The sequence below is a fragment of the Mytilus galloprovincialis genome, chromosome 4, assembly GCF_965363235.1.
Source record: "Mytilus galloprovincialis chromosome 4, xbMytGall1.hap1.1, whole genome shotgun sequence".
In the NCBI taxonomy this organism is placed as follows: Eukaryota; Metazoa; Mollusca; class Bivalvia; order Mytilida; family Mytilidae; genus Mytilus; species Mytilus galloprovincialis.
This window is the reverse complement of record NC_134841.1, coordinates 38,195,637-38,253,188: the sequence shown is the minus strand read 5'-3', so window position 1 is coordinate 38,253,188 and position 57,552 is coordinate 38,195,637. Positions and strand designations below refer to the sequence as shown.

The 57,552-nt window shown below is 33.0% G+C and overlaps 2 protein-coding genes and 2 long non-coding RNA genes across 6 annotated transcripts; all 4 read right to left on the bottom strand.

Annotated features, from left to right (window-relative positions):
* Positions 1–5,111: 5,111 nt before the first annotated feature.
* LOC143072076 (uncharacterized) lies at positions 5,112–8,945 on the bottom strand. Its single transcript, XM_076246855.1, has 5 exons — positions 8,902–8,945; positions 7,618–7,710; positions 5,963–6,676; positions 5,635–5,703; positions 5,112–5,238 (listed from the first exon to the last, which is right to left on the bottom strand). Exons 2-5 carry the CDS (start codon positions 7,703–7,705, stop codon positions 5,225–5,227), a joined length of 885 nt encoding a protein of 294 aa, XP_076102970.1. The 5' UTR covers positions 7,706–7,710; positions 8,902–8,945; the 3' UTR covers positions 5,112–5,224.
* Positions 8,946–16,723: 7,778 nt separating this feature from the next.
* LOC143072074 (uncharacterized) lies at positions 16,724–26,044 on the bottom strand. Of its 3 annotated transcripts, none has more exons than XM_076246854.1 (6): positions 25,779–26,044; positions 21,887–21,993; positions 21,402–21,473; positions 19,213–20,352; positions 17,940–18,188; positions 16,724–16,841 (listed from the first exon to the last, which is right to left on the bottom strand). In XM_076246854.1, the coding sequence occupies exons 3-6, from the start codon at positions 21,463–21,465 to the stop codon at positions 16,831–16,833; spliced, it is 1,464 nt and encodes a 487-aa protein (XP_076102969.1). In that variant the 5' UTR covers positions 21,466–21,473; positions 21,887–21,993; positions 25,779–26,044; the 3' UTR covers positions 16,724–16,830. The 3 variants fall into 3 exon arrangements, with proteins under 3 accessions (XP_076102969.1, XP_076102967.1, XP_076102968.1); XM_076246852.1 differs by having other exon boundaries at positions 21,875–21,993; positions 25,779–26,043; XM_076246853.1 differs by lacking the exon at positions 25,779–26,044 and having other exon boundaries at positions 21,875–22,134.
* A 17,415-nt stretch (positions 26,045–43,459) lies between these two features.
* LOC143072073 (uncharacterized) lies at positions 43,460–51,978 on the bottom strand. The gene is made up of 5 exons (XR_012977033.1): positions 51,906–51,978; positions 51,353–51,558; positions 47,212–47,280; positions 46,535–46,599; positions 43,460–46,284 (listed from the first exon to the last, which is right to left on the bottom strand). It is a non-coding gene; the product is annotated as an uncharacterized LOC143072073 (long non-coding RNA).
* A 368-nt stretch (positions 51,979–52,346) lies between these two features.
* LOC143072072 (uncharacterized) lies at positions 52,347–55,947 on the bottom strand. Its single transcript, XR_012977032.1, has 6 exons — positions 55,072–55,947; positions 54,419–54,573; positions 53,882–53,950; positions 53,333–53,526; positions 52,896–52,964; positions 52,347–52,548 (listed from the first exon to the last, which is right to left on the bottom strand). It is a non-coding gene; the product is annotated as an uncharacterized LOC143072072 (long non-coding RNA).
* Between the last annotated feature and the right edge of the window lie 1,605 nt (positions 55,948–57,552).

The following is a 57,552-nucleotide window of genomic DNA, read 5'->3' as shown; positions in this document are numbered from 1 at the left end:
CGATAATATGTACCAGTACGTTGTGAAAATATTTTAGTGTAAAAGTAAATCTGATTAACGATGTCGAAGACCTGTGAAGACTGCCGACAGTCAATATAAACATAAATATAAATATAAATAGATGGCGAGCACACGCACTTGGATCTGTTTAATTTCATAGAATAAAAAATAGTTTTTATCTGTATAAGAATGCCTTTTCTGGGTAAAATAAGTCATCTAAATGGTTAACCATTGTTTCATTTTCAATTTTGACATTCGTTTCCTTTTAAAACATACACACGCAAAGTACATGCGTAACCTATCTACAACTAAGTAATCATATTAAAGTACACGTGAATACGGATTCATTTGTGTTAATTATTTACCTGCATGTCAATTATACGTTAGCGTTGTCTTGAGCTTGTTTTGACAAATTAAGGTCAGACCGACTGTTTATAGCGAAATATTGTTTCAAAATTCCACTTCTACAAATACTTGAACATAAAGAATCTGATTTCAAATGTTTTTCTAAATCTAAGTTAATGTCGTTAATGTATGTTAATAATTGCGAGAGTTATGATTGATCTTAATCTAAATCGGACAGGCAGTTTTATATTGTTTCACAAATTGCAATAATTAATTAAATTGCGTTATAATGCATATGTGATTCCTTGACACATGTGGCAGATTTTTCGACTAATTCGTATTGTTGTGATTATGCATAAGTTGTATATCCTTTAAACCACATGACTCTTAAACTTTTGATATCAATTACGGAACCTTTTGAATAAATAAATCCTTATCTTGATTAATCATTAGAATCATTAAAGAGGTCCACAAATACCGATAAGATCATGAAAACTTCTCAAAGAAAAAAAAGCTCCATGATGAATGCAAAATTAAAACACATGTTTTTTTTTATTAGACGGATGTTTTGTGATATTGGAATAGATAATTTCTTCAGTCTCTTATGTATTATTCACAATCGCTTATTCATTTAGAAATGCAGAGTTATAACCCTAGAGGTAAAAGGAATATGAACAATACAAAAATGTGCACAATGTAAAAATTGAAAATACTAAAACATCATATACCAATTGCTAACAAGTAATGTCTCTTTGATCTGTTTCCATTCTTCGTTCTAGTAGACGTTCTGCATGTGTGGTGTCCACTATCTAAAGAAATTTAGTTCAATTCAACTTCTCATACTAAATTAAGTATTGAAACTGTTCAATAGTCTGTTTAAAACCTTGATAAAAGAATTATAATGGTAAGCAATATATCAAAATGTATTAATCGTTCCATCTTTACTTTTCAACTGTTAATTAATTTTCTTACATTTCTTAACATTTGATATACCTTGCCTTCATCTAGTGTTTGTTTCTCAGTTGTCCGAGATACGCGAGATGTTTAAAGGGACGTCTCTGGTTTCAATGAAATATGTTTATTACAAAAAACTCACCCCGTCGTAAGTTTTACGGACGCCATCACTATATCTAGTTGACCGTTATAGAATATCTGTAAGTGTTTCATAGATGATAGCGAATATGTTCCTGATGTCAAACATTTTTGTAACTTCAACTCCGTCCCCTTTTCAAGAATGTTATCTACCAAATAATACTTGTTATCGGAATTGTTATAACATGAGCAATAAGATAGGTTTCACATGTGATGCAGGATTTGATAACCCTTTCAGGGCACTATGGGGTTCGTGTTACTTTATTAGTCTTTAGTTTGTTTTATGATGTGTGTTAAAATCCAAATTACAATTGTTTGTCTGTTTGTCTGTTTGTCTGTTTGTCTGTTCCATGGCGTTATCTTATTTTCGATTTTTACATTTGAATGTTCTTCTGGTATCTTTTGTCCCTCTTTTATACTAGTAGTACAGATTTCATAAATTGCTAATGCATTAATTTAGCTGTTACGTCGTTTAATAACAAATATAGATATTTATTGTATAAGAACAGTTATAGTTTTACATGCAACTTTTCACGGTAGTATTTTTTACAAAGCTAGCAAGTTTAAGGTGGTAACCAACACTTTCACTAAAATTAATTTGGCTCGTTTAACTTTCATGAAATTTTGTCAAAGTATTTACTTTGACCCTTTAACAAAAAATACAAAAATTTCAAAAAATTTGAACCAACCGTTTTGTTAGAAAAATTACACTGGTTATATAGCAATTTGACAAACACCAATTTTGATCATTGAGAAGCTTAATATTCCTTTTACAACACAACGTATTTAAAACGTTTAGCTGACTTTACACAGTTATCTCCCTGTAGTGTTAGGTACCACCTTAAGAACTGTTCTTTAAATGTTTCACTTTGGTTTAATAGATTTATTGATACGGTAATAACAAAACTATTGTTGTTCAAATATTGCTTTTGTCATTTTGGGGGATCATTATCACATAGAATTTAATGATTGCTTATCTATTGTATAGTCATTTTATAAAACAAAAAATACTGTTTGCAGCTATGAATTATTCGAAATAATAAGGATGTTTCTATCCCAAGGAGAAAACCGTGGACGTAATTGGCAAAATGTTTTGAAACTTTTGGTCCTCGGTGTTCTTCGGCTTTGCATTTTTTTGGCTTTCGGACATTTTTCATCTGAACGTCGCTGGTTAATGTGGACGAAATACGCGTCTGGCGTATTAAATTTTAAACCTGGTACCTTTTGGTTGCTATTATTCGTATGTTTCTCTCTCCTATATGTTCTCCTATTTATTTGTATTGTAGTCCTGCCATGTACTGCTGTCATTTTAATGTTATATTTAACATTGCCGTAAAAGCGGGAGGTTTGGCATGCCACAAAACCAGGTTCAACCCACCATTTTTTCTTGAAATGTCTTGTACCAAGTCAGGAAAAAAGCCATTGTTAAATAATAGTTCGTTTCTGTGTGTGTTACATTATAATGTTATGTTACTGTTGTGTCGAATTTCTCCTCTTTTATTTGATGTGTTTTAGTCTGTAACTTGGATATGTTTTTTTTTCTCAATCGATTTATGAATTTCGAACAGCGGTTTTGCCTTTATTTAAGCAATGCTTAAAGGCCTCTTTTGTTTTCAAGAATTAATTTGCATTGCACATTAAAATTTTATCATATTCACCATTAAACTGTTTAGCATTTAAATTTTCGATTTTTTAGAAAGAAGGATGAATATACTAATAAAGCTGTATTTTGTAAAACAATCGGAAAAATTGGCACTCAAAATGCTTTAAAAACGCTGTACTTTATTTTCCCTGTAAACTGTTTTACTCGAGCGTCAATGACGAGTCCCAATTACAAACCTGGTATCTTTAAAGACCTTTTTATCAAGTAACTAGAACACACCCGTATATCGCGGGTCCGTGACTGAATTAAAGTATATAACTATGCGCAAGACTTATTTTAGTATTAGTATTGTCATCTGATAAATTCATGCTGATTATAAGATACACAGTTTTCTGTGCTTTCAAATCTTTCTGTTTGAACCCGTCGAACTGGAACTTATCAATTACTGATAATATTAATTATTTGGAAAACAAAAGGTCCTGGAATGGAGTATTTTTTAATCAACAGCATTGTCCTATATTAGTTATAAATATTGAATTCTTTGATTCGCTGTTTTACGGCATGCCCGCTATACGTATGTACCTATACGCCTTATTTTAGTCCAGATTTTTAGTATTCGTATTGTTATCTTAGAAAGTCTAACTGATTAAAATACTACAATAGTTAACAATTTGACAATTAAGTAGTGTCAACCCTGTGATTATGACCCGTGTAATACTATATAGCATATTAATCCTGAATACACCGTTTGGTGGTGCGCCTGTCAGATGCGGAACGTACAGAAAAAGTAATCGGTAACAGGTGAATATACTATTGGTATCGGTATCGGATTCGACCCGGAACTTCTTAATTATTGGCAATATTAATTACGTGGAAAACAAAAGGGCCTGGAGTAGTGTAATTTTTAATCCTTTGTTGAATTCTTTGATTCGTTGTTTTTACGTGATGACGGCTGACAAGTTGGACCTCGTAATTTTAGTATTATAGATGTAACTTTGCTATGAGAAGTCTATGAAATACAACAACCGATATTCGAATGTAGGACAGCTTGATGTCAGCAACCTAGATCATATAATAGTTCTTTGTTTATACTTGTTTCTGATATTAATTATAGCATTATTATAGAGTTGAATACTTTTCATGTACTGACTTTCATTGTAGTTTTATATTACGTTGACTGAACAAGATTTAAACGAGAGAGCATTAAGATGTACAAAACAAGTAGAAACCTGCAATATACTCATGAGCAGGGAATCGCGTACATTGTTGTATTGTTTCATATTTTAATGTTGTTTGTTATGAAATAAGAATTAAGTGTCGGTTTAGGTCTTTAATTGCTTGGTTTGTTTTTAACACCCCTTCCAGCACTATTGTACTATTTCATGGCGGTCAGTTTTTTATCGGTGGAGAAATCCGGAATGCGCTGAAAGAACCACAGACCTTTTGTAGGAAAACTGATAATAATAGTCAATTATGATCGGAGTGGAACGCATGACCTCGGTGTGGCGAGTCAGGCTTATGCTAGAGTGGTAGAACTACTAACACCATTCGGCCATTGAATCAAATATCTGAACATTTTTTTTTACAATTTGTATAGACTTGGATCGATCTTAAGCTTGATGTTTTACATAGACACTTGTCCATTACTGAAGACATCATTTAGGATTCTAAAGGCACTTTGTTTATTTGTGACATTTGGTTGGTGTCTCATTGTATGGCCATCTTCTTTTTTCATATAGTAATACAAAAAATGTAATTATTCCTGGTTACGATCCACAGGAGAGGATGGGATTGAATCGTAACCATTGGCTAGCAAAGGTGCTGAAATGGTTGCTGTCTTAGATCAGTCTGTTGGTTTGCTTGTTTGCTAGTTTGAATGGTAGTATTTTATAGTAAGCTATACGAGATGGTTTTTGTGCATTGTTGAAGAAAGATGACCTATTATAGCTGCTTACGTGTACGCCATCAGTACTATCATTTTGATAGTTGTTTCATTGGCGATTGTGCTACATTGTACATCTCTTTTTTTATATACTATACACTGTTTGTCCATTAAAGAAAAAAGATGACATTTGGGATGCAAGTATTTATTCTATATACAAAAAAAAATCACCACACCAGAAAAAAACGGAAAGATCATGTTTGTTCATCAACGTTGGGCGTCCAATACTATATATCTGTCATTTAATAATAACTTGCTGTAATAGAAAAAGAGAAAAAAAATTGTTGTTAAAAAGCTAAATTATACACAAACATGAGCATCATTTCCTAATACTGCACACAATTCTGATTTCATTTAAAGCGTAAATAAAACAAATAGCTATTTTGAAAACATTTTAAGACAAATGCTTTAATAATTAAGTCATTTATCGGTATATTCTTTTATATGAAATATAATTAACAAATGCAACATCGGCTCGTCTGTTCCGTGTCTTAAATAAATGGTATTCAAATATCTTAAGAAGCAATACATATATAGGTACAAAGCTTATTTATTTTTCCATGAATACTTTTAGACTTCTTTATTTTCCCTTAATGTAATATATGTACAAGTTACTTCAAAACAATCTTGAATCATTTACAAAATTACTTACCACCTTTTCCACCTCCGATGCCACCAGCTCCGCCGCTGATTCCAGCATTCAAACTTCCACCAAGAGTTCCTGAAATAGAAGTGTAGTTTTTTGTACTCTCTCTTTAGTCGTTATATTGCTGAAATTGGTTTTCTTTATTGACAAGGAAATGTTTACGTTTTCTCGAGAGAAAAGAAATCCTTCAAAATCACTTGAGTATTGCAATTATATTAGGAATTTTCCACTTGTTCTATATATATAACTTAATGCATTAAAATTGTTTACATAATGGTTGTGACAATATATTGCCTTTTTTCTATCATGGAGCATCAGTTTTTTTTATATTTACCCATGATGCTAGATCCAGCACCTCCTCCAAGACCACCGCCTAGACCACCAGAAAGGCCGCCACTTAATCCACCAGAGAGTCCTCCTGAAAGTCCACCAATACCTCCTGCTCCGCCTAGACCTCCTAGACCTCCAACACGTCCAGCAAATCCACCGCCAAATCTACCAGCAAATCCGGAGCCTGAACCGAAACCACCTCCGATTCCAGATCCACTAACAGAACCAGCAAATCCACCACCGAATCTTCCAGCAAATCCAGAGCCTGATCCGAAACCACCACCGATTCCACCGAAACCTCCGCCTAGACCACCACCTAAACCACCTCCAATTGCACCGCCTAAACCACCTCCAATTGCACCACCAAACCCACCAGTCAAGCCACCGGAGAATCCAGCGCTTAAACTACTAGCTGCAACAGCTTGTTGAAGAGCTGATACATAGTACATCAATCTGAGGTAGGCACTGAAGCTGAGGGTGATAGATCCACCGGCACCACCACCGCCAATAAGTCCACCTCCGACGCCACCGCCCAAGTTTCCATTTAGAGAACCGCTTAGAGATCCAGAAACTCCACTGCCGCCCAAACCTCCGCCGATACCACCTCCGATTCCACCACCGAATCCTCCTCCGAGACCACCTCCGAGACCACCTCCGAGTCCACCGCCTAAGCTTCCAGCTAGAGATCCTTGTAGAGATCCGCTGAGGGAGCCACCTCCTGAAATGTCAATTTACAAGTGTTTAATTCTCAATGTATTGAATGAATTAAATATACAAATAAAAAATTATGACGACCAAAAATCTGCAAGAGCTTCCATAAAATATTTTACGACTGAATTTTACGACAGATGAAAAGGATCATGCAAAATTCGATGGCTGTGTATAATAAATTTGAATTGAGTATTAACAATTCATCTGGAGCCAATCAGCAATTAGGTAAAAAGATTTGAAGGAAAAATGAAGGTTAAGCATTATTTTTGGAGATTTTGAAGTGACTCTAATCTATTTACGATCCAAGAGACCGATCACTCCGATGGAAATCCATTTTTGTAAAGTTTGATTATAGTAATTAAATTAAATTATAGTACTGTGATGGTTTAATAATAATTAAAATGCAATAATGAAAAATAAAAGTGGTTGCATGCTGAGTCTTGTTTCAAAAATGCGATAGAATAATAGAATTCTTGATATTTTTTGATATTTTGTTTCTTTTAAAATAATCATCTTTAATCATAAAATGATAATCTATTACTTCAATGGTGAAACCAAAGCCAACCATCTTTTCGGAAAGTCATTGTTAAGAAATGTCGCTCTAATTATTATTGAATAGCAGTCCCTATAATCAAGTTATAAAGCACGTGTTTTGCTTTTGTTCATAATTTAACAAATTCAGTAAAAGCGATATTCGAATTGGGAAGTCGAAAACGGAAAGGACTTGTTTTCACACGAGAAATGAAAAACAAGTTAAAAATAATTTGTCTGATCTAAAAGTATCATTAGACCTATGCTCCGAAAACATTATTGTATACTACGCTATACTAGCCACTTAAACTTAGATCAATTTTTTTTTTTTTAAAGGTTACACTTTGTTAATTGATAAATTTGTAATTGGTATTCTCTAAACATCTTAATCTGGAGTAAGGGAGATAACTTGCTTACCTCCACCACCACCACCGCCGAATTTGCCACCGGCATGAGTACAGGAACTGGCAACTAGCAGAACAACACAAGTAATCAAAGTATTCATTTTGCCTGAAAAAAATAAGAAAAACATAAACAATGATATAAGCTGTTAGGATGGAGGAAAGTACACATAATTGCAATTTTACGCATTGCTAGGGATACTTATTGAAATTTCTCTTGCAGTATTATCAAAATATTGAAAATCAAAATCAGTTCCGTTCAAATAAAAAAAAATAATACGCTGAGTATTTTTATCGCTTAGCCTAATTTATTAATTAATCCTGTGGAGCAGGATCTGCTTACGCTTCCAGACACCTGAGATCACCCCTAGTTTTTGGTGGGGTACGTGTTGTTTATTCTTTAGTTTTCGATGTTGTGTCCTGTGTACTATTGTTTGTCTGTTTGTCCTTTTCATTTTTAGCCATGGCGTTGTCAGTTTATTTTCGATTTATGAGTTTGACTGTCCGTCTGGTATATTTCGTCCCTCTTTTATAAAGATAGTTATCATATTAACTATATTTACATGCAAATGAGCATTTTACTTTATATTATAGAAAAACACATTTGTATCAACAGTATGAAATACACCTTTTTCCGTGGTTCAAGAAATAATCTAATTGGATTTGTCAAGGTAGAAACATTAATGCTTTTCAACTGCCAATGTAAAAATTTACCTTGATCACATGATAATAGTTGTGTTAAGAAAATTTCTATACAGTTGGACCTACATATAAACATTTAAATCCATTATCACTATACTTTGGTTAAAATTAATATTGCATCTACCATTTTTACTATATATACGATTTTTTTCGTTAAGTTTATTTATACTGTACTCGATGTGCAGGTGAGTTTTTAAAGGCTACATAAAGAATGTAAGACATTTTGAAAATCCTCGAACGTATTTTCAAACGCTATTGGATAACATAATCCTCAAGTACATCATGAATCAAAAGAAAATACGAATTTTAAAACTTATTTTTAAGGAAACGTTTTTCAGATACACTTTTTAACAAATAATTATATATTTTCAGTAGAATAAAACAAACTTTTACAGCGAACTTTTTTAACCATCTAACGTAAAAAAAATATAATCACCAAAAATGTATTTGGTCAATCTTTAGAAAAGAATTGTATTACTTTTAGTTAAATAAATAAAATTATGATTTTACAGTGTATATAAAGTAAACTATCAATTGTAAAAAATCAACATCAAAATGATTTTGTTTAAAATATAATACTAGTAAATATTTGTATTACCTGAGTTTCTTTAAGCTTTTACTGGGACTGTGACAGCGGAGTGTGAAAATAGTCGAGAGAAAATTCGTATTTATACGAGTGATCGTACGTGCTTTCCGCTGTTTATGCCGACCACAAACGATCACCCGAACACTGACTCCAACATGTAAATTGTTTGTTTTATTGTTCGTGTTTAACGTGATGTTAAAAGAAAATGTTGTATATTTAACTATGTTTACAAGACAATTTTTATTGATAAAATATTAATCAGAATCTTTCTTTGATATCAAACATTAAAAAAGTTTACCCGCAAATTTTAACATAGGGTCAAATAAACTATTACGTAATGTGGTCGTATTAAAAGTCTTTTGCTTGATTTTATGTGCAATAAATTATTCCTTTATTAGTCATGATCAGCAAAGAACTTTTCATTGTTAAAACTTATATAAAGTATATGCTTTGATAATTCTGTCTTATCTTCTTTAATATTTTATATTTTAACAGTTTTCTTTTTTGTATGGGATACTGTCTTTAACAAAATTTAGATTATACTTTACTGATGATAAATCGCAATCGTACGATTTGTTAGAGATTATTTTTAATTTATTCCTACTTTTTTTCTTACAAGATTTCTTAAACGAAATTAGCGGTTTCGGTAATGAATGGAATCAGACAAAGATATTCGGTTGTTGGCTTTATTTAGATACTATAATAGTAGTTTTTCTAACTGAAAACACATTTTAGTCAACGATTTGATTAGGGGTCAAGTAATCATAATAATTTAATGATTTGATTTTGTATCTAAAAAAAACATTTAAAAAAACACTAACACAAAAGTGTTGTTAAGCAATAACAAATAAAGAAATATATAGGAAACAATATTCTAATGTATACATTATTGTTACGAGGTAAGTCAACATTTTTCTAACTAAACCTTTAAAATATGTCATTTAGATAAATTCACTAATTCGATGTCATGTAATAAATTGTTTTCTGATTTATGAAAGGGAGGCCAAAATATGTCAACGACTTTGGTGTATAAAAAAAATGTGTCACATAGCAATGTTTTTTCCGCTTTTGGAGGTTTTTAATATATTTGAAAAGTGACAAACAATATGTTTATCTTTTTTTAAGTATCAGAATATAAACTCAAGCGTCAATATCAACATGTTTGACCACTACATAAAAATCAACTGAAAGGATGTATTTTAGTCATGAATATCCGTAAAACGATTATTAATTCTATGTAATATTTAACAAAGAATACTTAAAGAATGGACATGACAATATTTCTTATTTTTCAACCGGTCAAAATATTAATGTTAGCGTAAACTGTGTCAAAATATTTTTATCTATCGTTTTTGGCAAAGTTACTGCAACAAGTATTTATGATAATTTTTGAGTGAAAGAGTTTTTCTTTTCTAATTTACTATGAAGTTGTTTGTTAATCTATAACCTTTAAGGTGCAAACGATAAATTTTCTGCGTTTGAAAAGGAATATGACCGTTGTCCATTCGTTTGATGTGTTTTGTCAGTTAATTTTGCCATTTGATTAGGAACAAAATGTTTAAATTAAAGAGGATTTTTAATGTAATTGATTAACTGTTAACACATTCTTTAATAGAATAATATTCAGATGTGGTATGATTGCCAAGTAGGCAAGTCTCAACTAGTGACTAAATGACGTACATTGTAGAAGTTAACATTTATAAAGTCACGAAACGTGCTTTCAAGTCTAATTTTAGCACATCTATATTCATTTCATCGTTTACTAAAATTCTCTCTGCCAGTCCATAGTTCTGTTAAACAAATAATGAGACATCTTAAGATTGATAGTTGTTTGATTATTAATGTTTAACTCCATTGTCAGCATTATTGGCTATATCATGGTGATAAGTTTTATTGGTGAAGGAAATAGGAGTACCAGGAGAGAACCTCTAAACTTCGACGGGAACAGTTACAATCCAGGGCTTTGTTCATCGTTGAAGGCCGTACCCTGACTGGCTAAACAGCCCGTGCATGGTCGGATCGATGACAGGCTACTGCTAAACACTTAGACTTCGCGGCTACCTATGACCTTCCCAAACTAAGAACAAACAGTAAAATAATAATACTAAATAATGAGATTGGTATGGATTGCGTTTGACTAGAGCATGTAAACGTACGGTAAGGTTTTCAGTGGTATGATGATGACATAATTCTTTCGTATTAAAACTGTTTATGTTTTAGATTATTAAGATCAATCAATATTTGTTTACAAATACCGTAGTGATGCACACGTTTTAATTAGCTTTTGTTACGTGACCTAAATGAAAGCAGATACTTAGAGCCAGTTAAAAAACAAAAGTCCAAGAAAGTTAACATAACAAGAATAAAAAGCAGAAAAAAATAAGAATAGAGAAAAATGGGGTGCTAAAATATAATGATTGACTGCATAAATAGAAGAATATGAGATAAAAAATAAACTGATTACAGAAAAGAACAATGTCCAGAATAATGTTATCAAGTACAGACTAGTCATTGTTTTAAAAGTAAAGAGTAGTGAACCAAAAATTAGAGAATATCGAAATGAAGGACCCAATCAAACAACGCAATGTATAAGATTCCGTCTTTATTGTCATTTCGATACCCAATAATAAACATATGTCAATCATATTCGATGTGTCGAAGTATGGTTCAATTGTTATATAGGACATATTAAAATACATTATAGAACATATTAAGCTTGTGGTGTTTATCTGAACTATGATCATTTTCTGTTCTTGTTATATATGCTCTATCATTATCTTATGTTTAATTTTCAAAAGTATTAATCTTTAAGACATTTGAAACAATGGTTATACTGTTACATGTAAATAAATATGGTTGTATCCACAAATAATTACATTAACATGCATGTTTCAAATTGTATTTCCGTGTAAAATACAACACCTTTGACTACGCGTGGTATCTGTGATAATGTTAAAACAACAAATAGAAAAATACACGAAATAGCTTGATATAACTCTTCAAAGTCATGGTTTTAGCATACAAATCCAATTATTAGTACTTGAAAACATTATGAAAACGTCTAACAGCGGTATACTACTGTTGCCTTTATTTTGACCAAAGGGGACCGACAAGACCAACCAAAGCCATTTAATGTCAATTTTACAGCTAAAGTAGGAACTCTTTTTCTTTTAATTTCGAAAAGTGTCGACTGATAATTTATGAATCAGTAAAATTTGTTTGTTTTGAGATTGTGACACAGTGATGACGGCTGTATATTTTGACTATTTTACCTATTATGTCTGTTTTGTTCACGCATCGTCGTAAATATAATGGAATTTGATGCAACTGTCATAAAAAAGAGAGGTTTAGCGCTTTACAACCAGATTCAATCCACCATTTTTTATATTTGAAAATACCTGTACCAAGTCAGGAATATGACAGTTGTTGTCCATTCGTTTGATGTGTTTTATCATTTGATTTTGCTATTTGATTAGGGACTTTCTGTTTTGAATTTTCCTCGGAGTTCAGTATTTTTGTGATTCAACACCACGACGGTTGCAAGTAATAGAGCAGAATCTGATTTTCTTTCTAGAGATTCTGAAATCACGCAAGTTTATGGTAATGGTCAATTTTCATTTTCTTTGTAGTGTTTACTTTTTTTGTTGTGTCGTTAACATTTCTCTGTATTTATGATTTTGTAATGCTCCCTTACAATGGAGCAGTAATTAGAAATGTACTAAAACATGAAATTTCTTTCAGATTAAAATCACATACGACAGCTGGTTAGAAGTTCCATTAAATTAGATAACACCAGCAAGCGTCAAACCAAGTAACTATATCAAGTACACTTTAAGAAGTGTCCTCAAGATTTAAGCTATGCTATGAAAGCACTTAATCTAAAATGATGGCATACGAAATGAAATCCACCTTTTATTAACTTAAACGTGGATGCGCAGTGGCAAAATGCAAAAAAAAACAAACAATTTTTTATCAATTTGAATTTTTTTTTTCAAAATTTTTACACACAATTCTCTGTTTCCTGCCAAACATTCATGTATATAATCCATAAAGTCCATAAAACCTGACACAATAAAATTCTCAACTACAAGTATATAGAGCCACTGAATTAATGGAAAAGACTGTCATATTCCTGACATACTACAGCAATTGTCGGAAAAAATGGTTGGTTAAACCAAACTACTTTTATAGTTAGATGCTAACATACAGGGTCACGTTACGGGTCAAACGACGAATAGGAACATAGTAGTACTAAAATAAAAAACTGTAAAGTAAATGAAATAAAACACAATGTCAGCACCTAGAATTTATAATTCAGAACCATGGTGTATTATTAATGAAGTAGAGGTTGCATGTTTATCTACTAGCTATTTGTACTTGCCAAAGAACTTTTTGAGGAAAAAGACAAGACGTTTTTAGACAAAACCCTGTCTCATTAATGGTTTGTCCAGACAATAACGACGTTTTTTGAAGTCTGGGTATCAGCTGTAATGTCTTTCAAGGGACTTTACGTTTTGAATTTTCCTCGGAGTTCAGTATTTTTGTGATTTTACTTTTTATATTGTACGAGTTGAGAAATGTATACACCATACACGGATGAAGTAAAAATGGTGCACATAAGGTGAAGAAATTTAATAAGTATTAACTTTGAAATTGTCTCGTTTGTCACAGATTTTAGTAATGAGATGTCTGATGTTGTTTAATTAGAGATATATGTCGTAAAATGAGACTATTGAAGCCGAATCCATGATGCTTAAATCTCTAGTTCAGGAAGATGTATTAATGAGACTCACTACAAAAGTTTAGATTTTGTATGGGAAAATTATCAAATTTCGTTATCGACAACAAATTTGAGGTATAATTTTTCAACAAATTGTTGGCATTCCTATGGGAACGAAATGTACGCCTCTCCATGCAGACATCTTCGTATTTCCATATGGGTCGGATTTCTTTTAGACGTGTGTATCAAGAGAAGCCAGATCATGTAATTTCACTTTCATATGTATTATTAATTTGTTTTTGTTCATAAACGATCAACACTTTTCTGATTAGTTATCCTTTTAATATTCCCCAAAACTAAAATCTAAAGAAACAACAGACACGGCTCCTTTCGCGTTATATTTAGGCCTTAACCTAGAATGTTACATAAGTGTCATCTCAGTACCAGAATCAATGACAAACGAGACGATTTTAAATTTGAAATATACATTTTCCCCACCTTATCAGCAATATACCAATTTCACATGCATATGGGATATACATTTCCGAACTCGTTTGGAAACCAAGTGAAAGCAGCCGCAACTTAGTGTCTGTCAAATATTTTACGTGATGGTTTTGGAGTATAGATTATAAGTTCATGTGCTGAAGCCTTCACCTACTTTTAGTTTTTAAAACGTAAAACTATGATAATAGGTAAAAATGCTTTTTATAAGACCTCGAACGTGAAAGTAATAATCTTTGAGTTTTTAATATCCGCTGTTATCCATTGAAATATCACAGAAGAATTTAAACTATGTACATACAGATGGATATCAAAACTCAGGTTATGAAAAGTCATAAAAAATTTGCCATTCCATTCCTGCTCCTTATGGTTTTCATCTCCAAATGTGTTATTATGCAATGCCAATCAAAGAATGTGAATTTTTTATAATTGGTTTATGAAATCGGTTTTATCATCAGTAGGTTCTGTTCGTTTGCGAAAAGTTGAAGTATGTTGGATATAAACAATCTCTTCGTCGTTACCAGAATTGAAATTCCCACATTTTGTTGTTTTCCTTTACAACAGCACACTGTAACAATTGCTAATCTTTTATGTATATTTTTGGTCTTTCTTTAGCATATAAATTTGCCTGAATCGTTTCTTTCATGGTTTAAAATTTGGAAACTATTTATTTTTTTTCTTCATTTTCCCCATATTAATTTTCAATTTTTACATATTCTGTAAAACCTTTTGTTATTATAACTACATGTTTGTTTGAATAATGCACGAAAAGTAATTAAGCCTCATCTTCTAAATCGCTTCACCACCATGATACTGCACGACACTAGTAATAATTTACAGAAAGGTATATATGAAGAGTAGATATGTACTCAAGACATAATCATTTGATTATTATGTGCCTAGTGTTCATTTGGGAAAATGTTCATGCGCATGACAACGCACGTGATATGAATTACTGTAGTATTTCCTTCATATAACTTTTATTGTGCACAAGATAGGCATTTCATCAATAAATTTTATATGTAGATATGTTAAATGGTCACAAAGAGAACAGAAATACACATCCTCATGTGAAAATATGACCAATAAGGAGTACCTTTTCAACCCATTATTCTGAATTAGATGAAAGGAGTACGATTTGAACATCGCTAAATTAACTCATCATAGATATCAGGATTGAAATTATGTATTTGCGCCCAACGCGCGTTTCGTCACGAACCTCATTATATCCAACGTGGTACACTCATTTCCGAATATAGAAAATTGTGTATTAATCTAATTTATGTATGATAGTCTACACAGCCATTTCTCGTGATACAACTGCAGCATAATTGAGAATGATATGTATTAGGGTTGAAAACTACAAAAGGTGAGGATTTTTAGTAAGTTTTGCAATAGCGAGTATTTCAATTGATTAGGGGTAAAAATCATTACATAATGGTAATGTATATCATAACATGTAATGACTCCCTTAAATAAATACAAAATAGTCAATAATTTCTGGTTACAATGTACCAAATAAAATTACATGGGAGCAGCCATTTTGTGAAGGGCATGACATAGAGATAAAAATAGATGACTATCTGTGATTGGTTGTTATATCACTTCTATATTTTTCTTCCGGAAAGCATTATGAATAAAGTTTCATGCAAGGACAAATTTGTCCTTTCCTTAAATGTATATGTCGAAGGGCCAGAAATTATTTTTTTTTTTTATGATCATCAAAATTAGGGAAAATGTTCTGCTAAATCGTAAGGTATCGTGAAAAACCCTAAATTTACCAAGACAAACCATGGGACCATATATATTTTAGTGCGGTAAAATCACAAACGGATATCGACAACAACAGTTTTTCCATAATTAGTTTATTAAAACGCCTTTTAAGGAGATAATTGCTTAAAACAGCATTGCCGGCAATGGGGCCAACATTTAGTACTTTATATTATAAAACGTGTCAATTCCGAGTTTGTGGATAACGATGAAATGAGTTTCCCATAAAAAATACTAATTGGCAACCTTTCGGATTCATTTATGGCCTTGGTTTCTTATAATTACAATATTGTAGATGCCGAGTGTTCTTGAACATGTAATAAGCATAAATATGAAGTCCCAACCTTTCAATTACAACACAATGTTGACTGCTGTCTGTTATTATGTTCACACCTCGTTTTCAATATAATGGAATTAGATGCGACTGTCATTCAAGTGAGAGGTTAAGCTAACTTTAAAACCAGGTTCAATCCACCGTTTTCTACACAAGAAAATGCCTGCACCAAGTCAGGAATATGACAGTTGTTATCCATTCGTTTGATGTGTTTGAGCTTTTAAATTTGCCATTTGATAAGGGACCCTCCGTTTTGGATTTTCCTCGGAGTTCAGTATTTTTGTGATTATACTTTTTTTTCATGTATTGCACCTTTTGGTTTATTTTCTTTTACATTATTGGTGTGTGTTTTTTTTTTTTGGCGTTGTTATTTTTTTCAAAATTTCAATATCAGAGATAAAAACTAGTAATTATTCTGGTTAAAATCTACACAGTATTACATTCATATTATTCATAAAAAGACTCTGGTACAAAGGTTATCAACAAATGAAAAATGAATAAACAATTCGTTATGAAATATAAAGCTCTTTATTGACTAAATTGACTAAGATAGAAGTAAATGGAGATCACAAGCAATAAGTGACATTTCTTTCAGATAAATATATCGCAAAAGGGTTTAATAGGTACCTGAAATGTCAAATGAAAACCATAGTTACATATGCTGTCTTAAATGAGCTTTAAAAGTATCAAATAACAATCTTTAAAAGTTAATGTTATAACTTAATCAATTTGAATTTTCTTTTGGAAATATTTAAGTGTAAAATACAAAGTGAAACATTGACTAGTTAACTAGAAGTGTAGAATTTGTCCGATGTCTTCTTTGATGGAAATATATTACAAAACTTGCTAATTTGTCGGATTCCTTTAATCCATCATTGGTATTACTTTTAGTGATTCGTTTTGCTCAATTGTATGCGCTGTGTATTGTTTTGTTGACTTCTGGTTTGCTTTCTCCGACTTTTCACATTGACGGATGTGTCCTGATTTCCTTGTTGGTGTCTTCTCGCTACAACTTATCCATTTTAACATAGGGAATACTTGAAGAATTTTGTCAATTCTTAGGTAAATTAATTTTACAACTATTACGGTTATCAGGTATGCTAGGTTTATATTAATGTTAAAACCCAAGAACCAACTTTTTGGTATGTACTCATAAATAATTAGTCTAAATGTCAGCCAAAAATGTTAGATCTGTAAATTTGCAAAAGTTATTTTTTTCTTCTTCTTCACTGATCAGGATTCGGACTCATGCTACAGAGATATTCTAATCTCTTAATAATACATACATGAATTTACAAATAAGATTGAGAATGGAAATGGGGAACGTGCCAAAGAGACAACAACCCGGCCATAGAGCAGACAACAGTAGAAGGTCACCAACAGGTCTTCAATGCAACGAGAAATTCTCGCACCCGGAGGCGTCCTTCAGCTGGCCCCTAAACAAATATATACTGGTTCAGTGATAATGAACCCCATACTAAACTCCAAATTGTACACAAGAAAATAAAGTTAAAATAATACAAGACTAACAAAGGCCAGAGGCTCCTGACTTGGGATAGGCGCAAAAATGCGGCGGAGTTAAACATGTTTGTGAGATCTCAATTTGATGAATTTACAAAGAATAGATCTTGACCTTCCAAAAAAAACCAAAAAAAGCATTTGTTATTTGTAACATTTTTTGCATATTATTTCCTTGTCATTAATAATGTCCTAAATTATACATACTTCCACCAGATTTAAGTCTTAATCCACTGCTCCCTGTTATTCCAACTCCATTTCCGTGAGTGATTCTTAATCCACTTCCGTCTGTGGTTCTGACTCCACTTCTTCCTGTGATTCTGAATCCTCTTCCGTCTGTGGTTCTAAATCCATTTCCGTCTGTGATTCTGACTCCACTTCCGTCTGTGACACTGACTCCACTTCCGTCTGTGATTGGAACTCCTCTTCCGTTTGTAATTCTAACTCCGCTACGATCTAAGAATTATATAAGATTTACCTCCATTTGTTCAAAACAAAAAGCCTATTACTTTGGTCAAAAATCATTTCTCATGTTTGAAAAAAAATTGGAGTAGACACAATGTTTTAATCAAAAAAACAAAATTGTTTGAATCATTTATGTTGCAGTTATGAAGTTGAACACCAACATGATATGCATTCTTCTGGTATTTATTTAATTATAATATGGTCAGCAGATGCTAAAGCTGTAAATTGCAATGCGAACTTAAAATGGTACTGTAATCGGGGGAAATATACAGTCAGTGGGTATAGTAAAAGTGAATTCTTACTAAAAAAATCTCAATATTACCAAGTAACTTTATGGGTGATTTTTATAAATGAATACCATAAGATGTAGATATTTTTAATTTTTTATTGTTTATTTGGTCAGAATTTTCGTGAGGGTCTTTTTTATTTTGTGATGGGTTAAACACGACAGCTTATTTTACGACTATTATTTGGTGAGAATGCATATCAAACTTTTCCATAAACATTTTCTTTGTACTTCAGCAGAAAATTAAAAGTCTAAATACTTGCATGGCCAATACACAATAAAACTTTTAACATTCTTACATCTTCTGGTATTTATTTAGAATACATCGGTCATTTAGTAACTTGGCAATACTGTTTTGATTTATATTGATTTTAGTTGAAATGAGAGTACATATGTTTAGTGGGAACTAATTCTTAGTCAACTGACTGTATTCACACAAATACTGTATGTTACTAAAGGTTGAATACAACACACGAAATGCATCAAACATTTGTAATTCGGTTGGTATCAATGAAAACAGATTAGTCCACAATACGTTCTTTTATAATTTTATCTTATTATGATACAAAATTCAAATTTGCAAAAAAAAAATGATGTATGATAACTACAAGTTTATTACGTATATGAAAGTGTGTGTACCATGATAGTGTTGAAATAAAACCTGCATATGTCTTTGTTTTAAAGTTTAACCATATTTTTTTTCTTCTAAACAAATAAATGTTGACCTACCTGCAACACCTCTGACACCATTCACTCCAAATCTCCAAACTGGTCCAAATGTCCTAGAGCCATCTGTTCCAAAACTTCCCTCCAAACTTGCTGAAGTAGAATCACTTGGTCTACCAGCAAACCCAGTTGACTGGAAAGGTATATTAACTTGACCTGCAGGACCACTTACTGACAAATCGCCACTTTGGCTACTTACAAAGCCACTTGGTTGGAAAGATGCAACAATTTGGCCTGAAGGGCGGCTTACTGACAGATCACCACTTGGACTACTGATAAAGCCACTTGGTTGGAAAGATGCTACAATTTGGCCTGCAGGGCGGCTTACGGACAGATCACCACTTGGGCTGCTAACAAAGCCTCGTGGTTGGAAAGATGCAACAATTTGGCCTACAGGGCGGTTTACTGACAGATCGCCACTAGGACTACTTACAAAACCACTTGGTCCGAAAGTGGCTATACTACCTTGAACTCCTGGTCCAGATACTATTCCTGAGAATCCACTTCCAGGCTGACTTCCTCCAAAGCCGATTCTGATACCTGTATTGATAGCAAGGGTTCTTTCGAGGGATGAAATATAAGAGATCAATCTGATGTATGCCAGGTAACTTATGTTAATGAAACCTGCTCTACTGGTTGTGTCATCTCGTCCGGTAACAAATCCGCTAGTACTGGTACCGAATCCACTTGCGAATGTGCCACTGACTGCTGGACCAGTTCCACTTATATCGGAGCTAGATGCACTCAAACCCGGACCAAATCCACTTGTGAATATGCCACTGACTGCTGGACCAGTTCCACTTATATCGGAGCTAGGTGCACTCAAACCCGGACCAAATCCACTCACACCGGTACCAAATCCACTCAAACCTGGACCAGTTGCACTCACACCAGGTCCAAATCTGCCTCTGAAATTACCTCCGACTGTTCCAGAAAATCTTCCTGCTCCGCCAAGTGATGAAGCTAATCCTCCACTAAGAGCAGATGCTAGTCCGGTTGCAGTTCCTGCGACAGTTCCACCCAATGCTGCAGCTAACCTTTGTCCATTTAAACCAACACCGAATCTTCGATCTACAATTCCATCATTACTAAGACGTCCACTCGGGAAACCAGATATGGCACCATTTACACCAGAACCAATTCCTGCAAAAACAATTCATCTAATGACATTTCTCAGTTGAAATTAACTAAAAATAACCTATTAAAAAATGTGTTATGATGTCATATTCCTTAAGTCTGTTTAATTATTCAAAATTAATCAACATTTATCTCATTTTCAAGAAGTGAATTATAATAGTACAATATTTCATAGAAATGGTGAATTTTCGTGATAGTGCAATTTAAAGATGTAAATTAAATCCTTTTTGACGGCTTTTTCAAAGTGTGTTGATTCGTTTTTACAAATATTCAAGCAAGTTACAATTAAATTTGAAATTTTGAATAAAAAGATTTATTTTATGATAATTATCGGGATAGAATAAATGGATCGCAGGCTTTATTTTTTTATTTACGTTTAACAGAGTAACGATATATTTATAGAAAATATTGGATAGAAAATGGTATAAAAGAGCAATTATGAAGATTCGATAAGGTGAATTATATATATTTATGTTAGAATCATTACGAAGGATTGACTAAGAGATGCAATTCCTTGTTATTACAATATATTAAATGATGCAATTTGATTAAGTTTCATAATTTTTATCATTAAATATGTAATGGTAACTAATTTGGAGAACTGTTCTGAAAGTGCATATTCCCATTAAATTATTTTCATACAGAACACGCGCGATATGGAAATTTATTGGACTTAGGATTCTCACAACTGTAAATCAGTTTTTAACTTTTCCATAATATTTTGGAACTCATTTTTTCACTCCCATATTTTTAATTTTTTTTTTTATTTTTAAGTAATGTGGAATGGCCATTTTCACATCTCCTGTAATGATTAACTTTATAATGGCGTTCCAAATTTTTTCACATGTCTATTTCTAAAAAAAACCCACTTTTTTAACGCCTTTTGTTAAAAAGAAGCACACTGTCTTATCTAATTTCGATATAATTTAAAGGACATGTTCTATTAAAAAAGGCGTCATTAATGAAAACATTTTATCTTTAATTGAACCCCAATATGTTGAAACATATGAAAGACACATGGCACTACGAGACACTACTAAATAAACAAATTATACCTCCTTTTCCGCTTGCCAAAACTCCAGCTGTACTGGCAAAAATGAGGGTGACAACCAAAATCATAATGATGGCTAAAAAATAATGAAGGAAAAACTATATTAAATATTGATTTTTCATTATACAAAAGTTTACAGATTATAACAAAAGATATACAATATTGAATGAAATTAATATGAAGGCCGTACGGAGACCTATAGTTGTTAATGTCTGTGTCATTTTGGTCTTTTGTGGATAGTGTCTCATTGGCAATCATACCACATCTTCTTTTTTATATATGACAAACTTTACAAATATTATAATGATAGTCAAGTGCGCTACTTCAAAAAAAAAATTTTTTTTATATACTAAAAAACGTGATATCTTCACAATATTTAATAAAATGAAAGATCTTTTTTAAAACGTTGACAGTTCCTTTTTCATATTAAATTCCTTTTTCTAAATATTTAGATTCATACAATTAAACAATATATACCTTTGAAATTACCTTAGACTTCTTAGCAATGCTGTCAATATGGAACTGTATCATCATCTTGCGTGCCGCTGATTTTATACTATATTGTCTAGGCGTGTAACATAACCACAAAGGCTGACCTGCGCAGAAAAGTGACAAGTTTATGGAGCAGGCGACTGTTGAAATGCACAATATGGTAGAATTCATCACAAAAGTGTCATGTTTTCATACAAAATTTACGATAAATTATTCTTTGTAGATCGATCATATATTTTCTATTTCAAAGAGATACCTAGATTCGTAATTGTAAATAAACAAATAAAATATGCATATATGATATAATTTGTTTGTAGGATCAAGGACAATATTACAAGTATGTACTTTTACCGTTTCTACATGTAACTGTTCAATATGAACCAATGAAACTGAAATAAAAAATGGAAAATACTTTATTGATTGTTTATTTTCTGGAGAAACAAAAAAGATAAAAGCATAGGTTTTGCCATCTGTAGTTCTTTCCTAATCATTTCAATTTAACACGATTGAGTTACAAAGTTTATTGTCAATAAAAAGTTGTCGTGGAATGATGATGTCACTCTGGCCACTTCCAACTGTAAAAGCACCTTTACAGATAAATTTTTCTTGATATGATATATAAAGAAAATGAATATAAACAGTAATGAATAAGGAAAAAATAGAAATAAATATATTTTTTAATGTCTTTTTGATTCTGTCCAAATTTCATACAATTCCTTACAGTTTGACCAAGTAATTGAACCAAAACGTTGACGCTGTGGCCGACGACGATACTACAGACGATGCCTACGGAATCTATGATCACTATGTCTCGCTTTGGCATCATAAATGTAGCAGGCTCGACTGAAAGGAATCGAATATGAACTGCAACAATAATCATTTCACGTCTAATATTTATACCTTAGTTCTTTTTTACGCAATACAGAATGTTTCATGCATCAGCTGCAAAAAAAAAATGTGTAAAACACTTTTTGAAAATTGAAACAATTTTATATGTTTTTTTTCTCTGAATTGGGTAACTATTTGAAAACAATTCCTTTAAATTACTTAGATTGTGTATTATTTTATGGGAAGCAATCATATCATATTATGTTTATGGAGGATAAATTTGGATATGGAAAAAGCATGGATCCGAACTGGGTTTATTTCTTCTCAAATAGCTATTTTGAACACTTTTTAATTCCGGGCACACTTGCTTGAAGTAAGATTGAGCGTATTCGAGAAACAAAGACATGTATATTTCCACAGAATTTTACACTATTCGAGTGCATATTCATTAAAAAATATATAAAGTGGTCACCGTGTCTTACATGCGAAAAAAATTTCCAATTGCAAAGTTATAACGAAAGTTGTTCGATATTAGCAAAAGCAAGATTACCATAAAGTAGGTATAGGAAGATGTGGTATGAGTGCCAATGAGACAACTCTCCATCCAAATAACCGAATTTATGAAAGTAAACAATTTTAAGTCAAGGTACGGCCTTAAGGTATATTAATGCAGAAAGTGTTTTTTTTTTTTTTTTTCTTTATTGTACTCTAATAAGGTTATCTTTACAAATATATCAATTGTTTGATTCGGGTTCGATTTATTGCCATATTTTAGGCCACATACGGTTCTAACCCACACCCCTGTCCTTTGGAACTTTTAACTTTTACCCACACACACTGCCAGTTTGCACAAGGCATAATATATAATATTTATCATCATCTTTGAGACATTTAACAAACTAGCCGCTGTATTTTATTTCCTACAATTGAAGATATACATGCCAACCAACGGATATTTCGTGAAATTTAATTAAGAATCGAATGCTTCTTGATGTAACTTCATTGGGGTGTAAAAGAGTTGACCGAAGTACATTTTGTATGAAGCGCGAAAGCGCTGTATTTGTTTGCACCTGACCTAAGTCAGGAACCTGATATTCAGTAGTTGCCGTTTTGTTTAAGTGGTTCATAGTGGTTCTCGATTCTATTTTTATATAGATTAGACCGTTGGTTTTCCCGTTTGAATGGTTTTACACTAGTATTTTAGGACTCTTTATATCTTGCTGTTCGGTGTGAGCCAATGCTCCTTGTTGAACCCGTACGTTGACCTAAAATGGTTTTTCTTTTAAAAATTGTGACATGGATGAAGAGTTGTCGCATTGGCATTCATACCACATCTTCTTATATCACTTTAAAAGCTGACTATGCGGTATTGGTTTTGCTCATGATAGAAGGTCGTGTGTTGTCTTTTAGTTGTCAACTTCTATGTCATTTGGCCTCTGGTTGAGATTTTCTCGTTGGGAGGTATACCTCATCATTTTATTTTCATATCCATTAGAACATTGGTGGATAGTAGTCGCATTGGCATTCATACCTCATGTCTTTATTTCTATATTGAACAACTTGTAATGTACCATTAGTTTGGTTTGACAGAAGGATAATTAGTCTGTCAATCCTAGAGTTATGGATGAAAACAGCCATTTCGACGTCGTTTCTATTGTTGTGTTAACGTCCAACTGGAAGACGTCTTTTGAGAGGTCTGGTCTAATTATTTATAGCATCTGAAATTTGCCCTCTAAGATGGCTCATTTTATGTTTATTTTGGGGAGTTGCTGTCTCGTGGACGTCTTCTTTACTCATATTAATGTATGATTGGAGTGTTTGGTCAGAACCTATTAAATTAAACCATCAACTATAAAATGATATCCTTTTGTGACCGTGTTAGATGACCGTGTCTCATGTCATTTACGATATATCTTTCAGTTGAATTTACAAACATGACTAGGATTTTCCTATTGTGAATCTGTCCTTTATTTATAAAGAGAGTCAGAAGATACAATGGGGGCATTAAAAATCCGATGGATATAGATAAACGGACAACGCCATGGCAAAATCAAAAGACGAAAAAAAAAAAACTTAATAAAACATGACGACTGAGGAACACGGCCTCTACATGTATCTAAATATGGGGTGATCTCCGATGATTTGAAAGAGCGAGTAAATCAAGCTGTACTGTGAAAACAAGCCGTGGTGCTCACACTTTCGCGATAAGTCTCATTTGGGCATGCAGTGATGGATCAAGAACCTTTCATAAGGTGGGCCGCTCCCATCATGCTTTGGACAGTGATTCCCGATATATTCAGTCAAATTTTCCACACCAAACTGGTACCGGGCATGCAGGGTCCCCTAGATTCGCCTTTTCGTTGTCATAGTCCAGGAAAGATCCGGTATTGTGGTGAACGACAATTTTAACATATCCATGGTAATTGGTGACACAGATATAAAATTTTAGCCAAGCTTCATTTAAACTGTTGATATGATACTAAGTAGTGCATGTTACGGTTGTAAAGCTTCTAGCAATTTTTGTGATTTTTTACTACACATAACGATAATTAAGATCAATGTTAAACTTTCGACCTATTTCCATAAATATTGTCTGCATATTTAAAATTACCCAGTCAGTGAGGTTACATCTTAAAATAAATAAAATTGAAATGGGGAATGTGTCTAAGAGAAACAACCCGACCATAGAGCAGACAACAGCCGAAGGCCACCAATGGATGTTTTAATAATTCAAGCAGTTTCCTTAGAAAGGGTTGTCATCTTAAACCATTCCAAAGTTAGAGGATCAACTTCACATAGGGTCCTCATTGTAGAAATGTTCCATCAGCATTTGTCTATTTAAAGCCGACAACTAGCGCGAACAGAAAAAGTGGAAAACATAATTATAAGAAAGAAAAGTGACGTGGAATAAAAATGTGCCGTAATATTTGATATCTGATGTTTCGTTTCTTTAAAACTTAAACGCAAAACATGAATTTCAAAAATGAGAAGCAATGTGAGAATTTTGACTGACAGTGTATTAATCTCCTATACTGCTCGAAGAAGTCTTATAATTTATTACCTGTAACAGACACACTTTGGTTTTCTAAGTCATTTTCTTTCAAGGCATGTTTATGCTCCAAATTCTGAATCCTTTGTAAGAAATTTCGTTCATTTTCTTTAAGTTTTCGTAACTCCTGGTTCTGAAAGGTAATAACGTTTTCGAGTTCACTCAACTTTTCCAAGACCGATCCTATTGAAACCGTGTCATCTTTTACCTAGGCCTGGTAAAAAGATAAAGCAAACAACTCTAAAATAAATAACAACATTACTGTAACAGAATTCTAGAAGAACATGATCTAGAATACACAATTGACGACCTGACACAATAGATAAGATGAAAATCGTTAGAATTGGGTTAAGTACTTACTATGGTAGTGTGGAACTTTCTCAAGTTGATATTCTGTATGTGCTCGTCCCACAGGCACTTAAATTTGTCTCAGAAAAAAAAATCCTATATGCGTGTTATCATGATTTTAATAAGGTATATAGGAAAAAAATTCTGAGACAAGTGCCTGTGGCTCGTCCCCAGTCGGGAACACGTTATTTCAGTGGTTGTCGTTGGTTTATGTCAGTTACAAACGTTTTTTCTAACATTGTTTTGATATAGATTATGCCGTAAGGTTTCTAATTGTTTTTTCTTCATATTTTTCGTATCAGGGCTATTTAAATAAAACTGACTATACGGTAGGATTGCCACATGCATTTTTCTAAGAATTATGTCCCCTTATATACCTTATTGTGTAGGGGCGGATGCAGGAATTTTCGAAAGGGGGGGTGCTAACCCAGGGCACCCAGGGCAAAGGGGGGGATGCAAAACATATGTCCCGATACAAATGCATTGATCGGCAAAAATAAAGGGGGGTGCGCACCCCCGGAACCCCCCCCCCCCCTGGATCCGCCACTGTTGTGTTAACTTAAAGTATATTTGGGGGGGGTGTGTTCGGAGACAAGTGCCTGTGCAGATTCCCTATTTCCTTGACGTCGTTTGGCATCACTATGTAACAGACAGCAGAGTCAAAGCGTAACTACAAATTGGCCGAAATCATTTCATGCTCACTACAATGATTGCTTTTTTATCACATCCATGTATTTTTGTGCAAGTCAGTACTATTAATTTAAGATTTACTCTGTATTTCACATTGTTATCGGTATATATTTTCATGACTGAGTACTTGTGCATAATGAAAATAAATCAACATGCACACGTCTTATACGTTCAGGTATTTCACATCCAATCTATTATGGCAATATTCTATACAAAGCACAAAATGTTGTCAGTCACCTTTAAATTGCATCGGAAATAAACACATCTATTATAAAACAATTTGTTTGCATAATACAATACCGTGGTTATGTTCTTCTCATATATTTTAGGGTGGTATGATACCACTCCCTTACGGGAGGGATTGTTATGAAACACCATGACTGCCTTATGTTGATGATCAGCATTATATGCAGTGGTCACACCATTATATGGAGTGGCCACCAGAGGCGGATTAAGGAGGGGCAGAGGGCCCGGGCCCCCCTTTTGAGAAAAAAATTTGATTGCTTATATAGAGAATCACTGAAGCGTGACGAGATCGGGCACCCTCTTAGGCAGCCAGTTGGCCCCCACTTATGAAAACTTCTGGATCCGCCACTTAAATTGTCACAACATTATATGCAGAGCTCACAACATTATATGCAGTGGTCCCAACATTATACGCAGTGATCACAAAATTATATGCTGTGGTCCCAACATTATTTACAGTGGTCCCAACATTATATGCAGTGGTCCCGACATTATATGTAGTGGTCCCAACTTTATATGCAGTGGTCCCAACATTATATGCATTGGTCGCAACATTATATGCAGTGGTCCCAACATTATATGCAGCATTGATCCCAACATTATATGTAGTGGTCCCAACATTATCATGACGTTTTTTGTTGATGAAGATGATGATCAGTGATGGTGGTCAGGGGCGGATCCAGCCATTTTGAAAGGGGTCCCAATCCAGGATAAAAGGGGGGGGTCCAACCACATGTCCTCATTTAAATGCATTTATCGTCCAAAAAAGGGGGGTTCCAACCCCCTCTGGATCCGCCAATGGTGGTGGTTCATTACTATACTATATATAAAAATATTAATTTTCGCGAACCATTTAGGTCACGGAAATTCCAAAATATGGCATCAGTAAGGAGAGTTGTGCAAATAATGTGAATACACAGAACCCCCATCCAAATTATCTTTAGCTAAAAGTATTCATCATTTTCTATTTTATATGTACTAACAACATTCCATTTTTCTATAATTTCGATTAAAATATTCCAAAATCTGAGTTAAAAAAAGTCAAATGCCCAAAATAAACATTGTCTGATTGGTTGAAGTACTGTGGCGTCAATGATAAGCATAGCAAGCCTCGATGTAAAGCACACGCTTCACATGAATAAGGAGAGTTTTACAAATAATGTGAATACACAGATCCTCCATCCTATTTATATTTTGCTGAAAATGTTTCAATGTTCATCATTTCTGTTTTGATTCTGCTAACAACATTCCATTTTTTCTTTAATTCCGATTTATATATGTGGAACCCGCAATAAAAATAGATGGCCTCAATGATTTAAACGCAACGCAAAAAATTCCGTTGACCCTGAATTCAACGGATCGATAATAGCATCATCACCATCAACAAAAGTTTACCGTTATCTTTGTGAAATTTCAGTTATATAGTTCTTTAATTAGAGAAATTTTGGTAAGTATTACTTATTAATGTTAAGGTTCTACTGATGTGCTCCTCTAGACCTTTTTGACGGTCCGTTTTATCCCATTTATCTCAATATTATCTCCGATGACAGTAATGTCAACCCGACCTATTCGTGTCAAAAGTGAAAATCGCATCGATTTATTGAACTAATTTCTTCTCAAACTGTGCATGCATTATTTCTGTATTATATGATAACCAATCACATTCAGGTTGCATGTTTGCATGAAAATGGTCATGTATTAGTGAATTGTAAGGGCGATGCAACTTGAGGTCAGTGCGCGATCACGTGACATTATTATTTGTAAACAAATTTAAAACATGCTCCCCGCGTAACACGTGTCTGAATTATCCTTTCAAAGTGTTATGAATCTTTCAATCACTATTTTATGAAATATTTCTAGGTTTGCATATCAGTAGTCAAAGTGAATTAAACGTAGTTCTTAGTTGTGTTTTTTTTATATAGAATTAGAAGGTAAATCTACATAAGGGGGTCTCATTGGGGGGGGGGGGGGGAAATTGTCAATATTGGTCACGCTTAGACCCAATGAGAACCACACACTAGTCAGTATTTAACTTCACCCAAAAAGATGACTCAACTTCCCTCTATATTTAAAACCTGCATACTAATTTAAATAGCATTTGCTCCCCTAAGGCCCTTGAACACTATTTGGCCCCTTCCGCGTCATTTCCCTTTAAATTTGCTGAAAAGTCATACTTTAAGTCCATTTACAGTAACGGCTAATATTTGATTTTACCATCTTAATTTCAATTTTCATATTGAACACATTTGACCATTCAATATGAGTTCCCATGTATTTTTGTCATATATGAAGGAGGTTTTAGGTCATGTTTTCCTAAACACCTTATTGCTATTTGTCTGTCTGGATTGTTAAAACCACAAAATCAAATATTGATGAATATGCAAGTTTTCAACAATCCCGGAACATTAACAAAGATGTGTGTGAGAGGGTGAAAATTACCCTTCTGATGTACTGATATTTTTAGCACCCCAAGTGAGAATCTAACTCAGGACTTTCAGCACTGTAGCCATCGGTCTTAACCACAAGATCACGAACTCACATTTGATGAACTAATTTCTTCTATATTAACTGTACGTGCATAAATTCTGTATTATTTGATAACCAATCACATTCACGTTGCATGTTTGCATGATAATGGGTTCTGTATGAGTGAACTGTAGTGTATTGCAAAATTAATGCAAATTGTGACGTCAGTGCGCCTTCACGTGACATAATTATTTGTAACCAAACCGGCTTCTCATGTAATGTAACGGTTTATTTCGTCCTCCGTGATATTTTATCCTGAGGATAATTTGTCCCGGTAATTTTTTTCCAGGCATGGTATTTCATTTCACAGGTTGATTTTTCCCAGAGGAGTGAAAATCTATCAGATTTCTGTGTTATGCGGATAGTATGTACGGGTATATATTTGCCGTATTATATTTCACAGAACCGTGTGAAAAAGAGTCCCATTAACTACTATGTAAGTTACTCTCAATCAATATATACCTGACTATAATTATAAAATGTTTACAAAGGTAAGCAACTGTCTAGGGCCAGGTAAGGGAGGGGAAAAATTAGTATTAGTACTATTTCGCAGAACGATAAACAGATGCATAGACAGACCAAGGGGGTGGGGGAAATTTAGCTTATGACATATATGTAAGAAATCATTGAAGCTTGATGGGAGTGGGCAACCCTCTGGTCCATCAGAGCCCCCACACCTTTTTGAAAAGTTCTGGATCTGCCACTGAGATTTGCAGGTTTTCTTAGTAAAGATACCTTAAAATATCACAAACTGTGTGCTTTCCAGACCATAGTTTACATTTTTTTTCATATTTTGCCGTGTCAAAATGACCTAAATTTAAAGGACAGTATATAGACCCAAAAATGGTATATCACATTCTACACATCAAGATTATCACATTCTACACATCAAGATTTTAGCAGGAAAGACTGCCATTGGAGTTTTTAACCATTGTGACTTTTTAATTTGATCTACTCCACTAATTAAAGTCGTTGAAGTAGAATATTTAATGTAGGTTTGTCCACATTTTGGTATATATTAATACATGTTTAGAAATAATGTTGAGCCTGTTCCTAGATGCCTGTTATAGACTTCAATATTTATTGTTTATTGAAAATAAATGGAATCAATTCTTTCAGAAAAGTTTAATTCTATGGAAATGTAGCCCCCCTTTTATAAGTTGAAAAGGCTACATAGAGGTCAATATACAGTCTCCAACAGAAAACCAAAAAAGGAAAAATAAAGTGAATTTTGGAGAATTATTAAATGTACATGCATTTGAAATATTTAAGATATATTGTTTCAATTTTTTTAGTTCTAGGTTCCACATAACTACCATTTTAGAAAACGATTTCAATGCTAAGTCTATTAGAGGGATATTTGATTTTCATTGGTTGTAAATATGGAATCTTATTCAGTGGCAAAGGAAATAGACACTGACAAGTCTTAGATAACATTTTATATAGTTTTGAATTTTTCTTCGTCAGTTGACTAAAATTAGATGGAGGTGTGTTCTAATTTCCAACAGAGGAGCAATCAACCTATATCAATATGTGCATGAAGCAAATTGATAGTTGCTAGATACTGAATGATTATATCCACAATAAAGGTTTAACCTGTGCATACTTAAAACAAGATAAAAAAAGTCATGTCTTTTTCAGGACTTCTGAATCCAATCATGTAGTATGGAATGTTATTGAGATATGGTTTGGGTGGATGGATGGTCATGAAGGACCCGTAGTACAAAGTATATCACTGGATTTAGCTCTTTGTCTAAGTGTATTATTAAAGTACTTTGCTTTGAGCTCAGTTCATTGTTATGCAATTCATTCTTTGTGAAATTAAGATTTGACAGACAACTCTAATGGACAAGGATTTGTCAAAGTAGTATCATCTCTATGTACAATGTAAGTATTCAGGAGATAAAAGCATTCTATTTTGATTTGAACCATACATTTTATAAAAAAAAGTGGGAACAAATTTACCGGACAATGCTACTCCCACTACTAGCAATATGATGCTAGGTTGTTTTAATACATCTGTATTGCCTGCTGATGACTCGGCCCTGAGTGTAAACGGTCCTTCAATTAGGAGGGAAAAAAATTATAAGGCCTATCCAGTCTAAGGGAGCTACCATTTGATTTTTATGGGGGGAGCTAGGATGAAATTTGAAAAAAAGGCAGGACAGGATTTTGAGTAAAAAAAAAAGGCAGGATGAGTAACTTGGCAAAAAAAAAAAAGGCAGGATGACAATTGTTGTAAAAAAGTCAGGATAAGCTAAGAAAAAAAGAGGCAGGACCGAATAGACTGAAAAATAAAAAGGCAAGACAGAGATTACAACTAAAAAAAAAGGCAGGACAAAATTTTTCATCCTAGCCCCCCCCCCCATAAAAATCAAATGGTAGCTCCCTAATCGATTTCTAAAACTATACTTCATTGCACATGTTCAACATTTTTATACAACCACAAAAAATTTGGGGTCGTAAATTGGTATCCTGTCCGAAAGATGGTTTCTGGATAATAACTTTATTATAAGTCAACAGAAATCAACAAAATTATAACACAACGTTTATAACCACAAAAGGAAGCTTGGGATTGATTTTGGGGGTTATGGTCCCTAAGGTTTAGGAATAAGGGGTACAAAGGTGCCCAAAACAAGCTTTAATCTAGTGTCGGTTTAAAAAGTTGTGTATAAGTATTTCAATTGTTCTGAAATTGTACCACAATGTTTAATACCATAAGTAGAAGGTTCGGATATATTGTGTGGGTTATGGGACAAACAGTCTAATAATTACGGACCAAAAACAAACATTTTTGTAAATTCAAGACCCTTAATTGGAGTTTGTCCAGAATGGTTCTTGAATTACCTAATACCAATGCTTTATGAAATCTTCTTTGAAAATTGGAGTTATCTTTCTTTGTTCAGTCAACTTAAATCAATTATACAATATACAATGCAATATTCACTTTATTACCAACTGATAAATTAAAGCAGTCATTAATAACCATTCAGTGATTGCAAGCACTTTCTAGGGTATGCCCTTTTACAAATGGAAAAATTATACATTTTTTTAGTTTCTGATCTCTTAACTGAAGTTTGTCTCCTCTAAATGTTTCTCATTTCAGAAATTAAAAAGAAAATTTCTTTAGATATTTTTGTTTGAAAGGATTAATATTCAGCAGCATAGTGAATTGCTCCTAACACAAAAGCAAAACAAATATTTAAGTTCATTAGACCACATTCATTCTGTGTCAGAAACCTAGGCTGTGTCATCTATTTAATCACAATTCAAACTCAGAGCTGTTTCCAGCTTGAATGTTGTGTCAATACTAGCCCCAACTGTTCAGGCTTCGACCTCTGCAGTCGTATAAAGCTGGGCTCTGCGGAGCATCTGGTCCATTCATTTGTTTATTTTTCAATTTGTGTGAATTAATATAGTTACAGTAAATGCTAATTACTGCACTTTCATACCACAACAAATATTGTATTGGTACATGTATCACTCAAATGTGTATCCATATAACAAAAAAAATGAAAAGGAATAATTTTGCATTACCTTTTGAATACTATGACTTTTTAGATATGTAGACATATTAAGACTCATTAGTAGATGTTGATAATATTGGCTTAAAATGCTTGAAATTCTATCAGATTACTTTTGGAGCAGTTATGAGTTTTGAAATTAGAAAGATCATATCATATGCAACAAGTGTAGTAAGTTTCAAGTTGATTGGAATTCAGCTTCATCAAAAACTACTTTGACCAAAAACTTTAACCTGAAACTCCCACTTCCATTTTCTATGTTCAATGGACCGTGAAATTGGGGTCAAAAGTCTAATTTGGCTTTAAAATTAGAAAGATCATATCATAATGAACATGTGTACTAAGTTTCGAGTTGATTGGACTTCAGCTTTATCAAAAACTACCTTGACCAAAAACTTTAACCTAAAGCGGGACAAACGAACGAACGGACCCACAGACCAGAAAACATAATGCCTATCTTCTATTGTAGGTGGGGGCATAAAAAATTTAATAAATAACACTCATAATGCTCAGATTTGGTTGTCATCGTGCAACATAGTTAATAACACCATATAGAAAAAACATAGAACTCATTTTGTCATAAGACACTGTCAAACATCCATACATACTATCCACACTCATCTGTGTCCACACTTGTATTAAGTAAAAAAAAATGTGAAGAGTCAAAAGCAGGATAAAGCGTAAACAAAAAATCTTACTATACCTATTCTAACAGTCTGATTTATAACCATATATTTCAGGTGCTTATTTATTGAAATGTTACAAAAATCTAAGAAATGGTGGATTCTAGGAAAGTTCATTGCATACAGGAAAATTAAAAATGGGTCCAAAATTTTTTGGTAGACTGCCGGTCCTTACAGGACAGGCAATTTACGGCCCTATAATGGTGTGGCAACTGCATATAATGCTGGGACCACTGCATATAATTATGATCATCAATATTCGTTCCATAATATTTATCAAGAAACTATCTACTGTCATTTAGTTAGATGCATGTACACTTTTGTTATTAGTTACCTGTCTATTCTGTCATATATATTGTATTTGATTTGTAATTTGTCCTCATGTAACATATATTTTGTGTCTTAGTGAAAATAAGGAATTGAATTGAATCAAGAGACGTATACGTAAAACACTCCGGACAATAACTTTAGTTTACATGAATGGATCTCTTTGAAATTTAATCAGAAGGTTCAATACCACAAAAGGAAGGTTGGGGGTGATTTTGGGGGTGATGATCCACCCGTTTAGGAATTAGGGGCCAAAACAAGCATTTTTCTACTTTCAGGCAGGATAATAACTTGTCTATAAGTATTTCAATTGCTCTGAAATTGTTCCACAATGTTTGATACCAAGATAGAAGGCTTGGATTCATTTTGAGGGTTATGGTGCCAACAGTTTAGGAATTTAGGGCCAAAAAGGGGTCAAAAACAGACAGTATCAAACTTGAATATTGTGTCCAAATTTGGACCTACTGTTCAGGGTTCAACCTCTGCGGTCGTATCAGGCTGAGCTCAGCAAAGCATTTTATTATAGTTTGTTCTTATGTTGTACTGTTTCACCATTGTCAAAGGTTAGAGAGGGATTTGATCCCCCTAACATGTTTATTTACCTTGCGACATTCGGTATTGTTGTATGTGCCTGTCCCAAGTTAGCAGCCTGTAATTCAGTGGTTGTCATTTGTTGATGTGTTACATATTTGTTTTCCCTTAATTTTTTTTGTATATAGATTAGGCTGTTTACTTAGTTTTTCTCTTGTGTGAATTGTTTTACATTTGTCATTATGGGGCCTTTTATAGCTGTCTATGCGGCATGGGCTTTGCTGGTTATTGAAGGTCGTACAGTGACCTATAGCCCAACTTGGCAAGTCAAAGTGGACTGCAATTCTTAAACAGTTTACTAGCATTCACAGTTCTTACTTGCTAGCTGTTCATAAGCATTCAGTTTACAAATTCAAGGCAATGATTAATTTGCATATAGGCATTCAAATAGCATTCCATAGCTGTTATTAAGCAGTTAGGCAGCAACCATTTGATTTTCTGGGGGGGGCTATGGTTTTTTTTTCTGGACAAATTTTTTTTTTCGCCTCTGGCGAAAAACAATCTATTTTTTTCGCGACAAGTCGAAAACAATTTTTTTCTTTCAATTTTAGCATTACATATAGTGGTAGCTGAGGGTGAAACAAACAATTTTTTTTTCTCAGAATCAAAAACAAATTATTTTTTTTCTCCAAAAACTGGAAACAAACTTTTTTTTCCAAAATCAAAAATCTTTATAGCAGGGGTATTAACATAGGTTTTATCAAATTAATTTTATTTATGAGTCTATTCACACACAAAAAATATAAACAAGTCTAAATTGAAAACAAATTTCAAACATGATTGTGTTGGATAAAAATCGCAATTTTTATACGACTTTATGTGTGCATGCAAAACAAATTTCTTGGCAGAGGGGTCTAAATACAGCACAAACAACATTTTCCAAAAGACCAAAAAAGTGAAAAAGTATATTTTAACAAAATGCATTTGACTAGCAGGTTGAACAACGCATGTTCTTAAACCCAGCTGACTGCCATTTGCAATTGCCAAATAAACAGCTCACTAGATGTAATAGAATGGATCTTAATTATCGATTTAATCAAACAGAAAACAGAAAACAATAAACTTGAGGAAAAGATGGTATACATACGCACATCTGGCGTATTAAATTATAAGCCTGGTACCTTTGATAACTATATACATAACCTTAACTTCTTACCCTCAAATATATAGGCTGTCTATGCAGTATGGGCTTTGCTCATTGTTGAAGGCCGTATGGTGACCCTTTACTTAATTTCTCTGTCATTTTGGTCTCTTGTGGAAAGTTGTCTCATTGGCAATCATACATCTTTTTCATATTAACAAACAAATGTTTGAACTGTTTTACATTTGTCATTTCATGGCCTTTTATAGCTGACTATTCAGTATGGGTTTAGCTCTTTGTTGAGGCTGTACCGTGACCTATGGTTGTTTATTTTAGTGTCATTTGGTCTCTTGTGGACAGTTGAGCCTAAATGGCAATTATACCACATCTTATTATTACCAATAACTCAGACAGCTTGAATGACATAGGATCTTAAATTAGTCTTTTTTCCACAAAAAACATTTAACCTTTAAATCCTTAAAGAAAAACACAACACAGACTTATGTTTGTTGACTAGCTCGAGATCAGCAACTGCATATTGTGAGCTGCCATTTAATAAGACAAATTATCAATATAAACATACACTATACAATATGAACTCAATAACTTGTACCAGTACTAGAGAAATAATCTCATGTCAACCTTTTGCATTTGAATAACTATATGTATACCCTATACGTTCATATCTATTATAAGGCATAAATGAATACAATATATATAGTGTTGCTGATAGCCCAGCAAGCATAGCGGACAACAAAATTTATTAAATAATTACATACATGTGTCTTAATATATATATATGAGTACGTCTGAGTCAGTGACAACTCTACAACAGATTTATCCATCGGATCACCAGCAATGATGGTGATACATGGCTGTGTACATTATGTATATACAACTCGTCTAAACATCAACCCAACAATGTTAGATCTGTAAATTTGCTTTCGCAAATTGTTTTGTTCTTCCCTCGCCAGGATTCGAACCCATGTTACTGAGATACCGTGACACCTAATCGCCTGTACTGTAGCCGTCCCGCTAGACCACACAACCACCTGGGCTTCACAAAAGATAAAGCTTTTGGTGGCCGTGTGTTACCTTTCCTCATCAGTTTTAATCTAGCGTCGTACTACAGTACATGATACACAAGGCATGGAGATGTTGTTGTTACAGATCAGCTCAACTATCTATAGTAAAGGATCTTACAAATTAATGCAAGATACAGTCACAGAAAATAATTATATTTATAAGTACATCTGAGTCAGTGACAACTCTACAACAGATTCATCCATCGGATCACCAGCAATGATGGTGATACATGGCTGTGTACATTATGTTTATACAACTCGTCTAAACATCAACTTAACAATGTTACATCTGTAAATTTGCTTTTGCAAATTTTTTTGTTCTTCCCTCGCCGGGATTCGAACCTATGCCACTGAGATATCGTGACACCTAATGTCTAGCAGGATGGCTACAGTGCAGGCGATTAGGTGTCACGATATCTCAGTAGCATGGGTTCGGATCCCGGTGAGGGAAAAAAAAAATTTGCAAAAGCAAATTTACAGATCTAACATTGTTAAGTTGATGTTTAGACGAGTTGTATATACATAATGTACACAGCCATGTATCACCATCACTGCTGGTGCTCCGATGGATAAATCTGTTGTAGAGTTGTCACTGACTCAGACGTACTTATAAATATAATTATTTTCTGTGACTGTATCTTGCATTAATTTGTAAGATCCTTTACTATAGATAATTGAGCTGATCTGTAACAATAACATCTTCATGCCTTATATATCATGTACTGTAGTACGACGCTAGATTAAAACTGATGAGGAAAGGTGTAACACACGGCCACCGAAAGTTTTTTTTTTGTTGTGAAGTCCAGGTGGTTGTGTGGTCTAGCTGGACGGCTACAGTGCAGGCGATTAGGTGTCACGATATCTCAGTAGCATGGGTTCGAATCCCGGCGAGGGAAGAACAAAATAATTTGCGAAAGCAAATTTACAGATCTAAGATTGTTGGGTTGATGCTTAGATGAGTTGTATATATATATTTATATAAACATATAAAAAAAGCAATAACCACAATTACTACTAATAACAAAAACCTTGAAATATTCTATTTGGTACAACTTAGCCAGAAATAGTAAACCTTGTACGAACAAGAGATATAATATGGTTGACATGAATGTAAACTGAATAAGTGAACAAATGAATAACTCGATCATGAACGACCTCGCCGGCCAGGAACAACCAAACAAACCCAATAATGGGAAACTGGAAACCTGGGTCCGACCCAAGGGTCCGGAAACAGTCATATATGCTCCGACCCAATGCGACAAGTCGTCTCACGAGACATACTCGGACGTGTATTGTTTTGAAAAATATATAAATGCATGTATCAAAGTATATTCATAATATGAATGGAACTTGAATGTTGCCCTGTCTGCAGCGGGCTACAAAGTGATAATCTCAGGGAAAACATTTCCCGTTATAATGTTAGTCATGTGTCTTATACCTACTGACGTGAACTTAAAAAAATACTACGCTAGTACCCTATATACAATAATTTCTCCCTTTACTACGAAACGTGAGAAATTATACATATTCCAGTATGTTCTGTGGCTGACCAGGAAACCCTATTTTAGGAAACCTGTGTCCTTTTGCCAATGCTAGTGAAACTCTATTGTTTGACCTCACTAGGTAAATGAGTAAAAGAAAAAATAGTTTTGTTTGTAAATATGCAAGTAAAAAAGAAATCTTGTCATTAGGACTACAGCTATAAAATATTTGGTACAAAAAAGTCGAAATACAATTATGTTTGTATATATAATAGCCATTCCACCTACATAAAATTAATCTAATATCAAAATACAAAATTATGCAAATCTTTGTTCTTTAAACATCCCTAAAAATACAATGTTCAAAGTTCAAACTAGAACTAAAATACATAAAGATGTCACTTTACAACCCAAATATTTTGGTGCTAAAATTTCTACGCCTACGTGTACATGTATTACACATGCTATACTTTTATGCCTAGGAAATTATCATACATACAATATACATCATAATACAACTCATAAGCATAAAAATATACACATAAAGAAAATCATTATAATGATAATTAATGAAATAATTGTTAACTGTGTTTAAAACGAGATAAAATCAATGTAGTGGAAAAATGTTGGAAACCTGTTTTGAAACTATTTGCTTGGAAGAACTGTCTCAGGAGGTATACTTTGTAACAGTATAAAAAAGGAGAACTATTCAAAACAAAATACACAATCACATGTAAATATATAAGTTAAGAGTATATAAAAAGAAACTCAACACTCTGGGTAGAAAGTGAAGGTTTTTAAACTATTTCCAACCATAAGTCTATGAAACACAAGCAAAATTTAATTATAATGCATCATGCTACAAAATACCTAAATAACAGCTGATCTGCTTCCACTTTATTAAAAATAAATGGGGTCAATGCCTTCATAGGGACACAGATGATGCCCCCACTAGCATATAAGGTTATAAAGGGACAAAACTCAAGAACTGTAAAAGTGAAGCTGCCAAAATTTGAACTTAAACTGAGTTTAGTGATAATAGGCAATGTTTATACATTTCATTAAATTTAGTTGAGACAAACTTAAATTAAGAGAATAAAACGAAAACATTCAGGAATTTTTCCATATGTAAAGGGGCATAACCCTAGAATGGTAATCAAAGTGCTTGCAAGCACAGTGAATGGTAAAGATTGCTTTAATTTACCTATCTTTAGGGGGAGGTTTTGCATTTACAAAAATTGTAGACAGACAAACAAAGTGAAAGCTGTAGAGCTCCAACATTCTCACAAGGGAGTCCTTATGATGTCCGTTTTGAGATATTGAAATTGTGATGATTTGTTTCTATCAAAGTAAAAGAGTATTTTTATATCCAAACAATAACTGAAATAGCAAAAAGTTTGAATTGTTTGTAAACACACCATTGTTGGAGAAAACTAGTTTATCTTTTTGGTTGGTGTTCAATAGTGTGAAGAAAAGAAGTTCAAGCCTCAAAAGCCAAGTTTCTGGAAATCCATTTTTTTATACATGACCCGAAGACTAAAAATAAAAATCCTCTTTTTGTCAAGTAAACAAATACCAATTCCTAGTGTGAAGCTATATACATGGGAAAACTTTGAATTCATTCTAAAATTATTAATCCTTTCACGGCTGGTACACTTTTTTTTTTCTTTTTCTTTTCAAGATTTTCTAATCTAAAGCTTACTAGGGAATGTAAATAAAAATAACAAATTTATCATGTCAAATCTGCAATTTGAATTTAAACTGAAAATTGTCAACTTTTTTCTTCATTTATTTAAAACAATTTTTTTAAAGTTTATAATTCAAAATTGTTAAAAGAAATATTAAGGGTTTCCATTTTCACTTAAACTACTTCATAACAAAATAATTTCTAGTAAAATCTATTTGGTGCCATGAGTAATTATTCTATTTCAAGGATATCATGATTTTTCAAGACCACAAATATTAATTAAAGTCTGTTCTTATAAATAACCGATTATTCTGCCCCATCCTCTGACAATGTAATCTGAAAAAAATAATTTATTGTATTTTACATTTAAATAAAATTTATTGAAAATAAAAAACACAGTTTGCTTACAAGTTATTTATTCACTTAGTCAATTTAAATATGTAATAATACAGGTACCTTAATTTGCTACTTTTATAGATGAATGGTCAAATTTCAGACATTTTATACTAGACATTTCGGTTTCTTGGATATTTCCATCAAATGGAAAGACATACTTTCTTTTTAGTTAATAAAGACAAACACAAGGGGAGTTTTTGAAATTAAAAAAAAAATAATACTTGAATAGCATCTCTACATATTAAGTGTGTTTTAAGTTAAATTTGTGAAACAATTCTTTTGAAAGAATTCATTTTTATTATATTTTCACGATTTCAGTAAAAAAACCCATCATTTTAAGATGCATATTTATCTAATTTAAAATATATCACTGGTGATTTCTTCAAATTAGCACATGATTCTAGTAAAAAAAAACATCATTATTGGCTGTATATTTATCTTATTTAGAAAAATTCCATCGGTGATTTCTTCAAATTGGCATTAATAATCTTTAGACATATTCAAGCCTAATGTAATTTTCTTGTTAAATCAGTAAAAAAAAATGGGTCTTTTCCTGATATGTAACTATTTGACATGGCTAAAAGTAACATTTGACATTAGCGACATCATTACCTCCCCTGTTACTGTATCCTATGCCTTTGATAGCAAACTTATATCAGCCTCTCTATAGATTTTGAGGAACCTTAGCTATCAAAAAGTTAAAGTAAGTAAGTAATCGTTTAAAGGAGCAGAAACTAAAATTTAAAATATTTTACTCGTATAACAATACTTGAGCATGTGTTGTAGTAATTTATTAGAATGATCTACTAAATGGTGGAATGATAATTTGCACATCACAATGTCAACAAGGGGAGTAATTATAAATAGAAAATGAGAGTTGGTATGAAAGTAAACTTTAAAAAGAATGTTAAATAAAATTCGTTGAATAATTTTTAATCAAATTTTGCAGAGGTACTGCTTCCAATTGGCTTCCCTCAGAGTTACGTGCCTCTAATTGGGACCGCTCTGCCAGGGGTACTGCTTCTAATTAGCTTTTGCAGACAGAGGTATATATGTACTGCTTCCAACTAGCTTCGCAACAAGACAGAGGGTGTGCTCCCAATTAGCTTCACTAAGAGGTACATGCTTCCAATTGGCTTCGCTCAGACAACCATACTACTTCCAGTGTTGTAATTGTACGGATTTGCAAGTCTATACTACTTCTATTGTTGAAATGGTACATAATTGCAATTAATTGTCGTCCAAATTTGCAAAAACATATTTTACTTAACATTCTTAATCCAGTTTAATGTCATACCTACTTTCACTCTCTATTTGTAATTTCTTCTTATGGTGACAAATTGTGAAGAACACATTATCACTTGGGAATTTTGTACTCTTCAGTAGTTTTAATCCTGATGAGGGTGCGGTAGGAACCAAAACTTGTCTATCTTATTAAATAAGACAACCTTTCCATTAGTTGATTACTGTATACCCCTACCTCTTATATTTAATTTTTTTGATAAAAGAAACAATTGTTCATCATTTTATAAGGACTTTCTTTACAGTTATCCCATTTGCAGAGGACATGGGGCATTGACCAGCATATTAACTGTTCCGCTAAGTTTAAAACAAGGTGTTTGATGAATCAAGTTTGATTTATGCCTTTTTAAAAACTTGAAGCCGATTATTTGATAACTCTCATTTATCATATATGTTTGTCACCAATGTATGAGCAAAACAAAATTATATGAAATATGAAAAGGCTGAAATCTAAAGATTTTATCATAGCTGTTATGTGGTGGTTCTTTTTTTAAGGGAAAGCAGTTTGCTTCTAAGTTTCAAAATAATGAACTTTTCAAAACACTAGTTTATGTTGATAGATGATTAATAAAGGAATCAAAAGAGCAAAAATAATTTAAAGGTCAATGTGCTCGTTTCCGAGATACAAACAATTGAATTTTTTGCGGGTAAAATATTCTCTCTTGACTTATCATAGCTTTAACATTGACAAGTTTAAGTTTTAATGAGACTTTAACAGATGGCTTATCATTATACATGTTAAAGATTTGTAAATAGAAAAATTTGTAAGGGTTCCGCGGAACCCAGTGTCTCGCCTACTTTTGCTGTTAATCGCAGACTCAACAAAATGAGGAAAAACATCAATAAAAATTTCCCTCTCGATACTGTCTTTTGATTGAAAGAAGCTTCCAAGTTTGGTAAAAAATCCAGGATAGTTTATGAATCTAATAAATGTTGTATAAACTTTAACTGCAGACTGTATGTAATGTTAACTGGAAGAAAAACTAAGTCCATTGATAAGTAAAATACGGAAAAAGTGAATTTTTTTTTTACAAAATTTACTTCTGAATAATATCTTATGATCAGAAACAAGCTTCTGTCTAAGTTTGGTAGAAATCCAGGATAGTTTAAGAACATTATAAAAATTTTAAAAACTTAAACCACAGAGTGAATGTTTTGTTTCTGGCAAAAAAAACTAAGTCCATTTATAAGTAAAATACGGAAAAGTGGAAATTTATTTTTACAAAATTTTCTTCTTGATACTATCTTATGATTATAAACAAGCTTCTGTCCAAGTTTGGTACAAATCAAGGATAGTTTATGAAAGTTATTAAAATTTTTAAAACTTTAACCACAGAGTGAATGTAATGTTTCCTCGCAGAAAAACAAAGTCCATTTATAAGTAAAATACGGAAAAAATGGAATTTTATTTTTACAAAATTTACTTCTAGATACTTTCTTATGATCATAAACAAGCTTCTGTCCAAGTTTGGTAGAAATTCAGTATAGTTTAAGAAAGTAATTAAAATTTCAAAAACTTTAACCACAGAGTGAATATTTGTGGACGCCGCCAACGACGACGACGCCGACGCCGACGGAATGTAGGATCGCTTAGTCTCGCTTTTTCGACTAAAGTCGAAGGCTCGACAAAAATGGGGGTCAATTTTTTTTAAGACATGCAAATGCGAACTTCCTTAATTTCATACATAAAAATATGTGCTTTCAGATTTCAGCTTACTACTTCAAATTGTATTGAAATCCCTCCTTTACAACGAAATATTTCCAGTAAAATTCCTACACTGGCACAAGTTCTTTTTAATAAGTAATAAGGGGAGATAATCACAAATTCTGATAACCAAGTTGATATTATCCCATTTCACCTTATATTAATAGGGGGCTTGTGCTTCTAAAAAATTGTAATTTTGTCCATCAAATTAAAATTTGTGAAGCAATTTTGCCATAAATAATTCTTTCAGGATGGAAAAGTTGCAATAGCATACAACACAGTTAGGAAATGGTCAAAGGCGATGCAAGACTAAAAATAAGTTGAGGTCAATTTAGGCTGTAACACATATTTACATATAAAACTGCATATAGAAGCTATAGGAAAGAGAAATTTGTTTCTTTTTGGTTATTTCTATGCTTAATTGACATGATACAAAAAGCCTAAGTGCAATAAGACTCTTGCATTGAACTTTTTTTGCAGACAGGGTACTTTGATCTTTAACCTTTATTGAAAAGCACTTAACGCCCATATGGGCCAATGGCTTAAAACATGATACATAATATACAGTTTACATATATAAAGCAATGAAAATTAACAATGCAGACACTTTGAACTATAATCCTTGTCTTCTTTAAATCAATATACTACAAGAGATTTTAAATCATGTTAAGGACTCCCTGCCCTCAGTCTTAGTGACTTTTTTAAAAAGGAGCCTAATTTGCAAGTGTCCTGTTTTGTTTCAGGATTGAGGATATGTTTTAATTTATCTATATCATTTAAGTTATCATATTTATTTTTTCATTTAAAAATTCTTTTCTTAATTGTTCATTTATTTTACATTTAAAAAAAGAAATGAAACTCATGATGTAGTACATCACAATGTGTACATAGTCTTAAATCTCTGGGAATTTTCCTGTATCTACCAGTTATTATTAATAAACAGTGGTCACTTATTCGAAATTTACAAATTAGTTGTCTATATTCAAAATTTTGAGAAAGTAGGTATGGTTTAAAGTTATAGCTTTTCTTTATTTTTTTAAAAACTTGGAGTTTGCTATTCTCTTGTAAATTTAATATTTTATCATTATATAAATTTTCATAGTTTTCTAAATTTTGTTTGTATATTAGCCTATTATTTTTATCCTTATTTTGGTTAACAATTTCTAAATCATTTCGACTTCTGACATGATTTACATAGGAGTACCAAGAATAAATACCTGCATTATGTAAAGTTTTTGCCAAATTTAGTGTCTCTTTTAGTAAGGGACGTTTCTTTATGCAAATTTTATTTTCATTTTTCAGTGGAAATTCCAAAAACTTGCATGTAATTTTATTCTCAACAGGCATATATTTGAACCACTAACTATCCTACAGAAGAAGAAAAAGTTTCAATTGAAAGGAAACGGGTACATTTATCTTTGAAAAGTGTTTTTTTTACAGACTTAAAGTTAACTCTTTAAGATGGAATTCAACTAACTCAATTTTGATGTACATAGCTCCTTATCAGGGAATTTGCAGAATCTACATTTACTGATCAGGGAATTTGCTGAATCTACAGTTACTGAACTCATCTCTTAGGCCCAAGAACAGTTATTTTAATGTGCATTTCTTTTACTGTAGACAATAAACACAAATAAAATAAATTACACTTGTTTTGATATTTTTTAAGGTGTAGTGCACTACTTGTGGGACAAATTATATCAAAATTATAGAAAAGTCTATCGGCTCTAGCTCAAAATATGGACAATTATATGTTAAGGTGGTCTGTAGTTCAATAATATACAAAATTTATCATTACATTAAGTACATATTGTACACAAATTATTGTTTTACAGAAACTATATTATTTTACATTCCCTGAAAGTAAGGTGTTTCATCAATATTCTCCTGTTTTTTGGACTTGTCAAAAATTCAGCCAAAAATGCTTAGCATAACTCAATGCATGAAAAGTTTAATGGATGCTTTGTTAAACGTACTGCTCAAATTACAGAAGAGAATGTCTAAGTTATATTGGTAAACTGTGAACTAAAGAAACTTCTAGTATGAGGCATTAAACAGGTGCATTACCTCCCCTTCACAATGTTAAACTTATGATCAATTACAACTGAGTCGAGTACCTGTAGCAATAAGCTTGATTTTTACTCAAGAAATGTCTGTGACTGGTAGTAAATAAGGATTACATACATATTGCTACATGTAATCTCTTGAATGTATCATTACACCAATTTTGACAATAATATTTTTGATTTCCATGTAAAACCATTGCCATACTTGAATTATTTACAATATTTTTGTTATTCTTAGATTCTCCATTCTTAACCAATGTAAATGTTAACTTAATAAGAACCATTCTATCTGTTGAGCCACAAGTAAAAAAAAAGTCCATAGCATTTAATGGTAGAGAGAAAAAGAAAGTTGAGTGAAAATTCAAAACACAATACACTAACCTTAATTAAAACTTCCACTCTTGTTGAAAATGGAGAATCTTTACATTTATTATTTTAGAATTTATCAACTACATTCTTTCTCTTGTTTATGCAAGATTTGTATGAACCGTTCATATTGGAAATTGTTCAGTAGAGTTAGAAAGACCCCAAAGAGAAATATGGTCACTCTTGGTCTTCTGCAGACTGGCAGTAAAATCTTTGCAAGAGAAAGGCGTCTGTTTGGTAGTGCAGGATATACAAATTGGCAGTCATGTCCAGTGTCAGAATGGGGATGTTAAATCTGATGTCTTGTGAAGAGAGAGTGCCCAGCTGTCAACATATTAAGAACCTTCACAACATCTCTAAGGAGTATGGAGAATTAATCACATAATTATATCCTTCAGCCACAGTAATACTTATCTGAAAAAGAAATACACTTTTCAATTTTCTGTCATATTTTAAGAAACTGAAAAAGGCAAAAAATAGCAAACTGGGAATAACAATTAAAGCAGAGAAACTTTTCAAAATAATAATGTTTCCCTTCCTAAAACTTGACAGGTCATTCCAGAAAATATTAAATTGTAAAAAGATTATACAAATCACATGGGAGTTTACATGATCTTAAATAGAAAATTTTAAAAATCTAAAAAAATTCTTTGTTCTTTCTTACTTTTAAAAGTCAACTCTAATAGCCATTTCCAACATCAATCTGTAGGTACAAGCTGGAATGCTAGCCTGAAAAATAAAATGCTTAGTCATTGAAAATAGTAAAAAAGGAATCACTGTTGGTATACTTTATATGTACATTATATATAAAAATATAAAAATAGATATACAACATTTTAAGGGAGTTGGCTTCTCAGTTTCAAAATGATTAACTTTTCAAAACACTAAAATAAAATTGAGAATGGATATCAAATATATTGATAGGGGATTAATAAAGGAATCAAAAGAGCAAAAAAATATATAGGTCATCGTGCTTGTTTTCGAGATATTAGCCATTGAAATTTTGGCGGGAAAATGTTCCTGATTGGGCTGACTGACCTAAAAAAAGGGGGGGGGGTATTCCAGTCAAGCTTCAGTGATTCCCTTTATAATCAACCAAATTTTATCCCACAAAAGGGGGCCCTGGCCCCCTTAGATCCGCCTATGAAAACACCAATAAAACCAGACAAAGATCTCTACCTAGTTGAAGTTGACATAGCAAAAAAGATTTTCAATTACCGGTACTAATAAATCAAATATTATAACAACTGATCAAAAGTTTTCAAGCCCAGTGATAGCTGATTGTTTCTTTTTATTGACAGTATGATAAAATTTGTTTAAATAGAGGAATTATATACGTACTTGTTTTTAAGATATCTTATACCACAAGTCTTACTCCCCTTCATGAAAACATTGGCACTCTTTTATAACCTAAACAGGAATTAAAATTGACACAAATTATATGGGGACAAAGTCCCCAATAACAGTAGAAAATTCAATAAAAAAAAACAAAAAAAACTAGAGGCTCTAAAGAGCCTGTGTCGCTCACCTTGGTCTATGTGCATATTAAACAAAGGACACAAATGGATTCATGACAAAATTGTATTTTGGTGATGGTGATGTGTTTGAAGTTCTTACTTTACTGAACATTCTTGCTTCTTACAATTATATCTATAATGAACTTTGCCCATTAGTAACAGAGAAAAATATTTGGTAAAAATTTACATAAATTTACCAAATTAATGAAAATTGTTAAAAATTGACTATAAAGGGCAATAACTCCTTAAGGGGTCAACTGACAATTTTGGTCATGTTTGACTTATTTGTAGGTCTTACTTTGCTGAACATTATTGCTGTTTACAGTTTATCTCTATCTATAATAGTATTCAAGATAATAACCAAAAACTGCAAAATTTCCTTAAAATAACCATTTCACAGGCAGCAACCCAACAACAGGTTGTCCTATTCGTCTGAAAATTTCAAGGCAGATAAATCTTGACCTGATCAACCATTTTACCCTATGTCAGATTTGCTCTAAATGCTTTGGTTTTTGAGTTATTAGCCAAAAACTGCATTTTACCCCTATGTTCTATTTTTAGCCATGGTGGCCATCTTGGTTGGTTTGACGGGTCACGCCACACATTTTTTAAACTAGATACCCCAAGGATGATTGTGGCCAAGTTTGGTAGAATTTGGCCCAGTAGTTTCAGAGGAGAAGATTTTTGTAAAAGTTTACGGACGACGGACGACGGACGACAGACGACGGACGCAGGACGACGGACGACGGACGCCAAGTGATGAGAAAAGCTCACTTGACCTTTCAGGTCAGGTGAGCTAAAAATGGTTAAAAATTTACTATAAAGGGCAATAACTCCTTAAGGGGTCAACTGACCATTTCGGTCATGTTGACTTATTTGTAAATCTAACTTTGCTGAACATTATTCCTGTTTACAGTTTATCTCTATCTATAATAATATTCAAGATAATAACCAAAAACGGCAAAAATTTCCTCAAAATTACCAATCCAGGGGCAGCAACCCAACAACAGGTTGAACGATTCATCTGAAAATTTCAGGGCAGATAGATCTTGACCTGATAAACATTTTTACCCCACATCAGATTTCCTCTAAATGCTTTGGTTTTTGAGTTATAAGCCAAAAACTGCATTTTACCCCTATGTTCTATTTTTAGCTGTGGCGGCCATCTTGGTTGGTTGACCGGGTCACGCCACACATTTTTTAAACTAGATACCCCAAAGATGATTGTGGCCAAGTTTGGATTAATTTGGCCCAGTAGTTTCAGAGGAGAAGATTTTTGTAAAAGATTACTTATATTTATGAAAAATGGTTAAAAATTGACTATAAAGGGCAATAACTCCTAAAGGGGTCAACTGACCATTTCGGTCATGTTGACTTATTTGTAAATCTAACTTTGCCGAACATTATTGCTGTTTACAGTTTATCTCTATCTATAATAATATTCAAGATAATAACCAAAAACAGCAAAATTTCCTCAAAATGACCAATTCAGGGGCAGCAACCCAACAACGGGTTGACCGATTCATTTGAAAATTTCAGGGCAGATAGATCTTGACCTGATAAACATATTTACCCCATGTCAGATTTCCTCTAAATGCTTTGGTTTTTGAGTTATAAGCCAAAAACTGCATTTTACCCCTATGTTCTATTTTTAGCCGTGGCGGCCATCTTGGTTGGTTGACCGGGTCACGCTACACATTTTTTAAACTAGATACCCCAAAGATGATTGTGGCCAAGTTTGGATTAATTTGGCCCAGTAGTTTCAGAGGAGAAGATTTTTGTAAAAGATTACTTATATTTATGAAAAATGGTTAAAAATTGACTATAAAGGGCAATAACTCCTAAAGGGGTCAACTGACCATTTCGGTCATGTTGACTTATTTCAGACTATGCGAAATACGTCGGACCGTCGGACAAATCCGGTGAATAATGGATCGGTCTGGTAAAATTTTGTTGAATTCCGGTCCGAATGTCCGGTGTTTTTTTTCATGGAACATTCTAGCAAAATTGCCAAACGATCTCAAATTCATTTTCATCTTTATTATTCACCACAGCGATGTTTATTTTGTTCAACCGCTAGCTTTATGCCGAACATCGACAACCAGTAATGTGTAAATCCGGGTAAAAACATATCTGACTGTCAAAAACAACAATGGATGCCATCATTGGCACAACCGGAAATGTAAATAAAACCGGATCAGATTCTGGGAACGGATAAGGATAATTCCGGGTTTGCCGATTTAAATACAATAAATGAATAAACATCCAAGCAGATCACAAAATTTAGCTATGAAATATAACCACAAGAATTGAAAACCAAAAGATATATGAAAAAGAAAGAAGAAACAGGAAATAATATTTTATACAGAAACTCTAGTAAATTATGTTTAGTTCACAAACATTGTCAAAATCCAATAAAATGGGACATTACTCTTCACTGAAATGCATTCAAGCAATTGTGCACAACTTTCATAACAATATCCCCTCTTGTTACATCATTTTGTTTTAATTTTTGCATTTCGGGGAGGAGTAGGGCACAACAAAGTCATATGTTTGTTGTTTTTTGTCGGATAATATACAATTAGATGTAAAAAAAAATTGGTCTGGTAAAATTTCATTCGGTCTGGTAAAGCTAGGATGCTTACCAGACCTAATGTCCTGTAAAAATAAAATTCATTCGCATAGTCTGTTATTTGTAAATCTAACTTTGCCGAACATTATTGCTGTTTACAGTTTATCTCTATCTATAATAATATTCAAGATAATAACCAAAAACAGCAAAATTTCCTCAAAATGACCAATTCAGGGGCAGCAACCCAACAACGGGTTGACCGATTCATCTGAAAATTTCAGGGCAGATAGATCTTGACCTGATAAACATATTTACCCCATGTCAGATTTCCTCTAAATGCTTTGGTTTTTGAGTTATAAGCCAAAAACTGCATTTTACCTCTATGTTCTATTTTTAGCCGTGGCGGCCATCTTGGTTGGTTGACCGGGTCACGCCACACATTTTTTAAACTAGATACCCCAATGATGATTGTGGCCAAGTTTGGTTCAATTTGGCCCAGTAGTTTCAGAGGAGAAGATTTTTGTAAAAGTTAACGACGCCGGACGACGACGACGACGGACGCCGGACGCAAAGTGATGGGAAAAGCTCACTTGGCCCTTCGGGCCAGGTGAGCTAAAAATCGGGAAAATTTTCCCAATATTTTCATTGTACTAATAAACTCAAAATAGTTCATTTTTTTTTTTGTCGCGTTTTTGAATTTCCGGATTTGCGCAGAAATCTACAATGTACTTCCTTTTTCCGGTCTTGTTTGTATGAAACTGAGTAAAATATATATTTATCAGTATAGTATAAAATAGGAAGGAACACAATTCCAATTTCATTTTAATAATTCCTTGATATGAAAAAAAAACGTTACCCGATGATAGCGTTTATTTGTTTACATTGCATATGACGTCATAACTTAAATAACGTCACAACTAAAATCCATAACAACAGAACCAAAATCGGAAACGTTACCGTATTTCCGTTTCTTTTTTTTTAACAAATATTTAAGTTACAAAAAAATAATTTATACAGACTTCGTCCCCATTTACAGGTAATGCCTGCCTCATATTATATTTGACAAATTTGTTAAATTGCCAGCATAAACTTTTATTAATCTATTATGTATTCTGACTGCCTAATAGTGGGTTATCTCCTGATGAAAGAAACATTCTTGCTGTTTATTGTACTAGTCTCCCTTGAAGTAAAAATTCTATCAGGATTTACTTTTAATTGTATAAAATTCTATTCATGTACCAGATAAACATTTATCAAACTGATAAATATCTTTTTTTTGTGTGTTGTAAACGTGCAAAATAACAAAAATGTGTGTTGCCTTATAGCTTATCCTTATAGACTTTATCACATTTTCCTGATAATGTACAGAATTAATTGGCTTGAATATACTTGCATTATTTCTTTCATGACAAAGCCTCAGACTTGTTTGAAGATCAATGTAATAATTAATCTTCATTCCAGCTGCTATCCTTGCTGCTTGATTGCTTACATGGCAAAGCCTTGGACTTGGTTGAAGATCTAAGTTAACATCTTCCATGGAGTTGCTACTCATCTGCCATCTGGACTGAAACTTGGACTGGTCGGCTTCTTGAACAAAAACTAAAATTATAAATTAGATTATATTTATAAGACTGCTGTTGGCCAATATAAATGAAATAGATATTCCTTCAAGCTTCATATCCTGACCTGCATCAATGGAGCCATTTTCAGAGTCTTATTTGGTGAACATTTGTAATTTTGTTGGTACTTCATTTCATGGTTTAGCCAAAGCCTGCCTATAAGTCTTTACAATGACATCAGTGTGATCAATTCAAAATTTTAGAACCTTAAGTCAACAACAAAAAACCATTTGACCTCTTACAACTTTAAGCCTAGTGCATGTTTTTTCCCTGTTAACTTATTTTATGATGATAAAATTTGTTTAAATAGAGGAATTATATACGTACTTGTATTTAAGATATCTTATACCACAAGTCTTACTCCCCTTCATGAAAACATTGACACTGTGTTATAACCTAAAAAGGAATTAAAATTGACACAAATTATATATTTTACAAATTTGTTAAATTGCCATCCTAAATTTTTATTAATCTATTCTGTATTCTGATTGCGTAATAGTGAGTTATCTCCCACTGAAAGAAACATTCTTGCTGTTTATTGTACTAGTCTCCCTTGAAGTGAAAAGTTCTATCATGATTTACTTTTAATGGTATAAAATTTTATTCGTGTACTGGAAAAACATTTATCAAACTAATAAACATCTATTTTTGTTTGTTGTAAATGTGCAAAATAACAAAAATGTGTGTTGCCTTATAGCTTATCCTTATAGACTTTATCACATTTTCCTGATATGTACAGAATTAATTGGCTTGAATATACTTGCATTATTTCTTTCATGACAAAGCCTCAGACTTGTTTGAATATCAATGTAATAATTAATCTTCATTCCAGCTGCTATCCTTGCTGCTTGATTGCTTACATGGCAAAGCCTTGGACTTGGTTGTAGATCTAAGTTAACATCTTCCATGGAGTTGCTACTCATCTGCCATCTGGACTGAAACTTGGACTGGTCGGCTTCTTGAACAAAAACTAAAATTATAAATTAGATTATATTTATAAGACTGCTGTTGGCCAATATAAATGAAATAGATATTCCTTCAAGCTTCATATCCTGACCTGCATCAATGGAGCCATTTTCAGAGTCTTATTTGGTGAACATTTGTAATTTCGTTGGTACTTCATTTCATGGTTTAGCCAAAGCCTGCCTATAAGTCTTTACAATGACATCAGTGTGATCAATTCAAAATTTTAGAACCTTAAGTCAACAACAAAAAACCATTTGACCTCTTACAACTTTAAGCCTAGTGCATGTTTTTTCCCTGTTAACTTATTTTATGATGATAAAATTTGTTTAAATAGAGGAATTATATACGTACTTGTATTTAAGATATCTTATACCACAAGTCTTACTCCCCTTCATGAAAACATTGACACTGTTTTATAACCTAAAAAGGAATTAAAATTGACACAAATTATATATTTGACAAATTTGTTAAATTGCCATCCTAAATTTTTATTAATCTATTCTGTATTCTGATTGCGTAATAGTGAGTTATCTCCCACTGAAAGAAACATTCTTGCTGTTTATTGTACTAGTCTCCCTTGAAGTGAAAAGTTCTATCATGATTTACTTTTAATGGTATAAAATTTTATTCGTGTACTGGAAAAACATTTATCAAACTAATAAACATCTATTTTTGTTTGTTGTAAATGTGCAAAATAACAAAAATGTGTGTTGCCTTATAGCTTATCCTTATAGACTTTATCACATTTTCCTGATATGTACAGAATTAATTGGCTTGAATATACTTGCATTATTTCTTTCATGACAAAGCCTCAGACTTGTTTGAATATCAATGTAATAATTAATCTTCATTCCAGCTGCTATCCTTGCTGCTTGATTGCTTACATGGCAAAGCCTTGGACTTGGTTGTAGATCTAAGTTAACATCTTCCATTGAGTTGCTACTCATCTGCCATCTGGACTGAAACTTGGACTGGTCGGCTTCTTGAACAAAAATTAAAATTATAAATTAGATTATATTTATAAGACTGCTGTTGGCCAATATAAATGAAATAGATATTCCTTCAAGCTTCATATCCTGACCTGCATCAATGGAGCCATTTTCAGAGTCTTTATTTGGTGAACAATTGTAATTTCGTTGGTACTTCATTTCCTGGTTTAGCCAAAGCCTGCATACAAGTCTTTACAGTGACATCAGTGTGATCAATTCAAAATTTTAGAACCTTAAGTCAACAACAAAACCATTTGACCTCTTACAACTTTAAGCCTAGTGCATGTTTTTTCCCTGTTAACTTATTTTATGATAAAATTTGTTTAAATAGAGGAATTATATACGTACTTGTATTTAAGATATCTTATACCACAAGTCTTACTCCCCTTCATGAAAACATTGGCACTGTTTTATAACCTAAAAAGGAATTAAAATTGATACAAATTATATATTTTACAAACTTGTTAAATTGCCAGCATAAACTTTTATTAATCTAATTCTTTATTCTGATTGTGTAATAGTGAGTTATCTCCCACTGAAAGAAACATTCTTGCTGTTTATTGTACTAGTCTCCCTTGAAGTAAAAATTCTATCAGGATTTACTTTTCATCGCATTAAATTTTATTCAAGTATAGCGGAAAAACATTTATCAAACTGATAAATATCTTTTTCTGTGTGTTGTAAATGTGCAAAATAACAAAAATGTGTGTTGCCTTATAGGTAATCCTTATAGATTTTATCACATTTTTCCTGATATTGTACAGAATTAATTGGCTTGAATATACTTGCATTATTTCTTTCATGACAAAGCCTCAGACTTGTTTAAAGATCAATGTAATAATTAATCTTCATTCCAGTTGCTATCCTTGCTGTTTGATTGCTTACATGGCAAAGCCTAGGACTTGGTTGAAGATCTAAGTAAACATCTTCCATGGAGTTGCTACTCATCTGACATCTCGACTGAAACTTGAACCTTCCTTTAAGCTTCTTATCCAGATCTGTGTCAATGACGCAATTTTCTGTGTCTTTGCTCTTTTTGCCTGTAATTCATTAACCATTTTCATTTTTTTTTCATCTTTTTTAGCAGTATTATGAAGACTATTTAATGATAACATCATTAATTCTAAAATTAATGTATGCAGATAATTATCAGAATGTGGTGGCTAACCAAAACCATCTGATGAATACATTTTGAACAAACAATCTAAACAAAGTCATATATTCCCAATTAAAATGCAAATAAATATGTAAATACATATCCAAATTGTCAATATTAAATCTATTTGTTGTAATTATTAAATTAGAAATTAATGTGATGCATGTTTTAATTCAAATCCTAAATTGGGGGGATCAGTCTATTTACAAATACAATAATTCTTTTAGAATTATATTTCATTAGAGAATAAATTTGAACAAGAAATTATTGACAATTTTTCAATAAAATTTCAAGTGGTCTTTCAAAGGAAAAACTGATTTATATTACCTAATTTTTTTTTTTAAAATAGTTTAAATACAATTGTTTATGACCAAATACTTACATCATCATTATCTGGTAGCTAAAATGAAACCATCTTCCTCCAGGTGTAGAACTGAACTTTCATCTGTGCTCATCCATCTGTAATACAAACTTAAATCATCTTAATATTTATGAGACAACAGTTAGTAAATTGAAAAAAATATATACTTAACGTTGTCCACCAGGAAAAAACACCATACACCTATAGAAAAAAGAAAGAAAAAAACACCATCCTGGACACCACCTAGAGGAAACCTGGGCAAAAGGCATACAAACATGCACACAATCTTATCTTAATTTAACATACCCAACCTTCTGATCCTTGGACACCACCTAGAGGAAACTAAGACAAAAAGGCATACAAACACACAATCTTATCTTAACATACCTGTCTGTCCGATCCTTTGACGGCACCTAGAGGAAACTTGGACAAAAAGGCATACAAACATGCACACAATCTTATCTTAACATGCCCGCTGTTTGATCCTTTGACGCCACCTAGAGGAAATTAAGACAAAAAGGCATACAAACACACAATCTTACCTTAACATACCTGTTTGTCCGATCCTTTGACGCCACCTAGAGGAAATTTGGACAAAAAGGCATACAAACACACAATCTAATCTTAACATACCTTTCCGTTGGATCCTTTGACGCCACCTAGAGGAAACTTGGACAAAAAGGCATACAAACATGCACACAATCTTATCTTAACATACCTGTCCGTTGGATCCTTTGACGCCACCTAGAAGAAACTTGGACAAAAAGGCATGCAAACATACACAAAATCTTATCTTAACATACCTGCTGTCTGATCCTTTGACACCACCTAGATGAAATTTGGAGAAAAAGGCATACAAACACACAATCTTATCTTAACATACCTGCTGTCTGATCCTTTGACGCCATCTAGAGGAAATTTGGACCAAAAAGGCATATAAACACACATTCTTATCTTAACATACCTGTCCGTCCAATCCTTTGACACAACCTAGAGGAAACTTGGACAAAAAGGCATACAAACATGCACACAATCTTATCTTAACATACCTGCTGTTTGATCCCTTGACGCCACCTAGAGGAAATTAAGACAAAAAGGCATACAAACACACAATCTTATCTTAACATACCTGTCCGTTGGATCCGTTGACGCCACCTAGAAGAAACTTGGACAAAAAGGCATGCAAACATACACGAAACCTTATCTAAACATACCTGCTGTCTGATCCTTTGACACCACCTAAATGAAATTTGGAGAAAAAGGCATACAAACACAAAATCTTATCCTAACATACCTGCTGTCTGATCCTTTGACGCCACCTAGAGGAAATTTGGACCAAAAGGCATACATACACAGTCTTATCTTAACATACCTGCTGTCTGATCCTTTGACGCCACCTAGAGGAAATTTGGACAAAAAGGCATACAAACACACAATCTTATCTTAACATACCTGCTGTCTGATCCTTTGACGCCACCTAGAGGAAATTTGGACAAAAAGGCATACAAACACACATTCTTATCTTAACATACCTGTCTGTCCGATCCTTTGACACAACCTAGAGGAAACTTGGACAAAAAGGCATACAAACATGCACACAATCTTATCTTAACATACCTGCTGTTTGATCCCTTGACGCCACCTAGAGGAAATTAAGACAAAAAGGCAAACAAACACACAATCTTATATTAACATACCTGTCCGTCAGATCCTTTGACGCCACCTAGAGGAAATTTGGACAAAAAGGCATACAAACACACAATCTTATCTTAACATACCTTTCCGTTGGATCCTTTGACGGCACCTAGAGGAAACTTGGACAAAAAGGCATACAAACATGCACACAATCTTATCTTAACATACCTTTCCGTTGGATCCTTTGACGCCACCTAGAAGAAACTTGGACAAAAAGGCATGCAAACATACACAAAACCTTATCTAAACATACCTGCTGTCTGACCCTTTGACAGAACCTAGATGAAATTTGGAGAAAAAGGCATACAAACACACAATCTTATCTTAACATACCTTTCCGTTGGATCCTTTGATGGCACCTAGAGGAAACTTGGACAAAAAGGCATACAAACATGCACACAATCTTATCTTAACATACCTGTCCGTTGGATCCTTTGACGCCACCTAGAAGAAACTTGGACAAAAAGGCATGCAAACATACACAAAATCTTATCTTAACATACCTGCTGTCTGATCCTTTGACACCACCTAGATGAAATTTGGAGAAAAAGGCATACAAACACACAATCTTATCTTAACATACCTGCTGTCTGATCCTTTGACGCCATCTAGAGGAAATTTGGACCAAAAGGCATATAAACACACATTCTTATCTTAACATACCTGTCCGTCCAATCCTTTGACACAACCTAGAGGAAACTTGGACAAAAAGGCATACAAACATGCACACAATCTTATCTTAACATACCTTTCCGTTGGATCCTTTGACGCCACCTAGAAGAAACTTGGACAAAAAGGCATGCAAAC

Coding starts and splice junctions, on each gene's coding strand:
- LOC143072076 (XM_076246855.1), bottom strand. CDS start 7,705: ATGAATACTTTGATTACTTGTGTTGTTCTGCTAGTTGCCAGTTCCTGT. Junction 6,677..7,617: donor CGGCGGTGGTGGTGGTGGAG/GTAAGCAAGTTA, acceptor TTGACATTTCAG/GAGGTGGCTCCCTCAGCGGA. Junction 5,704..5,962: donor TGCTGGATCTAGCATCATGG/GTAAATATAAAA, acceptor CTTCTATTTCAG/GAACTCTTGGTGGAAGTTTG.
- LOC143072074 (XM_076246854.1), bottom strand. CDS start 21,465: ATGATTTTGGTTGTCACCCTCATTTTTGCCAGTACAGCTGGAGTTTTG. Junction 20,353..21,401: donor TTTGGCAAGCGGAAAAGGAG/GTATAATTTGTT, acceptor TTGTTTTTGCAG/GAATTGGTTCTGGTGTAAAT. Junction 18,189..19,212: donor TGGTGTCAGAGGTGTTGCAG/GTAGGTCAACAT, acceptor TATAATTCTTAG/ATCGTAGCGGAGTTAGAATT.